This window comes from Bos indicus, chromosome 6 (genome assembly GCF_029378745.1).
Source record: "Bos indicus isolate NIAB-ARS_2022 breed Sahiwal x Tharparkar chromosome 6, NIAB-ARS_B.indTharparkar_mat_pri_1.0, whole genome shotgun sequence".
Classification (NCBI taxonomy): Eukaryota; Metazoa; Chordata; class Mammalia; order Artiodactyla; family Bovidae; genus Bos; species Bos indicus.
The window spans coordinates 110,485,186-110,557,274 of NC_091765.1; the positions used below are offsets into that span (position 1 = coordinate 110,485,186).

Below are 72,089 nucleotides of genomic sequence, written 5' to 3' on the forward strand. Positions count from 1 at the left end.
AGTCAGAGAGGTTTATGTGTGTAAATGAGGAACTCTGTCATTTACAGGGTTAAGATTTGCTTCCTCGGCCTCTTTTTTTCATATAGAAGATTAATATTTGAAACATGCTTTGGATGTTAATGAAATCACTTCCCCTTATCTTTGGGGATATGCAAACAAGGACCGCTGGGGTTGCTCAGGACTGTAACTACTGGTTTCTCAAGTGGAGTTGTTCCAAAGCAGCAGGGATAATGATAAAACTCAGGGATGCTACGCTGTGGGCAGAGCTCACAACTGAGGTTAAGAGTATGGCCTTGTCACGGCTTTTTCCACGTAGCCTTCTCCAGCAATAGTGGCTGGCAAGAAGCAAGGCAGACAGCAGTAAACTTGAGGGTGGATTATGCTGGGCAAGATGTTGGGAGGATAGGCTGAAGATGCCAACCTGAGTGTTTCTGGCCACATGCAGTTCCAAAGTGAAAACTTTTGATCAAGCATTTTTGTCTCCATTTTCCCCAGCCTATAGTCACACACACACACACACACACACACACACGCATTTAAAAAAAGAAAGAATTTTGATAAATGTAGAATAACAGAATGCTTTGGAGATGAAAACTCTCAGTTGACAGGCCCTGATTGCTTCTGAGACAATTCCTTGAGGCTGACAGTGAGAGCTACCATTCAGTCAGTACTGATGATAAACCAGGCTTTTCTTCCACTTACTGTTCAAAACAAGTGTTCTAGGTGAGTATTTATTACACTCATATAATAGATGAGGAAGCTACAGCTCAGGGAGATTAAATAACTTGCCTGAAGTCTTCAACTGGTGAATGATTAGACAGAGATTCAATTGTCACTCTCATTGAGAGCTTAGATCTTCCCAATGTATACAACTGCAGTCCCCATTCTAACTCTGCCTCACATTCCTGTACTGGAGAGATTTAAAATTATCTCTCTGTTTTCTTGTTCTGTTTCACCAGACATTGGTAAAACCCATTAACTTCAATCATGAGATCAAAACTGAAAACTGACAAATCTCTGTATATCTTTCACCTAATTTCTTATTTCCTCCCATTGCTATGTTTATCTTGGTTATTCTTTTTAAACTGATTTTTTTTTGGGGGGGGGTCATGATACCATTGCCCTCAATTATTTATTTATTTATCCCAGAAACATTTATTTTATTGAGCACTAGGCCAAATGCCTAGAAAGGATCCCTGGCTTCAAGGAGTTGACAGTACAAATGAGCAGGAATGCAAAGAAGACATAGGAAAAGGTGCAAACTAGAAAGAGTGTGATTTGAAAGTCTATACAGTGTATTGTGAGAGCTCAAAAATCTTTGCCAAAACCAAATAAGATACCCAATGGGGTGGAGTAAGAAAGATTTCTGGACTTAGCAAAAGGAAGGAATGATCACTCATCACCTGAGATGGGGAAGTGGCAGACTAGAGTGGGTTGTGACAGGTGAATGAGGTAGGGAGAAAATCGGCATGTTGAGTTTGAGTTGTCTATTAGACTTCCAAATAGAGATGTTAGACAAACAGTTGAATATTGTATCTGAGGGTTGGGACAGAGATCCTGACCTCTCCAGCACATAAATGCTGTTTAAAGCCTGATATTGAGTGAAATCAGTAAGGACAAAGATGCATAAGGAAAGAGAAGAAAGGATAAGAACTGGACCCTGGGCAGCCCCAGATGAAGAAGCATGAAGACAAGACACTGACAAAGGAAACTGAAAAGGAACCACCGGAAAAGCAGGAGGAAAACAGCAGACTTTAGAGCACGGAGAATCCTGAAGAAAGCCTAGCGCAGAGAAGAAAATCGCCTGTGTCATGTGCTGCTGATAAATCAAGTCAGAGGAAAATTGAGAACTGACCACTGGATTTAGCAGTTTGGAGGTCAGTGGTGACCTTGAAGTGAGAAATTTCCATAGAGCAGTGAGGAAAAAGCCTGCTTAGGGTGGTTTTAAAGAAAAAGAGGAGAGAAATTGAAAACATTGAGAACAAGCAAACTTTTCAAGATTTGCAGTAAAAGGGAGCATAGAAATGGAGTGAAGACTAATGGGAGAAGTAGAATCAATTAATTAATTTTAATATAGAAAAAATCACCATAATATCATGCTGATTAGAATGACCCAGTAAAGAGGAATGTTTATTGAAGCTGTGACTTACAGAGGGAAGAATTGGTAAAGCAAGGTCCTTAATAGGGGCTATGTATACAGCGACATGATGTGGGGAGGTTTTATTTGCTTTATTAAATAAACCTGGAGAAGGTATCCAGTTCATTTGGCACCTGACATATGATAGACACCATGCGAGTGCACCAGTCACTCTTAGGAACATTTTTTTTTTTTTTACAGCAGCTCTTTTAGACTGTCCCTGAGGCTCAAAAAGATTAAACATCTTGAGCTAGTGAACAGCAGAGTCAGAGCTTGACTCCTCACCTATCTTAGTCCAAAAACCATTCTCTTACCTTGACACAGGCTACATCCTCTGAAAAGGAAAACGAACAGGCAAATAAGTAAAAAGGAGCTTCTGGCAGGTGTAAGAGATGGAGCAAATTAGGAAGCAGGAAACCAATTAGGAGGCTATTTTAATCATCGGCATGAGCAGCAATGACCACAAGGACCTTACTATAAGTCCAAGCAAGAGACCTATCTGAGCTGGACCTTCCTGGATCTGGGATGAGGAGAAATAAGGAGTACCAGGTGAGTCAGCACAGGGGAGGGAAGGGATCTGAGACACCGGACAGCTTGCCCATGAAGGCATTTGGTTTTAGATGGTTTCGGCCTATCATGTGGACGATGAATTAGAATGAGAGGAAGCGTTCTTGAAGGAAAATATTAATGTGTGAATTCATGATCTTCTTTTTCTCCCACCTTCATTGCTGTAGTTATCTTCTCTTCCACCATTTGCTCTCACCTCTCACTCACTGAGGAATGGTCAGTTCTTGGCAAAAAGATAATCTTGGGAAGAGAAAAGTGGTTACAGAAAAACAACAATAGTATAGTGTTGAAAGGGCTTTCCTGGTGGCACTAGTAGTAAAGAACCCACCTGCCAATGCAGGAGACATAGGAGATGGGTTTGATCCCTGGGTCAGGAAGATCCCCTGGAGGAGGAAATGGCAACACACTCCAGTGTTCTTGCCTGGAGCATCCCATGGACAGAGGAGCCTGGAGGGCTACAGGCCATTGAGTTGCAAAGAACCAGACAGAAGTTAAGAGAATTACCATGCTCGTTGTGTTGATAAAAGGAGCAATCGGGAAAACAGGATAGCAGGAGCAGGAAGGACTAGAGTGGAAGAAGAAAGGGGACAAGAGAGACAGTTGTTTTACAAAATAGCTGTTATTGTTATAATATTTATTGACCAGTCCCATATGGCAGACGTGTGTGTGTGTGTGTGTGTGTGTGTGTGTGTGTGTGTATGTGAGAGACTGAGAGAGAGGGGGCATAGGGAGGGGGCTACACCTACCCAACCAGTGAGGTCCACTGGAGAAGGGAATGGCAAACCACTTCAGTATTCTTGCCTTGAGAACCCCATGAACAGTAGGAAAAGGCAAAATGATAGGATACTGAAAGAGAAACTCCCCAGGTCGGTAGGTGCCCAATATGCTACTAGAGATCAGTGGAGAAATAACTCCAAAAAGAAGGAAGAGATGGAGCCAAAGCAAAAACAATACCCAGTTGTGTATGTGACTGGTGATAGAAGCAAGGTCCAATGCTGTAAAGAGCAATATTGCATAGGAACCTGGAATGTCAGGTCCATGAATCAAGGCCAATTGGAAGTGGTCAAACAGGAGATGGTAAGAGTGAACATCGACATTCTGGGAATCAGTGAACTAAAATGGACTGGAATGGGTGAATTTAACTCAGATGACCGACCATTATATCTACTACTGTGGGCAGGTGGAGTAGCCATGATGGTCAACAAAAGAGTCCAAAATGCACTACTTGGATGCAATCTCAAAAACAACAGAATGATCTCTGTTCATTTCCAAGGCAAACCATTCAATATCACAGTAATCCAAGCCTATGCCCCAACCAGTAACGCTGAAGAAGCTGAAGTTGAACAGTTCTATGAAGACCTACAAGACCTTTTGAACACCCAAAAAAGATATCCTTTTCATTATAGGGGACTGGAATGCAAAAGTAGGAAGTCAAGAAACACCTGGAGTAACGGACAAATTTGGCCTTGGAATATGGAATGAAGCAGGGCAAAGGCTAATAGAGAATGCACTGATCATAGCAAACACCCTCTTCCAACAACACAAGAGAAGACTCTACACATGGACATCACCAGATGGTCAACACCAAAATCAGATTGATTATATGCTTTGCAGCCAAAGATGGAGAAGCTCTATACAGTCAGCAAAAACAAGACCGGGAGCTGACTGTGGCTCAGATCTTTAACTCCTTATTGCCAAATTCAGACTTAAATCGAAGAAAGTGGGGAAAACCACTAGACCACTCAGGTATGACCTAAATCAAACCCCTTATGATTATACAGTGGAAGTAAGAAATAGATTTAAGGGACTAGATCTGATAGACAGAGTGCCTGATGAACTACGGATGGAGCTTCATGTCATTGTACAGGAGACAGGGATCAAGATCACCCCCATTGAAAAGAAATGCAAAAAAGCAAAAAGGCTGTCTGAGGAGGCCTTAAAAATAGCTGTGAAAAGAAGAGAAGCAAAAAGCAAAGGAGAAAAGGAAAGATATAAGCATCTGAATGCAGAGTTCCAAAGAATAGCAAGGAGAGATAAGAAAGCCTTCCTCAGTGATCAATGCAAAGAAATAGAGGAAAACAACAGAATGGGAAAGACTAGAGATCTCTTCAAGAAAATTAGAGATACCAAGGGAACATTTCATGCAAAGATGGGCTCGATAAAGGACAGAAATAGTATGGACCTAAGAGAAGCAGAAGATGTTAAGAAGAGGTGGCAAGAATACACAGAACTATACAAAAAAAGATCTTCACGACCCAGATAATCACGATGGTGTGATCACTCACCTAGAGCCAGACATCCTGGAATGTGAAGTCAAGTGGGCCTTAGAAAGCATCACTGTGAACAAAGCTAGCGGTAGTGATGGAATTCCAGTTGAGCTATTTCAAACCCTGAAAGATGATGCTGTGAAAGTGTTGCACTCAATATGCCAGGAAATTTGGAAAACTCAGCAGTAGCCACAGGACTGGAAAAGGTCAGTTTTCATTCCAATCCCAAAGAAAGGCAATGCCAAAGAATGCTCAAACTACCACACAATTTCACTCATCTCACATGCTAGTAAAGTAATGCTCAAAATTCTCCAAGCAGGCTTCAGCAATACGTGAACCATGAACTTCCAGATGTTCAAGCTGGTTTTAGAAAAGGCAGAGGAACCAGAGATCAAATTGCCAACATCTGCTGGATCATCAAAAAAGCAAAACAGTTCCAGAAAAACATCTATTTCTGCTTTATTGACTATGCCAAAGCCTTTGACTGTGTGGATCACAAAAAACTGTGAAAAATTCTGAAAGAGATGGGAATACCAGACCACCTGACCTGCCTCTTGAGAAACCTATATGCAGGTCAGGAAGCAACAGTTAGAACTGGACATGGAACAACAGACTGGTTCCAAATAGGAAAAGGAGTATGTCAAGGCTGTATATTGTCCTCCTGCTTATTTAACTTATATGCAGAGTACATCATGAGAAATGCTGGGCTGGAAGAATCACAAGCTGGAATCAAGATTGCTGGGAGAAATATCAAGAACCTCAGATATGCAGATGACACCACCCTTATGGCAGAAAGTGAAGAGGAACTCAAAAGCCTCTTGTTGAAAGTGAAAGAGGAGAGTGAAAAAGTTGGCTTAAAGCTCAACATTCAGAAAACGAAGATCATGGCATCTGGTCCCCTCACTTCATGGGAAATAGATGGGGAAACAGTGGAAACAGTGTCAGACTTAATGTTTTGAGGCTCCAAAATCACTGCAGATGGTGACCGCAGCCATGAAATTAAAAGACGCTTACTCCTTGGAAGGAAGGTTATGACCAACCTAGACAGCATATTGAAAAGCAGAGACATTACTTTGCCAACAAAGGTCCATCTAGTCAAGTCTATGGTTTTTCCAGTGGTCATGTATGGATATGAGAGTTGGACTGTGAAGAAGGCTGAGCACAGAAGAATTGATGCTTTTGAACTGTGGTGTTGGAGAAGACTCTTGAGAGTCGCTTGGACTGCAAGGAGATCCAACCAGTCCATTCTAAAGGAGATCAGCCCTGGGTGTTCTTTGGAAGGAATGATGCTAAAGCTGAAATTCCAGTACTTTGGCCACCTCATGCGAAGAGTTGACTCATTGGAAAAGACTGTGATGCTGGGAGGGATTGGGGGCAGGAGGAAAAGGGCACGATAGAGGACGAGATGGCTGGATGGCATCACCGACTCGATGGACATGAGTTTGAGTAAACTCCGGGAGTTGGTGATGGACAGAGAGGCCTGGCGTGCTGCAATTCATGGGGTCGCAAAAAGTCAGACATGACTGAGAGACTGAATTGACTGACTGAACTAACTGATTCACAATGTTGTGTTAAGTTTCTGCTGTACAACAACCTGAACTGTCTACAAGTATAACACACATTGTAACCCAGGTGGCACTAGTGGTAAAGAGCCTGCCTGCCAAAGCAAGAGACGTAAGAGATGTGGGTTTGATCCCTGGGTAAGGAAGATCCCCTGGAGGAGGGCATGGCAAACCACTCCAGTATTCTTGCCTGGAGAACCCCATGGACAAAGGAGCCTGGTGGGCTAGAGTCCATGGGGTTGCAAAGAGTCCAACACGACTGAGCGACTGACACTTTTACACATTCATACATATATCACTTTCTCTTGAGTCTTCCTCCCAACCCCCCACCTCACGCTTCTAGGTCATCAAAGAGCACTGAGTGATTTCAGTTGTCTTAAATGACCAAGTTTTGGGAATTTTTTATAGAAATCAGAAGGAACTAATCAAGACAACAAGGGTCTGAGAGTTTAAGTAACTGGTCCAATAAAAGGTCAAGCCCTCGTACATGTAGGCAATCTGACTTGAGTGGGCTTGAACTACTGCAGTCCCAGTCAGTAACTGGGACCCTTTAAATGTTTATGTGAGACAAGAATAAACACTGGAATCATGCTTGGATCTTCAAAATAGTTACTGCAGTGTAATACCATTCTGCCACTGATCTTGGGGACACTGATTGATAAGCATATCAAGAGGAACTCAGTGAAGTTGGTAAATAATCAAAGAACATCTCTAGGAATCCCTTGGAACAGCTTTGGACAGAGTGTCTTAAGAGTCTGGGTAAATAATGTCTATGCTGTCTGGAACCTTCCATTTGGGACAGCCTCAGACCTCCTCCAAACAGCCCCCAGAGCAGGCAAGCCCACTTCCACTTTCTCCAAAGTGACTGTAGCTTTCTCTTCGCAGAAAGGCTTCGATCTTTCCACCAGCCTTTCACAGTACCCTGTGTATTTTCTTGGGCATTTCATAGTAACCAATGGAACCACACTTCTGGAATGAGTCGTGGGGCAGGGAAAGTATTTGGTGACAAAAATTTCCTTATCCTGTCCTCTCTCCTTCTCTGAACTGGGGGCCTTATTCAGTTAGGCTTTTGAATAAACTTTAAAAGTCACTCTAAAAAGATTTTATATTTCCATGAAGCATCAGTCTCTAAAGGTTTGCGAAGTCTGAGTCCTGTGCTCCTCAGTACCATGGACAGCGCCTCATCTGATGCGTGGCACTGGGGAGGGGAAGAGCTGAAGTCCACTTACTCAGTTTTACCGCTGCTGTACCTTCTTCCACATTTTATTCCAGTCACAATACTTCATCACTTCCTTCTCGACACAGGATACCTCTTCTTCCCCAAACAATCTTCTCTGCACCTCCTATGGCATACACAGCACTTTTGCCCCCCTTGACTTGACTTGGTCACATTCTCAGGGGTCACTCTGCCACTGTTTCCTCTAGGAAGCCCTCCTTGATCAACCTCCCATTAGGTCTTGGGACTCCCCAGACCCCTGTTCATATTCTTGCCACAACCTGTAACACTGACAGTATAATCACCTATTTCATTGTCTGACTTCCATGGGCAAGGATATTATTTCACTTTCTCATTTTATCCAGAATCCTAACACATCTTCAGTTCAGTTCAGTTCAGTTCAGTTGCTCAGTCGTGTCCGACTCCTTGCGACCCCATGAATCGCAGCACACCAGGCCTCCCTGTCCATCACCAACTCCCAGAGTTCACTCAGACCCACGTCCATCAAGTCAGTGATGCCATCCAGCCACCTCATCCTCTGTCGTCCCCTTCTCCTCTTCCCCCAATCCCTCCCAGCATCAGTCTTTTCCAATGAGTCAACTCTTCGCATGAGGTGGCCAAAGTACTGGAGTTTCAGCTTTAGCATCATTCTTTCCAAAGAAATCCCAGGGCTGATCTCCTTCAGAATGGACTGGTTGGATCTCCTTGCAGTCCAAGGGACTCTCAAGAGTCTTCTCCAACACCACAGTTCTTTACTGCAAACCAAAGAAACCAATGATGTTGAACTCCCTTTGGTTTTTGCACCAGCTGTCCCTTAGGAAAAAAAAAAAAAGCATCAATTCTTCGGTGCTCAACCTTCTTCACAGTCCAACTCTTACATCCATACATGACCACAGGAAAAACCATAGCCTTGACTAGACGGACCTTTGTTGGCAAAGTAATGTCTCTGCTTTTGAATATGCTATCTAGGTTGGACATAACTTTCCTTCCAAGGATTAAGCATCTTTTAATTTCATGGCTGCAGTCACCATCTGCAGTGATTTTATCTTAGGGGTTCATAAATGACTGGAGGAATATATGAACAAATAAATGGGAAGTTTGGGGTTTCCTGTGTCTACAGTCTCTTTGCTCTTCAGCAAAGAATCATACAGCAAGATAATGCATCTTGCTCTTCTTCCTGTTCTTCACAAGGCCTTGCCCAGAGCAAGTGCTCAATACTGCATTATTGATTGATTCCCAATAAAAGTAATCTTGATTGGAGAAATTTCAGATGTTTCTGATGGTATTAACCTGAGGGCTCTGAGTCCTAATAACCTAGATCTGTAATCCATTTTCAAGCTTTATCCCTCACAGTTCCAGCCCCCAAATCCTTTAACATACTGTACTGCCTAGTTTTCTGACAAGATCTACACTTGAGTATCTCTGAGGTTTTATTTGTGCTGCTATCTCTACCTAGAATGCCTTTTCCCTCTTTTGTCCAGTTAGAAAATACTGTTCAGGTCCTAAGTTTCAACTTAATACCCCTGCACCAGTCAGACACCTACTGGACTTGACACTCACTGCTATCAAGGCATTCTCTACATGTAAATCTCTGTACGTGTTCGAGTGTTGATCCCAGTGTGCTGTGAAGTCCTTAAAAACAGAACAATATCTCATTGAACTGTTCCTCTGTGTCTAGACCTTATTCTGGACCTGGAACATTGAAAGTATCAGTAGGAATGAACATGTGACACTCAGCAGGACAAAATCAGATCTGAGGGGGTCACCCACAATGACTACAGCTTAGATTCTTTACCTTCAAAGCCACTTTCCAGAAAAATTAGCCAACTCACACATAGAAAGCAAATGATCAAGTTCAAGAGTAAGTTTGTAGTGAAGAAAGAACAAGAACAAAAAAGAACAAGAGCCTTTGCACTTGTAAGTCCCAGGAGGGTCATTTATCTACCTTCCTTGATCACTGGGACTCAGGTCTCCAGGGGCTGAGTGAAGGGTCTGGCTACCTAAGATTCCTTGCACTCCTTTAACTCCAGGAAACAAGTGGCTCCTCATCTCATCCAGATGTGTCTTCTGGGGCTGCTGAAGACAAACTTGATTTGCTTCCTCTCAGTCATCTACAGGCTTCCCAAGTGACGCCAGTGGTGAAGAATCCTCCTGCCAATGCAGGAGACACAAGAGATGTGGGTTATATCCTGGGTCAGGAAGGTCCCCTGGAGAAAGGCATGACCATCTACTCTAGTATTCTTGCCTGGAGAATCCCCTGGACAGAAGAACCTGGTGGGCTACAGTCCATAGCGTCACAAAGAGTCGGATGCAACTGAAGTGACTTAGTACGCAGGCACAATGGTCTGTGAAATGCAAATGTGCTTCACTGGCACACCAACAACATCCATTGTCTGCCTCTGTGCAGAGGCCGATAATGTCAATTAGATGCCAGAACTTACTAACAGGTGTGCTGATTGCCTCTGCAAAATGATGTACTGGAGCAGCACGCCAAGTGGGAAATAGACAAGAAAGAACATTTGGTCCCTCCCCTCATCCCCAGCTCAGTTATTAGCTTTTCCATTCGGTCGTTGGCTGCCATAAATTAACTCCCCCCGCCCCCAATAAAAACAAAATCACAGTTGTGCTTCATCTGTGCATTCTACACCAGTCACATTTCTGATATCAAAAGCCTTTCTCACTATTGCACCACTGCAGTGCCGACCCTGAAGTTTTTCTCTAACTTCCCTTCCCCGAGTCCAACCACCCCACTCACAGCTCAATGGGTGAGCTTCCTAAGGGGGAAAAGCTCTCAGTCCGTCACTTTCCTACTCAAAAGCCTTCAATGACGTCCCACTGTCTGTTCAATCAAGTGCATATTCTTCAGATGGGCACTCAGAATCTTCTCTCTATAGGCCCCATACTATCTTGTGAAATCACCTCCCCCTGCACATCAGCCCACCATGAACTTTGTACTCTTCTTTTCATGTCTGCTTCCTCCAGCGAGCTTCTGTCCAGAATGTCTTTTCCTACAAACTCAGTCCAGTGAAAAGCCCTTCCTCCAGAGCCACTTCTGCCAAAAATGCCCATGGAGAGCACCTTAGTCAGAATTGCTTCTTCTTCCCCCAAATCACAAAGTTATCAGTGTAGAATTACCAGTTCTTGAACATTTACAGCACAGGCCAGACACAGGTCAATTGCCTTATTTGCATAATTCCGTTTCATTCTTACTCTCATTTCACAGATGGGGAAACTGAGTCTCTAAGAAGTGAAGCAACTGGTCCAAAGTCAGAGATTGTTAAGAGGCAGAATCAAGTATTAAACCCAGTGTGAAAAGGGAAAGTGTTAGTCTGCCAGTCATATCCAACTCTTTGAGACCTCATGGACTGTAACCCACCAGGCTCCTCTGGCCATGGAATTCTCCAGGCAAGAGTATTGGAATGGGTAATCATTCCCTTCTCCAGGGCATCTTCTGACCCAGGGATCAAACCCCAGCCTTCTGCACTGCAGGCAGTTTCTTTACCATCTGAGCCACCAGGGAAGCCCCATTAAAGCCAGAGAGGGAATGATCCCAGTGCCTAGGCTTTGATCATACATAGTACATAGAGCATGCTGACATCTTCAGGAGACTGCTACTGATCAACATGTGCATGAGGATTCATTTCTGTGACTCTCTAATTATCTCTAATATCTAATTCTGGGAGAACATGCTATTTTCACCTGCGTATGCATCCTGTTCAAAAACAGAAGTTCAAAAATGCACATTGTTAAAATTTTTGAAGCCGTCCAATCTATCCTGGGGGGAGCATGTCTATCCCTGGATCTATTTTTTACTTGAAGAGTGTCTTTAGACTTTTTACATGAAAATGTAGATTTAAATCCTCCTGGCATATAAGCTGGGATCAGTGATCATTTATGTCTAAGGTCTATGACTGGGAGCTGCAGGGGTGATTTAGTTAATGTTTCCAGCCTGTGAAATCAAACGGTGTCAGCCCATACTCATTAGGGAACCATCGCCTTTGGTTTCTGCCCTCCAGGATCCTACTTGGAAAAAAAAAAGAAAACTTTGTGCTTCTTTGCTGCCTTCTGAGGTCTGACTTCCTTCCCCAAGCCCATAGTCACTCTGACAGGCCCTGCTGCTCACAGATGGAGCTGCAGAGAAGCCTGCCCAAAGATAATTTTCATTTCAAAGCTCAAACATGAAAAGCGCTTCCTTGCTGGGTAAATGAACCCACTGTTTTCCTGTTAAGTCAAGCTCTTTTGAAGGGAAGCTGGAGAAAGAAACTGGCAGAGGAATTGGGGAGAGAGGAAGTAGAAAATAAAACTTTGGTAGCTTTTATGTTTTTATCAACTTCAATATTTCCGCTAAGCTCAACTTGATTGAGTGAATGGACCATGTTTTCCTAAGATGCATTGAGAAGGGTGAATAGTGGAAAGGGCTTGTTTAACCATAAGGTCTGGTGTCTGGGACCCTTGATCTAATTGAAATGTCTAATTAAACTGCTTAATCCAGCACCTAGACAACTGCAATTGTTATTACTGTTTAGTCACTCATTCGTGTCTGACTCTGTGACCCCATGGACTGCGACACAATAGGTCTCCCTGTCCTTCACTATCTCCTGAAGTTTACTAAAACTCATGTCCATCGAGTTGGTGATGCCATTCAACCATCTCATTCTCTGTTGTCCCCTTCTCTTCCTGCCTTCTATCTTTCCAAGCATGAGGGTCTTTTCCAATTAATAGTTTGGATTGTAATCACTGGGGAGGTTCATAAACATCCATCTTCTTTCTGCCAAAAATGGCACAAGTCACACTTCCTGGAGCCCCAGTTCCATGAAGTAGTAATTTTTGTAGTAGCTTTTCTACTTCTAGAAAACTGCAAATGAGAAAAAAAAAAAAAAAAAAAACTCTCGAAGTTTTTCATAGTGGGCAAGGGTCACATTCTCCCTCCCTTGAATTCCTTAGTCTCCCTTAGGTCTGGGCCATGTCTTCTATAACAAGCAGAAATGATTCTAATGTTTGAATGATTCATAGAACACAGCTACTCAGTTACCTGGCTCTGAACAGCATTTTTTGTTTTTTCTGAAAATATCTGCAAGTTTTAAGAAGACTCTTTGTAAAGTTCAGAGAAATGCAGGAGAGCAGGAGTGAAGTAAAGAACAATTTTCAGACCATGCAGCTGGTCATCCTCAGGCCCAGAAAACAGAAAGAGGAATCATCTTCACTATTACAGATGGTCTCTGAGACTCTACTCTGGTTTAAGTTCTGTGATTCTAGGATGTACACTTCAAATCCTCAGATCAACAACAAACTCCTTCCACTATCATTTGACTCTTTTCCTTGGTCTTATTTTTTTTTTTTTAATTTGTGCATGCTCAGTTGCTCTGCAGTGTCCACCTGTTTGTGATTCTGCCAGGCTCCTCTGTCTATGGAATCTTCCAGGTAAGAATATTAGATTGGACTGCCATTTTCTACTCCAGGGGATCTTCCCAATCCAGGGGATCAAACCCCCATCTCCTGTGTCTCCTGCGCTAGCAGGTGAGTTCTTTACCACTGGGTAAACTGGGAAACTGGGGCTTATTAACAGGAGACTCTAATCAGTTAAGAACTTTAGAGAATGCTCTTGCTTTGAATGTTCTGATGCAGTCACTGTTACCTATCTACCCCTTTATGGGTTCAGCTGATTGAACCCATTCTTCCAATGGCAGATACAAGGGTGCACATACAAACAACACAACACACACACACACACACACACACACACACAGGCTGGCTAGAGTTGGACCATTGCCAAGAGTTAAGGTGGAGCTAGGATTAAACTCCTAATACCCAGTGCATTTGGTATTATGCATGAGTGGTCAAATCACTCATGGTCATAACCACTCCACCCTGGACTGAACCACTGGGCAACTCAAGACTCCACTAGTTGTCCAGCTCTATTTTACTTCCTTTGATACCTAAATCTTAGTCTTGAGTGTTAAAAACAATGTGGATGATTGCAAACAAGAGCAAGAGAGTGATGGTAAGACTTTCTTCCCTCCAGGAATAAATCCAGATCTCTGCACTTCAATTCCACAGAAAAAAGTAAGAAAATGGAAGAAGACGGTCAGAGAAAGAGATGTTCCTACTCTAGATCAGTGGACTAGTTCCCACTATAGTCTCTCTCAGTAGTTAGTGTGTTAGCGTTAGTTGCTCAGTCTGGTCTGACTTTTTCTGACCCCATGGACTGTAGCCTGTCAAGCTCTTCTATCTGTGGGATTCCCCAGGCAAGAATACTGGAGTGGGTTGCCATTTCCTTCTCCAGGGGATCTTCCTTACCTAGTGATCAAACCTGTGTCTCCTGCATTGCAGGCAGATTCTTTACCAGGGAAGCATCAATTATCAATGAGGCCTGATGTACCCAAGAGGAAGAAGGAAGACAAGTAGAGGTAGGGAGTTCACCTTCCTCCTGGATTGTTCATTAGATCTTCAGGCTTGGAAAGTACGGAAAAGAATGCTTCCTTCATGTGCCTTCCTGATGCTACACTACGATTCCATTCACTAGGGAGCTAGTTAGATCAGGGACTTGAAGACATGTGGTGACAGCAGTGTCCCCCTCTTTAGGGGCGTGATATGAGTGGAGATGGAAGAGTCACAGAGAAGAGGCAAAATATATTGGCTGAAACTGTGACATAATGTTATATAGGAGAAAATAGGAAAACTGGAGGGACAAAAAGAATAATGGAAACAATGTGTCTGAAGGCTCAGGATACAGTTTTCAAATGGGCAGGACACATACTGCTGGTTCAAATATCACAGCCTCAGAGAAAATTTGAAATAGTGGAAAAATCATAGGTTTTAGAGCAAAGCAGGACTGGTGGTTCTGAATGTGTGGGAAACATATTCCATTTTCCTTTATCAGCTAATCAAAAAAAAAAAAACTGGACATTATGTATAAGTCATTCAGTAGGAAACTCTGGAAGGTGGAGAAAGAAGGATGACGGAGTAGGGACCTCAAGCACAAAGCTCTACTCTTGGGTGGAGCCTCTGACCATGGTTCTGATTTCCACTCCTGCAATAACTGGATTGTGTCTTCCTCCTCCTAGGCAGAGCCATGGACACCAAGGGGTGGAGCTCTGTCATCTAGGTAACACACAAGTTAAGCAGACCAGAATAGCCCTTTATAGACTGTAAGCACTAAATTTGATATTTAAACCACAAAAGGGAGCCTGGAAGTGAATTCTAAACCCACACAAGTTTCCTACTCATTATGGACTAAGTATTTGTGTATGCCAAAATTCATATGTTGAAACACGACCCCCCAGTGTGATGGTATTAGAAGGTGGAGCAACTGTAAAGTAACTAGGCTTAGATGAGGTCATAAGGATGGAGTCCTCCTGAATGTAATTAGTGCCCTTTGTTCAGTCGTGTCTGACTATTTGAGACCCCGTGGACTGCAGCACACCAGGCTTCCCCGTCCTTCACTATCTCCCAGAGCTTGTTCAAACTCATGTCCACTAAGAAGGTGATGTAATCTAGCCATCTCATCCTGGGATGAGATGGTTACATGACGCTCCCTTCTCCTCTAACTCTCAATCTTTCCCAGCATTAGGGTCTTAGAAAAGCTGAAAGAGAGCTTGCTTCCTTTCTTTGTGCTCTGCCATGTTGAAGTTGGCAGTTTGTAACTCGGAAGAGGACTCTTGCCAGAATCCAGCTATGCTGACATCCTGATCTCAGACTTCCAGTCTCCAGAACTCTGAGAAATAAATTCTTGTTAATTTTAAGCAACTCAATTTATGGTATTTTGGTATAGAAGCCCAAGCTGATTAAGAATCTAATATAATAGAAGATTGAGATAGGAATTAGAGTCTTAAGATACTCAAAATGTGTCTATGATAGATTTGAAAATATTCATTAAACCAAGAAACAGAAAAAATTCAACTTAAATGTGAAAAGATAATCAATAGATGCTAATACCAAGGTAACATAGATGCTGCAATTTCCATAGAAGGATTTAAGGACAGCTATAATCAAAACTGAGCTATTAGAAGCACTCCTTGAAACAACAAAAGCAAATTTCTGCAAAGAAATAGAGTGAAATGTTCCTGGGACATCAGGCTCGCAATTAATATCAGTGGAACTGAGAAAACATGTCAGTTTTGTCTCAACATACTCCTGAGTGCTCAGAAGAGTATAAGGTGCATATCATGTACAGTACAAGTGTCTTCCAAGTACATGACCACACGGCAAGGTTCTTAGAGTCTGTACCACAGTGAATTCTAAGGAATGTTCCAGTTGTCTCCGGCTATTTTCTGAGCTTAACTTGTGTCCCCCTTCTGTCATCAGCTGTTTGAGGACAGAGATTGTATATTTACCTCTCTGTTGTCATCATCACTGTCAGCATTTCTTTATGCACCCAGTTTTTCTCAACTATAAAATACAGGGTCAAGGGTGAGAATGAGTGAGGACAGGAGAGTCAGGACAAGGACGATGGGTTATAACATGAAACTTATGGAGTTCAAACGCCCTACTTGGAATTGTTTTGAGATTTACCCTGAGCAAAGATACAGCCAGCAAACACTTTTTAGTAGCCCCAAGGAGATGCAGAAGACAAACTTCTCATTGTTCATTTTGCTGTAATTCTTTATGAAAATAGTATCAAAATGTTTGCACAAGACCAACAATTCAGATTTCATCAATGTGGAAGATGGTGGGTTAGTTGGATGACACACACAAGCCTGGTTTTAAATCTTGGGTTTTGTTAATTTACTAGTCATGTGACTTTAAAAAAGTTGCTTCAACAGTCTAACCCCAGTTTTGGTATCTATTAAATGGAGCTGATATTAGTTCCCACTTCCTAGGACTAGTGTGAGGAGTAGATGAATGTAAGCCAAACAATGTTGATTCTTGATCACATTCATTTAGCAGCTGGGAAGTATCGTAAGAAATGTTCTGCAGATAGCAAGCAGTGCAAATAAACTGAATAAGGAGTGTGTATCTAGTGTTCCACCTGGTATAAATCATATACCCAGTAGGAATACATCTGGTATTTTTATATTCAGATGACAAGAATGCAAAACAGTTATTTGGCAAGAAAGAAGAAAGTAATTTGAAAGGGACCAGCTCTTTTAAATAGAGAAAAAATGATAAATCATCATCAGAAAAGGAAAAAGGTGAGTTTTTTTTTATCTGTCTTAAGTGAAAATTAGAAGAAAGACCCCCAGTTTTCAGAATGAATCTATTTCTCATCTCCTGTGTTAGAGAAAGAGAACTCAACTGGCAGGATTGTAATTCAGACTACATAATTAGATGTTGAATGATAATTAATCTTGGACCCAGAATCAGATCCCTGCCAGCATGTTTCCTTTCTCTGTTCCAGTTCTCCACAGCCCAGACTCCCTCTCAACCTCAAACCCAAAACCACTAATTTTAGTTTGGCTTAATTAATTTCCCCTCCAAAGTCTCACCTATTGCCTTTCTCTTTGTTAAGCTTCTATTGAATTTCCCCACTGATTATGTTTGTTTCCTGAGAGCCTCAAGGAAGGACAATAACTGTGTAATTTCTCACCCTTTGCAACAATCTTCAAGGACATGGAAGAGAGCCCCTCCCCCTTTTCATTATTGCTAAAAATCCACACAAAATTGACATCAGGCACATGTACAGTTTGTAAAGGACTGCCAAGAACAAAACCCAAAGGGATGAATATGGTTTATAAGTTCTATTTTGGGTGAACAAGGCTAAACATACTTCACTGGTTCCCACCATCACCAATGACACCTAAATTATTCTTGGTCAAGCACTTGCCGGTCAATCCTCAAGTGCATCATGTAAAGGAGATAGAAATAACCAGATTTGGAGACTGATTGGAAATGGGTTGAGAGTTACCACAGTCTTTTGCTTTTGTGCCAGGATGAATACTGTAGGCATTCTCTGAGAAGGGTAACACTGGAAGGGAGGCTAATTTGAGGGGGAAAAAATAGTAATGCATTTAGTTTTGGAAATGTTGAGTTTGAATTGCCTTTGGGATTTTAATCATCTTATCCTCAATTTCTTTTCTTTACAGCAAAACTCCTTGAAAGAGATATTTATATTCACTGTCTTTGGTTAGGGTTCACTGAAGGAGACTGTGGGGAGTTGGGAGGTATTTGTGTGGAAACGATTTATTAGGAAGTATTTATCAGCCAGATTGCCACAGAGGGTACTTTGGCTCAATCCCCCAAGGAGCTACAGAGATGATATAAGGCACCACGGTCACCCAGAGTGTCCAAAGTGGGAGATGGGCAATGAAACCCCAACTTTTACTTTATCACTTTCCCTATTTGAAACGCTCTCCTCTTAGAGTTTTTGTAAGGCTGTGTATTCGTGCATGCTAAGTCACTTCAGTCACATCCAACTTTTTTCAACCCTATGAACTGTAGCCCACCAGGCTCCTCTGTCCATGGGATTCTGCAGGCAGCAATGCTGGAGTGAGTTGCCATGCCCTCCTCCAGGGGATCTTCCCGACCCAGAGGTTGAACCGGCGTGGTGCCTTACAATCAGATCTCTACTTACATATCATTTTCTCATTGACTCCCAAACCTAAGACTTCTACCACTGCAACCACCCTCAGCACCACCTCCACGTCCACCCTCGTAGCCATCACCTCTTCGCCTGACCACTGTACCCTTGCCACTCCTGTTGCCCCCACTGCCACCAGCATCACCGCCAGTGCTATTACCACCCTCGTCGCCATGCTCACCATCATCGCCCCATGCTCCTGGCACCCCATCATTGCCACCGACACATGCATTATCACCGCTACCAGAAGACCCTGGTGCTGGTCCCCCCAGCTCTTTCAATCTTCCTCCTGGCACTTTGCACTACGTGTTGATAGATTCCATATCAGAGATTTGTTTCAAGCTGCCCATCCCTTCATGATTAAATACAGCCTCCTTGAGAACAGGTACTCCTTTGCAGCCATATCACCCATGTTTTCAACAAGCCTACTGCATGGTAGGCATAAAAATGGATAGACTGGCTTGTGATTTAAAGAATCCCCAGTTAGGAACTGGAAAAAGATGAAATCACTATGGAGGAGCAACCTGGGAGAAGTGAGGAGGAAGTTGAAGTAAGAGCCCAGGGGAAAATCCAAGTTACCCAGTGCAAGGGAAACCTCTCATCATGATGCTGAAGATGTGGGTAGGTCTGCAGACCTGACAGCCTTCATCTTCTCTGTGAAATAAGAGGTACCTTAATTTTTTGTCTATTCTTGCCCCACAAAAGCTCATTAAATACAATCTAGGGTAATTTTTACAGTCTCTATTGGCTTCATTTAAAAATCTCATTATATGAGCTTATCAATTAATCCAGTGTGCTTCTTTCATGTTTGACATAAAATATCTTTATGCCATTTTATGTGCTTGAAACTGGGAATTTAATGGGAGAATCAGATCCCAAATGGAGTCCTGGGGTTGCCAGTGTCCTGGTCTAATTAGCTATAGAAAGCCCTCCCAGAAGACAGTGGAAGAGAAGCAGGTAAGGAAACTTCTCTAAAGGCCTCACACCCTGACTCTGGCATCAGTACAGACATTTATTGTTATTATAAGAAATTAAAAGACACTTGCTTCTTGGAAGGGAAGCTATGACCAACCTAGAAAGCATATTAAAAAGCAAAGACATCATTTTGCCAATAAGTTCATTGAGTCAAAGCCATGTTTTTTTTTTCCCATAGTCGTGTATGGATGTAAGAGTTGGACCATAAAGAAGGCTGACTGCCAAAGAACTGATGCTTTTGAATTGTGGTCCTGGAGAAGACTCTTGGGAGCCCCTCGGACTGCAAGATCAAACCAGTCAATCCTAAGGAAATCAGTGCTGAATATTCATTAGAAGGACTGATGCTGAAGCTGAAGCTCCAATACTTTGGCCACCTGATGGGAAGAGCTGACTCATTAGAAAAGACTGTGATGCTTGGAAAGAGTGAGGGCAGGAGGAGAAGGGGCAATAGAGGATGAGATGGTTGGGTGGTATGACCAACTCAATAGACATGAGTTTAAGCAGACTCTGGGAGATAGTGAAGGACAAGGAAGCCTTCGGTGCTGCAGTCAAACACAACTTAGCAACTGAACAACAATAACAATATTTGATCCCAAGAAGTTATGTATTTTGGAGGGAAGAATTTTAGTCATTCACCTGAATGCCCCCTCCTAGTGGCCAAGTGGTCTCACACCAATGACTCCTTGCTTCTGAGCCTCAGTTTCTTTGGGTCTAAATGCCTGGTGGGGTAAGCTGGCCTCTATGGCCCCTTCTGGCTGTTGGATCCTTATAGCTCTACACACTCTACAAAAGAGAAAACGTGTTCAGGAACATGACATAACTTGCCCAGAGCCACACAGCTCCTGAGCAGTGTTAGAGTTTAAAGTCCAGATGTGCACAGTTCTGATACCAGCCTCCAACCCTCCTGGCCATGCTGCCTTCCATCCACCCAGCCACCACTAGGGAACGTCCACAGACTGACAGCTCCAGGTATTCATTTTCAGGCTGAGCCTGCAGTCCAGATGGAGGATGGTCCCCTGGACTGGGTCTCTGCACCGATGTGCTCAAGCCTCTCTCCCAAGCTCCGCAGATTCTGCATTCCACCAAGATTTACCTGGCTCTCCATTCCAGGCCCTGGGGCCAGTGCTTATACATAAGTGACAGTGAAAGTCGCTCAGTCATGACTGACTCTTTGCAACCCCATGGGCCATAGGTGGTGGTTTAGTAGCTAAGTTGTGTCCACCTCTTGTGACCCCATGGACTGTAGCCTGGCAGCTCCTCTATTCATGGGATTCTCCAGGCAAGAATACTGGAATGGGTTGCCATTTTCTTGTCCAGGGGATCTTCCCAACCCAGGAATTGGACCTGGGTCTCCTGAGCTGCAGGCAGATTCTTTACCAACTAAGTGAGAGGGAAGCCCACAAATACTGGAATGGGTAACCTATCCCTTTTCCAGCGGTGCTTGTATACAAACTGTCAAATGATTCAGTGACCCAGGAAGAGAAAGGCAGGGGAAGTGGCAAAGGGATAAAGGAAATTATTGAATGAGCATAGCACTGGATTAGACTTGGTTTCAGAGCACACCAGACTTCACTCCAACCTGCTGCTTTGTGGGTGGATGCATAAGGCCATTCCCCTCTCCTTGCCTCAGTGTTCTTCCTATAAATGGGAAGAGCATTATCAACCTCACAAAATTATAATATGAGTTAGAGGGGGAAAATGCTTACATTTAACATAGGTGTTTGATAAATAGTAATCATTTTTATTTTCCTCTGAACTGAGCAAGAGGTGCTCATTTTAAATGGTAGGAGTGCAATGAGCTATTTGCTGTTCTGACCAGATGGATATCTTTAGACAGATGGCAGCATCTTTCTGGGGTACAACATTCTCCTTGACACCCAGGATCTACAGGATACGACAGCACCACCCAGGCTGGTGATACTGTTGCCATGGTGATGGAGTTCCATGCTCAGTCTAGCTCTGGTCATCCTGAACACAGAGGATGCAGGTCAACAGCTCCTTGTTTGGAATGGAAATGAAGCTGCTCATGATGAAGGAAGCATGGGATAATCAACAACCTCAAGACTGTCACAAGTCAGAGGTATGTCTAAAAGCGTGCCTCAGTGTGTCTAAAAGCAACTCACTTGACTTTAGTAGAACTTGGTTTCTTCCTTTGTAAGACAAAAATGCTAAACATTTCCTCAAAGTGTTGTTGACAAATTTAATGAGGTTGTGCATTTGATATCAGCAAGGATGATACCTATTATACCAGTTCGGTTCAGTCCAGTCACTCAGTCGTGTCCTACTCTTTGCGACCCCATGGACTGCAGCTCACCAGGCCTGCCTGTCCATCACCAACTCACCCAAACTCATGTCCATTGAGTCGGTGATGTCATCCAGCCATCTCATCCTCTGTCGTTCCCTTCTCCTCCTGCCCTCAATCTTTCCCAGCATCAGTGTCTTTTCCAATGAGTCAGCTCTTCGCATCAGGTGGCCAAAGTATTGGAGTTTCAGCTTCAGTATCAGTCCTTGCAATGAACACTCAGGACTGATCTCCTTTAGGTAACCCTAATTGAATGCCAGTTCTCTTCTTCCTCTCCTATTACTTTCAGGGAGATGAGAAGGGAAAAGAATGATGAGACTGAAGTAACTTGGAAAGAAAGATGAAGGAGGAGAGAGGAAGAAGGTGAGGAACCTGAACAGAAAGGACAATAACCATACCCATAGCAAAAGCATAGCCCCTAATGTGTGCACCTGAAGTGCTGTTGTTCCAGCTCATTTGCATTCATAGTTACCAATCTCCATTCTATTTGTTTACCATCCCTGCAGTAACAAATCACAAAGGTGCTAGCTTAGAAGACCACAAATTTCTTCTGTTTCTTTTCTGAAGGTCAGATCAGATCAGATCAGATCAGTCACTCAGTCCTGTCCAACTCTTTGGGACCCCATGAATCGCAGCACGCCAGGCCTCCCTGTCCATCACCAACTCCCGGAGTTCACTCAGACTCACGTTCATTGAGTCAGTGATGCCATCCAGCCATCTCATCCTCTGTCGTCCCCTTCTCCTCCTGCCCCCAATCCCTCCCAGCATCAGAGTCTTTTCCAATGAGTCAACCCTTCGCATGAGGTGGCCAGAGTACTGGAGTTTCAGCTTTAGCATCATTCCTTCCAAAGAAATCCCAGGGCTGATCTCCTTCAGAATGGACTGGTTGGATCTCCTTGCAGTCCAAGGGACTCTCAAGAGTCTTCTCCAACACCACAGTTCAAAAGCATCAATTCTTCGGCGCTCAGCCTTCCTCACAGTCCAACTCTCACTAAAAATGTGTCAACATAGCACATTCCTTCTGAGGCTATAGGAAAGAATCCATTTCCTAGGCTTTCCAGCTCTTAGAGGCCATCTTTATTCTCTGGTTTGCAACCTGCTGTACCACCCCACCCCTAAAGCCTCACTCCAAAATCTCTTTCCTCTGCTGGCCGTATCTCCTTCTCTGACTCCAACTCTCTCACTCTCCTTTTCCTATTTTTTTTTTAATTTAATTTTTATTTTATATTGGAGTATGAAAGTGAAAGTGTTAGTTGCTCAGTCATGTCTGACTCTGTGCAACTCAATGGACTGTAGCCCACCAGGCTCCTCAGTTCATGGGATTCTCCAGGCAAGAATACTGGAGAGGGTAGCCATTCCTTCTCCAGGGGATATTCCCAACCCAGAGATCAAACCCAGGTCTCCTGCATCGCAGGCAGATTCTTTACCAGCCACTAGGGAAGCCTCTGATTTATAATGTTGTGTTGGCTTCAGGTGTACAGGAAAGTGATTCATTTGTACATATACACATACCCATTCTTTTGTCAGAGATTTTTCCCAAGTAGTTCATTACAGAATACTGAGCTGAGTTCCCTATGCTATACAGTAGGCTCTTGTTAATTATCTATCTTATATGTAGTAGTGTGTATTTGCCAGTCCCAGTCTCCCAATTTATCCCACCCCTCACACACATTTTCCCTTTGGTTACCAACAAAGAAATTGAAGTCACATGTCCTGTGCTATGCTTAGTCACTCAGTCGTGTCTGACTTTGAGACCCCATGGACTCTAGCCCACCAGGCTCTTCTGTCCATGGGGATTCTCCAGGCAAGAATACTGGAGTGGGTTGCCATTCCCTCCTCCAGGGAATCTTCTCAACCCAGAGATCGAGCCCAGGTGTCCCACATTGCAAGCACATTTTTTACCATCTGAGCCACAAGGGAAGCCCAAGAATACTGGATTGGGTAGCCTATGCTTTCTCCAGGGGAACTTTCTGAACCAGGAATCGAACTGGGGTCTTCTGCATTGAAGATGGATTCTTTACCAACAAAGCTAAAACCACCAAGTAAGAAGTTGCAGAGCCAACAGAGATGCCCACATTTTGAAATTCTGAGTCAGGGCTCCTCCCTAACTACAACCACAGTGTGATGCCTCCCTAGGGGTGCATTGCTCTTCTCTTATAAAAGTCCTCAGAAACACATTGGGTCTACCTGGATAAACCACAATTATCTCTCATCTCAAAATCTTTAACTCAGTTTCATCTGCAAACTCTTTTTGACGATGTAGGGTTATATGCTCACAGGTTTTCAGCAATTAGGACGTAGATTCTTTTTTTTTTTTTTGCAATGAGATCATTATTCTATCTACAACATCCACACAGACTGTAAGGTGAGTATTATCATTGTTCCCTTTTAAATGTTAAACAATTACAGTAATGAAAATATAGCTCAGAAAAATTAAGAAATTCTCCAAAGATCACACATTTGTAAGTGAAAGAGCAAGTGTTCAAACAACACTGTGTTTGACTCTGCAGCATTTGTACTTTCTGTAGAATATACTGAAGAGACTCAGTTTCCTCTAAATCCAAGACAACTGTATTCGATGATCTCTGATGGCTACCCTCTGTCTGATAGTCCATGATCCTCTGCTCAGGAATAAACAAAAAAACAAAAGCTTAGTTCCAGACTGATGACCTGTTGATGTCTCTTTTCTGGTTCTAAAGGAGGAAAGTGAGATCTTGGAGCTCCCATAACAGAAAGTGATGCAAGACTTTAGAAAAATTCAGAACAAGTTCGGCTCCTATCTATGCGACCTTGGAATAATAAACACAAAATCTGCTTAAGATGCTGAAATAATCTCCCATAGGGCTTCTCTCCTGGCAGCCCAACCGTCAAAATCAATGACAATCAGGTTGGCGTTTTGCTAATTGAACCAAACAGGAGGTAACTGGTCTTGGGAAATCCTATAATGAAGTAATTAGTTACTCCATCAGTAAATGGAAATAATAATCACAGATTATTAAAGCTGAAAATAAACTTTCTGATGATAGATGGGGGACCTACAGCCCAGAAAGGCCCGACACCTGACACAGCTCTTAGCAAAGGAGCTGGAACAGACACCCAGGTTTTTGGGCTGCTGGTCTAGGATTCTTTCCACAGGACCATCAACTCCTGCAAGTCTGAACAAGAGGTGGTTTCCATGTAGACTGGAGCATCAGGGAGGAAGTGATACATTGCAAATGCATAACAGCCCTTACCGCTGCTGAGGGCCAGATGGCTGAAAAACCTAGAGTCTGTGTGCAGCTGGGGAGAGTCTTTGAGTCACATGCACCCATTCATGTGCCAGCTGAAGAGCTCACCAGCCCACTCAGCTCTCAAGGACTATTTATTTCTTTTATTTTTTAATTATAAAAATAATGGATCACAGTTGTTGTTCAGTCGTTCAGTCATGTCCCACTCTTTGTGACCCCATGGACTGCAGCACATCAGGCTTCCTTGTCCTTCACCATCTCCTGGAGCTTGCTCAAACTCATCCCATTGAGTCAGTGATGTCATCCAACCATCTCATCCTCTGTCGTCCCCTTCTCCTCCTGCCATCAATCTTTCCCAGCATCAAGGTCTTTTCCAATGAGTCAGCACTTCACATCAGTTAGTCAAAGTATTGGAGTTTCATCTTCAATATCAGTCCTTCTAATGAATATTTAGGACTGATTTCCTTTAGGATGGACTGGTTGGATCTCCTTGCAATCCAAGGGACTCTCAAGAGTCTTCTCCAACACCACAGTTCAAAAATATCAGTTCGGTGCTCAGCTTTTTTAATGGTCCAACTCTCACATTCATACATGACTACTGGAAAAAACACAGCTTGGACTATATGGACTTCTGTCAGCAAAGGTCTCTGCTTTTTAATATGCTGTCTAGGTTGGTCATTGCTTTTCTTCCAAAGAGCAAGAGTCTTTTAATTTCATGGCTGCAGTCACCATCTGCAGTGATTTTGGAGCCCCCAAAAATAGTCTGTCACTGTTTCCATTATTTCCCCATCTATTTGCCATGAAGTGATGGGACCTGATACCATGATCTTTGTTTTTTGAATGTTGAGTTTTAAGCCAGCTTTCTCATTCTCCTTGTTCACCTTCATCAAAAGGCTCTTTAGTTCTTCTTCACTTTCTGCCATAAGGCTGGTGTCGTCTGCATATCTGAGGTTACTGATATTTTTCCCAACAATCTGGATTCCAGTTTCTACTTCATCCAGCTTGCCATTTCACATGTTATACTCTGAGTATAAGTTAAATAAGCAGGGTAACAACATACAGCCTTGTCATACTTCCCGATTTGGAACCAGTCTGTTTCATGTCCAGTTATAACTGTTGCTTCCTGTCCTGCATACAGATTTCTCAGGTGGCAGGTAAGGTGGTCTGGTATTCTCATCTCTTGAAGAATTTTCCACAGTTTGTTGCGATCCACATTCAAAGCCTTTGGCATGGTCAGTGAAGCAGAAGTATATGTTTTTGTCTAGAATTCTCTTGCTTTTTCTGTGATCCAGTGGATGTAAGCAATTTGATCTCTGGCTCCTCTGCCTTTTCTAAATCCAGCTTGAACATCTGGAAGTTCTCAGTTCTCATACTGTTGAAGCCTAGCTTGAAGAATGTTGAGCATTACTTTACTAGCGTGTAAGATGAATGTAATTGTGTGGTAGTTTGAACATTCTTTGGCACTGCCTTTCTTTGGGTTTGGAATAAAACTGACCTTTTCCAGTTCTGTGGCCACTGCTGAGTTTTCCAAATTTGCTGGAATATTGAGTGCAGCACTTCAACAGCATCATATTTTAGGATTTGAAATAGCTCAACTGGAATTCCATCATCTCCACTACCTTTGTTTGTAGTTATGCCTCCTAAGACACATTTGACTTCACACTCCAGGATGTCTGGCTCTAGGTAAGTGACCTCACCATCATGGTTACCTGTGTCATGAATATCTTTTTTGCTCTGTGTATTCTTGCCACCTCTTCTTAATATCTTCTGCTTCTGTTAGGTCCATACCATTTTTTCCCTTTATTGTGTCCTTCTTTGCCGGAAATGTTCCCTTGGTATCTCTAATTTTCTTGAAGAGATTTCTAGTCTTTTCCATTCTATTGTTTTCCTCTATTTCTTTGCATTGATCATTGAGGAAGGATTTCTTATCTCTCCTTGTTATTCTTTGGAACTCTGCATTCAGATGGATATGTCATTACTTTTCTCCTTTGCCTTTTGCTTCTCTCCTTTGCTCTGCTATTTGTAAGGCTCAGACAACCATTTTGGCTTTTTGTGTTGCTTCTTCTTGGGGATGGTTTTGATCACCGCCTCCCGTGCAATGTTATGAACCCTCATCTATAGTTCTTTAGGCACTTTATCTATCAGATCTAATCCCTTGAATCTACTTGTCACTTCCATTGTATATTCATAAGGGATTTGATTTATGTCATATCGCAATGGCCTAGTATTTTCCCTACTTTCTTCAATTTAAGTCTGAATTTGACAATAAGGAGTTCATGATCTGAGCCACAGTCAGCTCACAGTCTTGTTTTTGCTGACTGTATAGAACTTTTCCATCTTAGTCTGCCAAGAATATGATCAATCAGATTTTGGTATTGACCATCTGGTGATGTCCATGTGTAGAGTTTTTTCTTGTGTTGTTAGAAGAGGGTGTTTGCTATGAGCAGTGTGTTCTCTAGGCAAAACTCGCTTAGCATTTGCCCTGCTTCATCTTGTACTCCAAGGCCAAACTTGCTTGTTCCTCCAGGTATCTCTTTACTTTCTACTTTGCATTCCATTCCCCTATAATGAAAAGGACATCTTTTTTTGATGTTAGTTCTAGAAGGTCTTGTAGGTCTTCAAAAAAGCATTCAACTTCAGCTTCTTCCACATTAGTGATTGGGGCATAGACTTGGATTACTGTGATATTGAATGGTTTGCCTTGGAAATGAACAGAGATAATTCTGTCATTTTTGAGATTGCATCCAGGTACTGCACTTGGGCAGCTTCCCTTGTGGCTCAGCTGGTGAGGAATGCAATGCAGGAGTCCTGGGTTCAATCCCTGAGTTGGGACAATTCCTTGGAGAAGGGAAAGGCTACCCACCCCAGTATTCTTGCCTGGAGAATTCCATGGACTATAGTCCATGGGGTCGCAAAGAGTTGGACATGACTGAGTGACTTTACTCACTCATTCACTCATTGCATTTTGGACTCTTTTGTAGAACTATGAGGGCTACTTGGAACATTTTTAAGTAAAAGTGGAAATAAATCATCTGTCATGAATTATACATGTTAATCACATTTCATCCACAAATATTATGGAGAATTTCCTTTCAACTTTTTCCTTCTCTATGTCTACTCAACAATTCTTTGCAGAAACACACTCCCTCTCTTTGTGTAACAATAATAAACATCCTTGTGGCCCAATGGGCCTCTCCGTGCTCCCTGCCCCCCACCCCCACCTTAAGTGAACATAAAGAACCCAAGTGATCTTTGCCTGGGCCACTGTGATTAGTTCAAGCGTGGCCATGTGAACCAAGGGCACCCACAGAAGACCTCTCTAGGACTTCTGTTAGAGCTGTTGGGGAGGGGCTTCTATAAGTATGAGGTGATGCAGAGCATCAGGTTGGCCCTGGAGTCTCATTTTATTATGGGTAAAAATTACCTGCCTGACAGTAAGTCCAAGCTGAAACAGAGTTTGGGAGAGAGAGAGAAAGGAGAGATGGAGAGAGAAGGACAGAGGAGGGAAGGAAGAAAGGAGGGAGGGAAGGGTGAAGGAGAGAAAGAATCCTGAGACCTTCATTTCATTCAGATGTCTCAGTGTAAACGTGTGTAAAACTAGCTTTGCCCAGTAAATTTCCTAGTTTTTATGATCCAGTAAATTCTCTTTAAGTCGGTTTGGATGTCACTCACTTGCAGTTAAAAGAAAGCTGAAGGAGACCACAGTTGGCATCTGGTTGCTGTGTTCAAGGGGCAGGTGCACAAATGAAACTGGCCACTTGAGGGTGAGCGCCCCCAAGCCGCAGAGCAAAGATGGAACATCCTTGTGCGAACACGGGCTTTGTGCAGATGCATCATGACACATACAACTTTGTGCCCTGCTCTTCTCATTTAGCACAATTACAGTGATAACAACAATAGCTTTTAATTATTGCACATTGAGAATTGTAGATCCTGTATTTTCCAGACATTCTTTCTTTTATCACCTAGCTCTATTAGGTATGTGCCATTATAGTCAGCATTTGCAGGTCTAAAGAAGCTGAAAAACATGCTTAAATGAAAATAATTAAAGAAGCTTTAAACCCTGTTGCTCTGGTCCAGAATAAGAATTTTTCACGACTGTTTATGTTTTTTTCTGTTTCATCACCCTGTTCCTATGGATTACTTTTTCCTTGTGTTGTTGTTGTTATTTAATCACTAAGTCATGTCCAGCTCTTTTGGAACCCCATGGACTGTAGCCCACCAGACTCCTCTATCCATGAAATTTCCCAGGCAAGAATACTGAGTGGATTGTCACTTCCTTCTCTAGGAGAATTTTCTTGACCCAGGGATAGAAACTGCATCTTCTGCATTAGCAGCGAGTTCCTTACTGCTGGACCACTAAGGAATCCCAGTGTAAACTTTTTTAATAGCAGCATACTGTTCAACTGAAAACAGGTAACTATTTTCCTTTTGGGCAAAGGACATGAATGAAGACGTAACAAATGACCTGTCCACACGAAGACATAACAAGAGATCTGTCCAGGCTGCTGAGACACGGTTTGAGTTTTGGTAGCAAAAATGCTGATCTTACCAGGGAAAGCTGGTAACCTGTTCCTTCCATCTCACTGGAAATGTGTACCAGTTCCCTCCACCCTCACTCCCAGGGGCCCTGCATGGATAATAAAACTCATTGTAACAGAAGAGAGGAGCTTTACTGTTGGAGATACAGAAGGAAGCTTGTCACTCAACAAAGGTGTGTTTATACCTACTCTGTATGACTGTGGCTATAACAGTGAAATAAAAATTCTTGTCTTCTTAAAGCGTTCATTCTGCTTGGGGGAGAGTACTTCAATCAGTAAATTAAACAAAACAGGGTCTTCCCTGATGGTCCAGTGGTTAACACTTTGCACCCCTAAACCTGGGGGCACAGGTTCTATCCCTGGTCGGGGAACTAGAATCCTGCATACTGCTGGGCATGCCCAAACTCTATACCCATTAAACGATATGTCCTCTCTCCCAACCCTGGTAACACTTGCTAACTTAATTAAAAAAAAAAAAAAAAAAACTTTCAAAAAAAATCAAACATATAATATAAAAGAGGTTGATACATGTGAAAGGGAAACCTGATAATAAAGTAGGAAAGTTTGCCACTGATCGGAATCATCAGGGGAAGCCTTCAGTGTGGAGGTAACAGTGGAGCAAGGACTTGAAGGTTTCGAGGGACTAAGTCATGCAGAAAAGAGCATTCCTGGAATGTGCGAAAGCAAGTACAATGGCTCAGAAGCTAGAGAATATCTCATGTACTGAAGGAAGACTCAGGAGCCCAGGGTGGCAGGAATAGAGCAGATGAGGAAAAGGTTCGTGAATATATGAGGTCAGAGCAGGTGGGGTCAAGAGCAGACATTGTAGAGCACTGTACGCTGTGCTATGTTAGCACTTCGGTGTTCATTTTGAACCAGATGAAAGGCCATTTGAACAGAGGAGCAGAATAATCTGACCTCAAGTTCGATGGCATCCCCCTGGTCCGTGTGTGAGGAATAGATTGTAACAGGCAAACCAGAAGCAAAGGCACCAATTAAGAGAGATGACCGACAGTGGCTTGTACTGGAGTGGTAAGTGCAAATGTGTTGAGAAGTGATCTAGCCCTGGATGTGTTGAATACAGAAGAGAAAGGATCTGCTGATGGGTTTTATGTGGGCTGAGGTAGCCAAGGAGCCAAGGATGCTCCAAGTACACAAACATCCCCCCAGACCATCTCTGTTTGGATGGTTGGAAAGTTGAAGTTGACCTTGTCGCTGGAAGAAAGAGATGGGTGGCTACAGATGGTCCATGCCACTCCCCTGCTACCTTTAATGAAATGTGCGAGTTTTTGTTTTTTATTTAATCCAGGGACATGGGAGATTAGGATTGACGCATATACACTGTTGACACTATGCATCAAACAGATAACTAATGAGAACCTACTGTATAGCATCGGAAACTCCATGTAATACTTGTGCTGACTTAAATGGGAAGGAAGTCCAAAACGGAAGGGATATACGTATGTGTGTGGCTGCTTCATTTTGTTGTACAGTAGAAACTAAGACAACATTGTCAAGCAACTATGCTCCAATAAAGATTAATTTAAAATAAGGAAACAAACAAAGCAATGGTAATTGGCCTTTCCAATATAGAATTGGTCATTTCAAATCATTGTAGGATTATTGATCTTTAAAAATGTGTCTTTTCTCAGAATGTTCTAGGTGAGTTCTACTTTTTTGCCAGTTCATTTCTCAATCATCTTCTGCTAAGCATTCTTCTGTTCTATGTACTTTGTGGTAGTGAACAGTAGAATAACTAAAGTATCAAAGAATTATTTTAAGAGATGTCATAAACTGCAGAAGATGGAGAAAAAGTGTTTATATTAAATCTTAATGTGATAGTGAACTAATATATAATGGGATCTCTGGGAAGACCTTACATGCATACAATGATTTTAATAGTAGATGTCAAAGTGGGGGAGATTATGAATGCTATTTTTAATTTTTCTTTAATGAGCCTCTGTTACTTTTTTATTAAGAAAAAATAAAAGAAATATAATAAAAGATGCAATAATAAAGGCATTAAAATAATTCTATTGCAGTTTATTTGGGCTGTTCCTAGTAATCTCTTACTATTGGATGTTAAGACTGACTTTATTATTCTTAGTAAGTAGAGAATCAATCTGTGTCTGGTTGGTTTTAAAATTGAAAATGAAAGAGTTAAAAACTAAAAATTCTGAAAAAGAAAAAAAATTCTGAATAACATATAAGTGTTTTTAGCATATTTCATAGGACTTGAAAATTATCAGTACTGCATGTGAAAATGAGAGGTTAGGATTTTAATTTTAATCAAACCTTCATTTTAGCCAAGCAGTAGTAATGCCCCATTTTTTTTAAACCAAGTTGTCATTCATAATCCATATGAAAAGCAAACAGGCAGGCATCTGTGGCCTCAAGGAGACCACTGGTGCCATACACAGACCCTTAATTTTTAACTCTGACATAACTGATCATTATTCTTTGACCTTGGAAGTGTATGTTAAATACAAACAAGCATTGGTTTCCCAGTGCTGACAATGAATGTTTTTTCCTCATTAGAGGGTTGTGGTGAGGGAAGAAAGATGCATTGGAAGTTCCTAGTCTTGACGTGTCATAGAGTTACTCAGGAAATGACAACTGTTAGTACCTTCTCGGATTGCTCTGGGACATCTTGACTTTCCCACATGTCAATCTTCCAGCTTCCAGCTGGGTAGTCGCGGCTGCCTGCTGAAACACTGGGTCTCTGTAGGGGACTTCATATGTGGTTAGCACATTTCTCATGTTCTTTGTGTGTTCTAAGGAGGCAAAACAGAGTTGGAACCAGGAAACACCTATTTGCTCATCACCCCAGACTCACTGAAGCATTCAGCCACTCTTCCAATGAGGCATCGCAGTCTTGTTGCCCAAAGAACACTGTGTTTGGAGTTGTTACATATTTAGCATACAGCATATTGTGCTATTGTTGTGTGTGCAAAGGGCTTCTCATTTCAATTCGGTGGCTTCTCCTGTTGCAGCAGGCAGGCTTCAGTAGTGCTCATGGGCTTAGTATTTATGGCGCACAGACTTAGTTGCTCTTTGACATGTGGATTCTTCCTTGACCAAGGATCAAACTGATGTCCCTTGCATTGTAAGGCAGATTTCTTAACTACTGATCCACCAGGGAAGCCCAGGAATATAGTTTTAAGTCTCTTGAATTTGAGGAACGCTTGGAATGTTCAAGTGGAGATATTTAATAGGAAGTTGGTTACATGGCTAGAGCTCAGGCATATAGAGGGATAAGAGCATATATAGATGATAGCTGAATCCCAGATTGTGCCCATGAGCAAGTGAGAAGAGTCCTGAGGAACTGTGTTTAGAGGAACACTGATATTTAGAAGCAGGTGAAGTAAAGGAGAAGACTGGCAAGGAGGTTGGAGGAGAAATAGGTCTTGGAGTTTAAAGAGTCAAGGAAAGAGAGAAGTTCAAAGACAAGAGAAGAATTGGTCAGAGAGAAGGCAGTAGCTTTAGAAGCTGGATTTTTTTTTTAATGTATTTAAATGCTTCTATGAGAGGAAACAGGAGATGTAGGTTTGATCCCTGGGTTGGGAAGATCTCCTGGAGGAGGAAATGGCAACCCACTCCAGTATTCTTGCCTGGGAAATCCTATGGACAGAGGAGCCTAGCAGGCTACAGTCCATGGGGTCACAAAGAGTATGTCATGACTGAAGTGACTGAGCATATTGCGCTATGGGCTTCCCTGCTGGCTCAGCTGGTAAAGAATCTGCCTGCAATGCAGGAGACCTGGGTTCGTGCCAGGGTCCAGCCCCGGTGAATCCAGGGAATTCGAAGTGGGGATGGCGTCGGCGAGAATCAGGAAACAACTGCTTAATAAAACGTTAATTAAGGATATAAAGAGTGGTGAAATAAGGATAGCTCAGCAAAGAAATTCAGTGAAGAAAAGAGGCTGAATAATTCAGCCAGAAGGAGAAAGAAAGAACGACATGAGGAGACCAAGTTTAAAGTATTTTTTATACCTTAAGTTACACATAGAGGATAATGGGGGAAGGGGTAGAGTCATGCAGTAAGCCAGGCTTTCTTCCTGCAAACTTATCATATGCAAAAGTTTAGGTGATTTGCATCATCTTCTGGCCCGGAGGCCTGTTAACATTTTAAGACCCTTTCTTCAGAAAACTTATTTTTCTCTAAAGGTGATTAGTCAAGCACCACCCTCCAAAAGCATTAGATAAAGTTGCATTCCTACAGAGCAAAGGTGTGATGGGCTATAACAAGACAAAGAATTAACTCAAGGGTCCAAGGTTACAAACATTAAAGCTACTACTTACACCAATCATATTAATCAATACACTGCCAGGGACACAGCAGGTAAGGGATATGGAGACTTAGCAGCAAACATTGGCCCAACAAGTGAAAAACCCTTCACCAATACAATTTCTAATCAATCTTTTAACTGCTCAAAGGAATCTGTGTTTAGACAGTTTAGAACATCTCATGCCTCTCACAGTTGGGAGGCTCTGAGCAATCACATGTGGCCGGAAAAACCTATTCAGGCAGGCTAGAGGATTTCCAAAGGAGTTTGTAGGTTGAAACACTGTCACACCCAGGAATTATTAACTGGAGCTGTAAGCTAACTCTTTTTTCAGAGAGAGGTATTGGGGGACAGCCCCCCATAAAGTCAGAGGTGTAGGTGAGAGCAAAAAGCAGAAAGTAGGCAGACTCTTGTTTTGGGGGTAGATGCTCGAGAATTTCCAGGGGGACTCCTGAGGCTCGATCCCGCCTTTGCGTATGCCGAGCCTCCTTCCTCATGACCTTTGTCATGGGTGGAGCTCCTGCTCCCGGCATCTCCCCCTTTTTTATTTCTTAAAACAGCCAGATGCAACTCATCATTCAGATGCGAGCTTCTGAATGTTCTGCTGAAGAATCCTGACAATACAAGGAAGAATGATTATGAGAAGATTAGACAGAATGTTTTTTCCAGAAATAAAGTTAGAGAAGGTGTGAAAAAAGTCATTAGCTGCTCCAGCAGCAGTAAAATCCAGTTGAGAGTGTTCCAAATTCTGTATTTGATTATGAAGTTTCCCCAAGTCCAGGCCAATGTCGGAGCTGTTCCAAACACCTGAGATATGATTTTTTATTTTTTCCCATTCAAAGCCTGGCTTACTGCAGGTTTGATCCCTGGGTTGGGAAGATCCGCTAGAGAAGGGAACAGCTACCCACTCCAGTATTCTGGCCTGGAGAATTCCATGGGATCGCAAAGAGTCGGACATGACTGAGTGACTTTCACTCACTCATACTGTGTTATAATTGGTTGTGATATTTCCCCATTTACTCTGGGGCTTCCCAGGTGGCACCAGTGGTAGAGAACCAGCCTGCCAATGCAGGAGACATAAGAGTCTTGGGTGCAGTCTCTGGGTCAGGAAGATCCCCTAGAGAACAAAATGGCAACCTGTTCCAGTTTTCTCACCTGGAGAATCCCAAAGACAGAGGAGCCTGAAGTGCTACAGTCCATGGCGTCGCAGAGGCAGACATGAGTAAAGCGACTTAGCGTGTACACCCCATTTATTCTATTTCCCCAACTAGACTGAAAGTTCTTGAAATAGGAACTATGGCTGATGTATGTGGCCTTCTTAATGTTGGGACAGTCCCTCTGACACAGAGATGCTTATTAAACGATGAATGAATGGGCAAATGGATATATAAGATCAGGCTTTCTCAGGGACATATGTATGTTTCTGGCCTATTTGTATTTTTAATGTAAAAAAAAAAGCAAGTCATAGCAACAGTGTAAATATAGTCATTTTAATATCTTTCCAGTTCTATTAATGGAGAAGATTTAGCTTCCTCTGGGCAGTAACCAATAGTAATAAAAAGGCATAGAATTGATTTCCCAATTCTCTGACATAATGTTTAAGTTCAGTAGATGAAATATGCTCAGTAATGAAAATAGATGTCCTAAATGTCCAAAAATGTATTAAACTTTATATTGTTGTTGTTAAAATGCTAAGAGTGTTAATAATACTAACTGTCTAATGAGAAAGAAGAAAGGAAGAAAACCAAGAAGGAAAATTTAATAAACTCTTAAGGAAGAAAAGTTACTCGGCTTAGAAATACATACTGCATGTGTGCTCGGTCATGTATGACTCTACGTTACCCCAAGGTCGGTAGCCCTCCAGGCTCCTCTGTCCATGGTATTTTCCAGGCAAGAATACTAGAGTGGGTTGCCATTTTCTACTCCAGGGGATCTTCCTGGCCCAAGGATCAAACCCACATCTCCTGTATCTCCTGCACTGGCAGGTAGATTCTTTACCACTGTGCCACCCGGGAAGCCCATCTTTGCTACATATTCATGTAAACTTTATAAAGTTCAACTTAACGTTTAATTTCAACTATTGTCAAATGACTACTCATTCTCTTTTCTAAGCAGATGATCTCACCTTCTATCTCATGAAGGCAATATCATACCCAGTTGCTCAGTTGTGTCTGACTGCTTGCAAACCCATGGACTCTATGGACTGTAGCCGGCCAGGCTCCCTGTCCATGGAATTCTCCAGGGAGGGATACTGAAGTGAGTTGCATTTTCTTCTCCAGGGGATCTTCCTGATCCAGGGATGGAACCCAGGTCTTCTGCACTGTAGACAGATTCTTTACCCTCTGAGCCACCAGGGAAGTCAACAATCAAAACCCTGGAAACTCACCTTTCTCGACCACAAGTTTTCCTTTCTACAAAGTAGAATCATTATCTCTTCTCCCACCTAAAGTGCAATTCCATTATTTTTAACTTTTCTAAGGGATTATCTATCAGTTATCTGTTTCTTTAATATATTTTCTAATCTCCTTTGCTGTTTCTTTCTCTCATCAAAAGATAAACGTTCTCAAGTTTGCCCAATTGAGATAAAAGGCATACTTTGTTCCTTATCCCTTTCCAGCTAACACTTTCTACACACTACCTATCTCTTCTTATCCAAAGTCTGAAGAGAATTGTCTACTCTTACTGTCTCCTATACATTTACATGCCCATCATATCATACATGACCATGTATGAATGCATTTTGAAATTAACAGACGTTTTCTGTCTTATTTTACTGATCATTCAGCAATGTACTTACAGCAAAACTACATACATCTATAGCTACAGTTCCAGAGCTCCCCAGAGAAACCCAGCTCCAAAATGATTCCACTTCTTCCCTCTTCAGCCAAGAGGTCCAGACTAGGTCAGCACCACAATAGCTCCTTAATGTCTATGTGCTTTCATAATGGTTCGAATTCCCTCTGACTAATCGTCTATATACAGAAAGTGAAAACCGTGCAAGTGTTAGTCACTCAGCCGTGTACAATTCTTTGTGACTCCAGAGACTGTAGCCCTCCAGGCTCCTCTGCACATGGGAATTCTCCAGGCAAGAATACTGGAATGGGTTGTCACGCCCTCCTCAAGGGAATCTTCCCAAACCAGGGATTGAACCCAGGTCTCCTGCATTGCAGGCAGATTCTTTACCATCTGAGCCACCCAGTGCACAAATCTGATCATAGTTTATACAACTTATAACATCTAAGGACTCTCAGTTGCTCATTTGATAAAGTCAGTGTCTCATTTGGCATAAATAGATCTATAAATTTTGCTCCCTGCATTCCCTGCAGACTTCATTTAACATCCATTGTTGCTGTTCAGTCACTAAGTCACATCCAACTCTTTGAGATCTCATGGTCTACAGCATGTCAAGCTTCCCAGTCCTTCACCATTTCCCAGAGTTTGCTCAAACTCACGTCCATCGAGTCGGTGATGCCATCCAACCATCTGATTCTCTGTTGTCCTCTTCTCCTCCTGCCTTCAATCTTCCCCAGCATCAGGGTCTTCTCAAATGAGTCAGCTCTTCACATCTGGTGGCCAATGTATTGGAGCTTCAGCTTCAGCATCAGTCCTTCCAATGAATATTCGGGGTTGATTTCCTTTAGGATTGACTGGTTTAATCTCCTTGCTGTCCAAGGGGCTCTCAAGAGTATTCTCTAAAACCACAATTTGAAAGCATCATAGTCCAGTCAAAATAGACTTCTTTCAAGTTCCCCAAATGCTAAGCTCTCACCAAACTCCAAACCTCACACATCCTGCTACTTTTGCCGGAAACACTTTCTCAGTCACCTTTCTTTGATGAACTCTTATTAAATCTTTCAGTTCAGTTCAGTTCAGTTCAGTTCAGTTCATTTGCTCAGTCATGTCTGACTCTTTGTGACCCCGTGAATTGCAGCATGCCAGGCCTCCCTGTCCATCACCAACTCCCGGAGTTCACCCAAGCTCATGTCCATCGAGTCAGTGATGCCATCCAGCCATCTCGTCCTTTGTTGTCCTTTAGTCCTGTACAAAAAAAAAAAAAATCTGATCAGACTCTATGGTTGGTTCTGGTTTCATAGAATTTTTGAGCATTAGTTTACTAGTGTGTGAGATGAGTGTAATTATGCGGTAGCTTGAGCATTCTTTGGCATTGCCTTTATTAAGCTGCATTAATTCATCAAACAATCCATGAGTTAAACACAGATAAGAATAAAACAGAATCGACTTCTTTCTTTCATTAACCCAAGTTGATCTTCAGTTTAGAAAGGTGAGTATTTCCATGGTTTTCCCATTGAGAGGAATTATGAATCTTCATTTTCTCTGCTTGAATATGAATTATTCCATTTTCTATATATGAGTGTTGTTGCTGTTCAGTCACTAATTGCTAAGAGTGCTGAGAGTGGAGGAAATAATTTCAGCAAAATGATTTTTTCTTTTTGGTATTTGTCACAAAAAGTGGAAGAAAATGTTATCTGTGGATAAAGTAAACAATGACAGTATGTGATGAAAAATTCTATGAAACCAGAACCAACCATAGAGTCTGATCAGATTTTTTTTTTTTTTTTTGTACAGGACTAAAGCAAAACAAAGTATGCCTCCTTGGTGATTCAGACAGGAAAGAATGTGGGAGACCTGGGTTCTATTCCCAGTTGGGAAGATTCCCTGGAGGAGAGCATGGCAACTGACTCCAGTATTCTTGCCCGGAGAATCCCATGGACAGAGAAGCCTGGCAGGCTATAGTCCAAGGGGCCACAAGGAATCGGACATGACTGAGCAACTAAGCACAGCAAAGCAAAACTAAATAAAATACATGTTTGCCCCACCTGTCATTGGTACACCGAAAACAGTGTGGAATTTTCCCAAATTAAATTTGTTAACATGATAACCTGTTAAGTAAAATAGTTTAATTTTGTCTCCAAAATCAAGTAAAGTTGTCCCATACTGGAATGCTTTCATAAATTGCATTATTATTTTCCATGATTTTAACTACTCACAAGGGTCTTTCTTCTCAGGGTGAACATTCTATCATGGGCTGTTGCAATTGTTTAAATGGGAGACGCTTAAAACATTTTCTGTCTTCTTAGAATGCCAATGACTCTCCTAACACAGACTCAGATATGAATAACCTCAGCTGAAGCTATAAATGGGAAGTATAAATTATGTCTCCAGATGTAGAGGGTGTTTCCCACTACACAATGTTCTCCTAATCTAAGAAATGGTACTAATGAGATGGTTCCTGGTTTCAAGGCAAGCTTTTCCACCCTTGGAAATCATATAAATATGTTATGATCTTAATTTTTAAGTATGATCTATAATTTACTTTGAAAAAGAGAATAAAAGATGATGAAGTGATAATTGCTTTGGATAAAATATAAATGCCACGGATTTTTCCAAGGTCAAGATTTTCCCAATTGTTTGTTTTTCTGCAACTTATTTCAGTCCTGTATCTTAATTCCCATTTGTAGAGCATCTTTCACTTCCCATGTGGCTCAGTGGTAAAGAATCCCCAGCCAAAGCAGGAGACTCAAGAGACATGGGTTCGATCCCTGAGTTGGGAGGATGCCCTGGAATAGGAAATGGCAACCTGACCCAGTATTCTTGTCTGGAAAATTCCATGGCCAGAGGAGCTCAATAAGCTCACAAAAGAGTCAGATAAGATTGAGCATCTTTTAATTTTGGTGTACTCTCACTGTACCATATCATCATTTAGGCATCATAGCGACATATGAGGAAAATGTTACTATTATTCCTCTATTATGGGTGAGGAAACCAAAGCCCATCAATTAAGCCAAAAGCCCATAGATAAAGTGATTCCTTGACCAAGGTCATACAGCTAGTAAGAGGCAGAACTGAAATCGGAGCCCAGGCTGACCTGGTGCCAAAACTAATGCCTTTTCTAGAAATCTTTATTGTCACCAGTCTTTGATCTCCATCTCGTTACTGGATCTCCATCCAGTAACCCTGAGGTTACTGGAGAATTTTCTATGCATAAAAAGGTTTTCTAGTTTCACCATCAGTAGATTTAGAAGACAGAGGCCAGATCTTATTACTCACTACATCCACAGAGCCCAGTAAAGGACTGAAAACAGAGAATCAATCCTTTAGAAAACCTCTGACCTAGGGACTGAATTCCATACTTAACCTATGCTCATTAAGTCCTATTAGAGGGGGAAGAAGAAAATGGAGGTAAGGACCTTCAGTCCAATCCCTGGACCCCAGGATGGAAGCAAAGGAAGGAAAAGAAGTGGGAAGGCATGGAGGATGGGTGAGGAAAATCCCCAAGCTCCCCAGAGGAACTCTCGTATTATGTGGTGCCCATAAAACCCACTCAAGTTTTGGTCAGCTTCAGAGGGGACTTAGCGGGACCAGGATAAGAAGAGTAGGTCTGAAATAAAAAGCCCAGGAGCAGAATAGCTGTACAGAATTTTATGAAAATCAGCAGAAGCAACTAGAGGCAGAGGAGACACAGTTTCTTAAAGCTAACTTGTTCTGCTCTCAGGCTGTCAAAGTTTTACATCTTTAAAGATACTTACGAGAAATTCATCAGTCTTAAAATCAAAACTAATTAGCATCCATTGAGTGTCTGGCAGACACTCAGCTAAATATTTTGCATGTGTTGTCTCCTTTAATCCTTACAACAATCCTAGGTAATAGTTATCATCATTGTCCCTTTTTTAGGTGAGTAGGAAGATGGTCAGAGAGGCAAGTAACTTGTCCAAAGTCACAAAGCGATAACTTTCTAAGCATAAACTTTCTCTTTTGTATAACAGAGATTATTGCAGCTCCCTATTGGGGGTGATGTCAGGATGAAGAGAAAATGTATGTATTGAAACAGAGTCCTACATACAACAAATAACAGGAGTTTGCTCTATTATTTAAAGCAAAAAAAAAAAAAAAAATTATAAGGTATGAGTGTGGGTGGCTGAAGTCCCAGTTTTTCCATCCAAATATAAGATTCAAACACTTGCTCTGACATCTTCATTTGTGTGCATTATCTTGACTCTAAATTGCCCCTACTTCCTTGTCTCTGCTGCTGCTAAGTCGCATCAGTCGTGTCCAACTCTATGCGGCCCCACAGACTCTAGGTGCTGAGAAAAGTAATGAAATATGCCTCGTGGAGCAATTATGAGAATTAAAAGAGGTTATGCATTTTGGTAGAATTCCATCAATGCACCCGTGATCTCTGCCTCCTGGGTTATGCCCTGTGTAACCTCCTGAGTGTGACTGGGATGTGTGACTTGATTCTAACCAATAGAATATGTCAAAGGTGATAGGCTATCACCCCCAAGATTAGGTTCCCTTCTATAAGACTTTATTTTAGCAGAAGAGGGAAAGAGATCTCCCTGCTGGCCTTGAAGAGACAAATAGCCATATTGAGACCTGCCTCCAGAGGGGGCAATAAGTTGGGAAACTGCGGGCAGCCTCTGGGACCTGAGCGTGGCCAAGTCACAAAGCTGCAGGGAAATAACCTAAGTGAATTTGAAAGCAGATTCCTTCCTAGTTGAGCCTCCAGTTGAGAACACAGCCCAGGAATCACCTTGGTTGTGGCCTCATGAGTCCCTAAGCAGCACCCAGCCTGAATTCCTGACCCACAGAAACTAACAGATAGATGAATATGTGTTGTTTTAAGCTGACAACTTGTGCTAATTTCATAATCAAAGGACAACTCATGTTTGCAAATAAAACATCTGGCACAGAGCCCTGCACGTGCTAAGGCTTCAAAAATATTAGCACTGTTTTCTACATATACCAAAAAACAAATGTTTATAAAGATTTGTAACAAACCTAGATAGCATATTAAAATGCAGAGACATCATTTTGCTGACAAATGTCTGTATACTCAAAGCTAAGATTTTTTCCAGTAGTCATGTATGGATGTGAGAGTTGGACTATAAAGAAAGCTGAGCACAGAAGAATTGATGCTTTTGAACTGTGGTGTTGGAGAAGACTCTTGAGAGTCCCTTGGACAACAACAAGATAAAACCAGTCAATCCTAAAGAAGATCAATCCTGAATATTCTTTGAAAGGACTGATGCTGAAGCTGAATTTACAAAATTTTGGCCACCTGATGTGAAGAACTGACTAATTGGAAAAGACTCTGATGCTGAGAGAGATTGAAGGCAAGAGGAGAAGGGGGCAACAGAGGATGAGATGGTTGGATGGCATCATTAAATCAATGAACATGAGTTTGAGCAAACTCCAGGAGATGGTGAAGGACAGGGAAGCCTGGCATGCTGTGTTGGAGTCTCAAAGCATCAGACACAACTTAGCACCTAACAACAGCAATAAAGATTTTTACTCATGTATAGTTTATCTTTACAAATGACTACTTGGATACAGTTACTGGATACATGCCTTCTATATACTTAAGGAGAATATCTTCTTAGAATTTCCACAGTTAACTTCTCCTGAATAAGGCCTAGAATTACAGAATTCTACTAGTAACCCTGTTCCACTGAATTGTAACAAGGCCTCAGAGAGATTGTGGGTGTGTAAGATTCAACTATAAAGTATTAAGGGCTTTCAACAAAGAGGGATTCTATGGAGTAAGTGGGTGGAAAGAGACTATATAATAAGCCATGTTATTTTTTTTTTTTAGGTTTTCATCATATTATTAAATGTCAATTTTAGGCAGATTGAATAACAGTAGCAAACATTTTGTTTAACAATCATGAAACAATATGCATATGCTTTTTAGAGCCTCTCTAACAGCTGGTTGGAATTCAGCCTGAGACAAATTCATAAACATGTTATTTTATAATCTGCTTAGTGGGTCATTAAAGAATGAGGCTGGATTTATCTAGCAATTATTCAATGAGTGAAAATAGAATACCTTCAAAATGAAGGCTTCTCTAGGGCTGTTTGAGAGCTTCTTTTAAGACCACTGGACTCTTTAGAGATGCTGTTGACATGACAATGACTACATTGATAGAAGCACTAGATGACAGGCCAAAAGGAAGCTGTTTTTCTTTTTTTAATTAATTTTTATTGGAATATAGTTGCTTTACAATGTTGTGTGAGTTTCTACTGTACATCAAAATGAATCAGCTATATGTATATATCCCCTCCCTTTTGGACTTCTCTCCCATTCATGTCACCACAATGCCTTAAGTAGAATTCTTTGTGCTATCCAGTATGTTCCATTAGGTATCTATTTTACACACGGTATCAATAGTGTACGCGTGTGAGTCCCAATCTCCTACTTTCTCCTACTCCCCTTCCCCCTCGGTATCATATATTTGTTCTTTAATCTGTGTCTCTATTTATACTTTGAAAATAAGATCATCTGCTTTACCCTGTCTAGAAGTTAACTTTTTAAAAATTAACTCATCCATCCTTTCAATAAATAAGCTTTAGTACTTCCCATAAGTCAGGAAAAACAAACACAGAGAAGTCAAAGAAGTTTAGTGACTCAACTAATATTCTGCATTTGCAAAGAAGAAGAGTTAGGACTCAAATCCAAGGCTCAACTCTGCTAAGTTGGTTCAAAAGTGTCTTCTGACCACAAAAGAATCTACTCATTTCTGTCATAATGATGTAGTTGCAACTCCAAGGGGAACAGAATTTGGTAAGAAAGAATTCATTCCAAAAGACCAATGATGACTATCATTTGGGATGCTCCAATCCCCATACTTAAGCTGATGAGCCCAAAAAGAAGCATCTCATCATTTACTGTCCAATGATTTTCAATTGACCAGTCACTCACGTTGAGGTTTTTGTTTATAATTGTATCACTTTATACACCTTGCCCTGAAGTGTGCTCTCAAAATATACTTTCTTAGAAAGCTATCAGGGACCAAGAACAGCAACAAAAGTCCCACACCACTTATTTCAACATCTTTACTATAGTTGATTCTTCATACTAGCTACACCAAACATTCATTTAGTCAACAAATGTCAATAGATCACCTCCTATTAGGAGGCAGAGTCAGAAAGGAATTAATTTCCATTCACAAGAATAACTCTCAGTTGCTTCCCCTTGTGCTATGCACATCTCCCATCTCTTGCCTTCAAGTCTTTGCTGTAAACGGCTTCTAATTTTTGTTGCAGTACCCTAGCAAAAGCATTCTGTTATTTCCAGATGTTGTACACAGATTGATATACTTGGCTTCACTGATCAACTAAACAGGCATGGAGAAGAATAACAGAAAAAAGTAGAGACATTTGAACCTATGTCATGTAAAGGTGGTCATGTAGTTGAGTGACTAATAGGTCCGGCTCTGCAGCCAGATTACATGGATTCAGGCTCCACTCAATAGCATGCATGATCCCAGGCAAGCTACTTCACTTAACCTTGTATCTAAAAGGAAAATATTTACAGTAATAATAGTAATAGTCAGCTCATAGGGCTACTGGAAGAGTAACATAAATGAAAAGCTTAGAATAGTAATTGACATTTGGTAAGCACTCAGTAAGTGCTGAAGCTGAAGCTCCAATACTTTGCCCACCTGAGGCAAAGAGCCAACTCACTGGAAAAGACCCTGATGCTGGGAAAGATTGAAGGTATAAGAAGAAGGAAAAGAGAAGTTGTTCCATCTCTCTGTAAGAGATGGTTAGAGAGCATCACTGACTCAATGGACATGAGTTTGAGGCAACTCCAGGAGACAGTGAAATACAGGGGAGCCTGGTGTGCTGCAGTCCATGAGGTAACAGAGTTGGAACCTTGTGATTTAGTAACTGAACAACAACAATAAATGTTAGCTATTGTTATTACAAAGAATATTAAATATTTCTGTCCAAACTCTCCATCTCTTTGTACAGCATGTACATTAACTTTCCCTAGCACAGTTGAAAGAATTAGCTATAAAACCTTTTATATTTGGTGTTTTTTGTAGGAGTAATTCCAAAGTCATTATCATAAACATGGATTACTATTTTACTATCAGGGTAATAAGAAACAAATGTTATTTTTAACCGAAGATTTAAAACATGCATTGTGTTTTTTTTTTTTTCTTTTCCTTCTGACTCCTTCCCATCCTCACCATCACTGTTAAAATTGATTGATTCTTCTCTAAGTCCCAGCCATTTCTGCTAAGTTCCCTTTCTACTCTAAGTCCTGGCTCTCCAGCCCCACTGTGTAGTTTTGTATTCTGGCTCTTCTACATCCAGTCTATGAGAACTTGGAGATGAACTTAACTCTGTGCCTCAGTATTCTCATCTGTCAAATGGGGGTAAATATCTGAACCTAGTGTTTTCAGGCCAACAGAATACTTTGCACATATAAGTTCCCATTAAATCCTAGCTGCTATTTTCATCCTGGGAGCAGGACAGTTTCTGACATCTTAGCTGTTCGGTTAAGACACGTTGAATTTACTTTCCACAAACAACAGGAATGCATGAAAGCTAAGTTGCTTCAGCAGTGCCTGACTCTTTATGACCCCATAGAAGGTAGCCCCCAGGCTCCCCTGTCCATAGCATTCTTCAGGCAAGACTACTGGAGTGGGTTTCCATTTCCTTCTCCAGGGGATCTTCCCAACCCAGAGACTGAACCCACAGGAGGATGCGTTGCAAAAAATGCAGAGTTCCGTGAAGCCTAAGCATATGTGGCTTCAGCCGCGGTGGCCAAAACTCTCTCCCAGATGTCAAAGCTCTTCTGCTCCCAGGCGGAACCTGAAAGCCAGGCTCCACAGTTCACTTGACAACTGAGGCCAGTAAGCCGCCTTAATTTGGAAAATTCCACTCACGTTCCTCGTCTCTGGCTCTCCACATGTCCCCAGGGCTTTTATGCCAACCTTGAATCCCAAATATTGAAGAAGAAGAAAGGAGGGAATGGAAAAAAAAAAAAAAAAGGTAGAGGAAAGGTCGGAAATTTAAACTGAATTGTTTGGTAATGGAAAGTCCCTTTCAAGTCTCTTTAATTCTTTATTTGGATTCCATTGAGTGTGTGCCAAGAGGGAAAAAGGAAAGGTTAAATCCTTCTATCAGATCTGGCAAAGTTTCTCAGCCAAGCAGCTTAAGAGACGGATTAGCTCGCCTGCAATGCCGAAGTGTTAATACACAAGGTGCCTGTGAGCCACGCAGACCCCCTCCTTGTGGGCCTTGGCATCCTTTGCAGGAAGAAATTGGCCCACAAAGTGACAGACCCCCAAGGAAGTGCAAAATGGTCCCTCTGTACAGGGCCGAATGGGGCCCTGGGTACATTCACCCTTTCAGAATGTGATAAATATCATATCCTCCCAGAAAAATATTCATACAGGATTTTGCCCCAAAACTCAAGGGAGTTAAGGACCTCATGTGTCCCACTCACAAACTCCTGGCTTAAAACTTTGAGAACATTTTTTTTTTGTTTTTGTTAAAAGTCTGACTGTTTTTCACACGTTTCCTCCTGGCAGGCTTTTCTGGAGTCAAAACACCCTTTTTAACTAAGATCAGATCTTGAATTCAAAACCTGCTTGTCAGTGGCCCAACGTGTCTGTGTTTAATTCAGCAAAAGAGTTGAGTTTAGTGAAAGAAAAAGCAACGTTAAAAATCCTAGTCTTTGGGAGACATACAGGACTTTCACATTCACGCGCTTCACTCACAGGGTGACCTCACACCTTCAGTTGCCCAGGACAGCCCCAGTTCCTGCCCTTTGCCCTGACATCCTTTATACATAACCCACTTCCACACTCCAAACATCCTGGCTTGAATAATAAATGATATTGTCATCTTATACAGGGCAGAGTTTTAAAATACACATTCTCTCCTCCTTTTGTTACAGTCCAGATAAAATAAGCAAGCCACATACGTGACTTAAAATTTTCTAGTAACTGCACTCAAAAAGGTAAAAGGAAAGAAATAAAATCAATTTAATCTATTTTAATCTAAAATATGATCTTTTCAAAAATCAGTGTGAAAATATTAATGAGATACTTGACCTTCCTCTACTCATATTGTCTTCAAAACTTACCCATGGCATATACTGAATTGGATCAGCCATATTTTGAGTGGTCAACAGCCACACAGCAAATGTCTGGTGTACTAGATCACGCAGTTCCTGATCAGAGCAGACTGTCATAGAGTCCTTTACAAGGGGTAGCTAACAAGTCTGTGTCTGGATAAACTTGATATAAGGTGAAACACACTGAAGTCTCCACTTTTGCAGTCCCCAGTCAAAACCTGAAATTCATCATCACCTTCACCCATAATCCATCACTCATTCTAATTTCCTGGGAAATTAGTTTGGCTTCATTAATAGATCCTCAGCCTTTGAATTAACTCACAATTTTAAAAAATTTAAAAAAAAACTATAATTCAAAAAAAAAAGTGAATGAGAAACCACAATTTTCTATTGTAAGAAGGAATGAAGAAAGGGGAAAAAAGGAAGGAAGGGAGGGCGGGAGGGTGGAAGGAAGTGGAGGGGATAGAAAAGACATGAATTATCCATCCACCTGGCCCCTTGCATCAACATACTCTGGTACATTAACCATTGAATTTATTGTACGCTCTACTGTTAGTCAAGGTATTCTGACTGCCACCCTGACTTGGCTGTCCCTATGGTAACTATGTTCCGTTTGCTTCAACTGTTCAATGCTGCCACCTGGACTTTGCTATTTCAGAAACCCATCAGTCTGTTTGATACTGGAGAACTCCCGTCCATGGCAGAGTCTGTCATGTTCAGTGATGGCTCACAAGGGGTTGTCCTTAACTACACATTTGAAACTGTAGTTAATTCTCTTAAACATCACACATTGTTAAAAGACCAAATGTATATAGAATTCTTAAGACAAAAAAAAAATACTAGTTTAGAATAACTGATTTAGTAATTTGATTCTCCCAAACATTTCTCTAATTTTGAGCTGAGACATTCTCAGTCTTACCTGTGGAGTGCAATGGTGCTTCACAACTTAAAGAAGGGTTAGTCTCAAGGCCCTTGTTCTCAACAGAACACCACTCCGGGGTCTGACCTACTCTCCTACACCTTCCAGCTAATCTCATGATTGTATTTTGTCTTTAGGCATCTCAGTTCAGTTCAGTTCAGTCGCTCAGTCCTGTCCGACTCTTTGTCCCAATCTATTTCTAAAGATAAGAAAATGCCTTTTCCTGCTAATCTGTAGACCTTTGAACTTGATGAGCTTCTGCATTCTTTTCATGCACAGCCTACATCTTATTGAAATTATAGTAAACTGAAAGTCAGTTTGCCTTCATGGCTTTAATCTAGGAGAAATGAATATTTCCTGCCATGACAGTAAACAAGGATGTCACAGTCATCAGCAGAGATTTCAGCCCTAAGGGCACTTAGGAAGATGAAGAATACCAGCCCTCAGACTGCAGCCACTCCCCACAGTGAGCCCTGAGGAAAGGAAGCTCAGGATGTGAAAACGCAGGATACTGGCCCAGGATAGCAGAGATGCATATGAAAGGATTGGTTTCAGTGAACCCAGCCTCCTGCATCATCCCATACAAGGAAAAGCACTGAATTCCTTCACGTGGAATATCTAATTCAGTAGTCAAGACTCTTGAGAGTCCCTTGGACAGCAAGGAGATCAAGCCAGTCAATCCTAAAGGAAATCAGTCCTGAATACTCATTGGAAGGACTGTTGCTGAACCTGAAGCTTCAATAATTTGGACACCTGATGTAATGAGCCAACTCATTGGAAAAGACCCTGATGTTGGGAAAGACTGAGGGCAGTAGAAGGGGGTGACAAAAGATGAGATGGTTACATAGCATCACTGACGATGGATGTGAATTTGAGCAAACTCCAGGAGACAGTGAAGGGCAAGGGAGCCTGGCGTGCTCTAGTCCACGAGGTTGCAAGGAGTCAGATACGACTTAGTGACTGAACAACAACAAATACAAAGAAAGGTGCTAAAATACTTAACCTGGGATATCTGGTTTTCTTTAATTAAAAAAAAAATCTTTTGATGTTCAGCCTACCTGCCCTTTATTACGAAACTTCTATAGAACCAGGTTCCTTCCTTTGCTTCCTCAGAGCAGTTCTCTCAGGGTTATTTAAGATGCTGTCTCCTGGGTTTGAAGTCCTACAAATTCCCACCAAATAAAACATAAGTCTCAGCTTCAAGCTGTGAATATTTTTTTAAGTCGGCACCTATTTACAACATCAAAGGCTCTCCACGGCCACTATAAATGATACACTTTCTCCACAATTGCTCTATTTGATTAGCAGTAAGTTGAATTCTCATTTATTAACACTTTCTCATCAAAGCAGTTTCCTACATGGTCATGTTCACCTATGCACGCGTGTATGTAACACACACATGTACATATTAATACACGCACATATTCTATTATAGATTCACCCACTCTCTTGTGAATTCTGATGTTCTTAAAGTATGGATTTTGTATGAATTTTTTTTCTCCTTCCTCTCTTTCTATACTCTTTTCTTTCTTCTTCGCCCTTTACCACTGAGTTTAGTCTTCCTGATAGCTCAGTTGGTAAAGAATCCTCCTGCAATGCAGGAGACCCTGGTTCCATTCCTGGGTTGGGAAGATCCACTGGAGAAACGTTAGGTTACCCACTCCAGTATTCTGGCCTGAAGAATTCAATGGATTGTGTAGTCCATAGGTTGCAAAGAGTAGGACATGACTGAGTGACTTTCACTTTCACTGAAATTTGCACATAATAGATACCCAATAAATCATTCTTGGCTAACTGATGCAATGAACAAATTATAACAGGGAAAAGATTTTTTTAATCCCTTAAAAAAAAAAAACACCTCACAGCCAAATATTTAAACATCTAAGAGTATTTTTTTAATTCTGCTAAGCTGCTGCTGCTAAGTTGCTTCAGTTGTGTCCGACTCTGTGCGACCCCATAGACGGCAGCCCACCAGGCTTCCCCGTCCCTGGGATTCTCCAGGCAAGAACACTGGACTGGGTTGCCATTTCCTTCTCCAATACATGAAAGTGAAAAGTGAAAGTGAAGTCGCTCAGTCGTGTCCGACTCTTCGAGATCCCGTGGACTGCAGCCTACCAGGCTCCTCCGTCCGTGGGATTTTCCAGGCAAGAGTACTGGAGTGGGGTGCCATTGCCTTCGCGTTTTTTAATTCTAGTTGTCACTAAAATTCCTACTCAACAACCTGACACCATTTTTTAAAATTTTATTTTTATTTTTTTAAAACTTTTTGTTTTATATTGGAGTATAGCCAATTAACAGTCTTGTGATAGTTTCAGGTGGACAGGAAAGGGACTCAGTATAGACGCAGATGTATCCAGACTCCCCCAAACCCCCCTCCCATTCAGGCTGCCACATAACATTGAGCAGAGTTCCCTGTGCTATACAGTAGGACCTTGTTAGTTATCTATTTTAAACATATCGATGTGTACATGTCCAGCCTTTACTCACTATCTCTTCTTCCAATTCTTCCCCCCTGGGAATCATAAGTTTGTTCTCTAAATCTGTGAGCCTCATACCAATTATAATCTGGGAAACTCTATAACATAAAGCTAATTCTGTTAAATGGTTAACGGGACAAAAATTACAGTCTCTGAGAACTTTAACTTTGAATCCCCAGTTCTGAGGATAATTAAAGTCACAGCTTGAATGCTGCAGGAATAACTATTTGAATTTAATTTACTATTGTGTGCAATATAAGGGCCAATTACTTCCCCCCAGCATTTTGGACTTTGATATAATTCCTTATTCTGATTTAAATTTACTTAACTGTCAATATTTTGCAATCCAAATAGAAATTAGCTTTATGTGATTTTACCCTAATAAAACCAACATTCAACAAAACTGTAATTGCTCTCATTTTGCTTCTATCAAACACTTTGAGTTTGTTTTATTTTAGAAATATGTGTCTGTCAGTATCAGTAAACCCAAAGTGTTCCTACTTGTTGTTGTGTGACAAAGTCATGTCTGAATCTTTGCAATCCCATGGACTGCAGCACGCCAGGCGCCCCTGTCCTTCACTGTCTCCCGGAGTTTGCTCAGATTCATGTCCATTGAGTCAATGATGCTATCTAACCATCTTATCCTCTGCCACCCCCTTCTCCTTTTGCTTTCAATATTTCCCAGCACCAGGATCTTTTCCAATGAGTCAGCTCTTCACATCAAGTGGCCAAAGTATTGGAGCTTCAGCTTTAGCATTAGTCCTCCCAATGAAAATTCAGGGTTGATTTCCTTTAGGATTGATTGGTTTGATTTCCTACATGTCCAAGAAACTCTCAAGGGTCTTCCGTACCACCACAATTCAAAAGCATTAATTCTTCAATTCTCAGCCTTCTTTATGGTTCAACTCTCACACCTGTAAATGACAACTGGAAAAATCATAGCTTTGATTATACAGACCTTTGTCAGCAAAGTGATGCTTCTGCTTTTTAATATGCTGTCTAGTTTTGTCATGGCTTTCCTTCCAAGGAGCAAACATCTTTTAATTTCATGGCTGCAATCACTGTCTGCAGTGATTTTGGAGCCCAAGAAAAGAAAATCTGTCACTGTTTCCATTTTTCACCTCCCATTTGCCATGACATGATGAGACTAGATGTCATGATCTTAATTTTTTGAATGTTTGGTTTTAAGCCAGCTTTTCACTCTCCCTTTCTACCCTCATCAAGAGGCTATTTAGTTCCTCTTCACTTTCTACCATTAAAGTGATATCATCTGCATATCTGAGGTTGTTGATATTTCTCACAACAGTCTTGATTCCAGCTTGTGATTCATCCAGCCTGGCATTTTGCAGACCAAAAGCCTTAATTATCAAGTGGATCCATCACAACTTGCTTTTACCCTTGGTTTCTTCCTTCCTTCTAACCTGAAAAGGCAACATAATATAATCGAAAGAATGCTGGGTCTTGAGAGCATTTGATTTGGAACCAAGCTCCATATGGGACGTTGGATGCTTACCATGTATCGAGGGCTGTTCTGAGTACTTCTCAAACATGATCTCAATTAATACCTGTAAAAACTCATCTCCCCATTTTGCAAATAAGGAAGCTGAGGCCTAAAGAGATCAAATAATATGCTCAGGATCACACAGTTAGAGAGTAAAATGTTCATCCCAATTCATGCAACAGAGTTGCAGGTTCTACTGCTCTTAACCCCTACTCACTGGATGCTGTAAACTAGAAGTGGCACTTCTGATTCAGGGACCATACAACTGATTCAAGCCCATTGTTGTTAGTGGCTCATTATATCCCTGACCCCTAAACTTGTCTTCTTTCTGACCTGAGCAGAAATCACCTAAAACTAGTATGTCAGCACTTTCCAGAGATCCAACTCGCATAATCCTGCAAAATAAATATTGAACCAGCCATGAGGAGCAGTCTGCTTGCCAAGCTCACTCTCAAAAGTTTGGCAGGCTAAGTGTCCCAGGACAGCTCTGTAGGCCCAAGTTCTGGAGCTCTTCATGGCCTCTGGTTGACCACACATGAGGTTCAAAGAGCCAGGGAATGTCCCAAGGGGCATCCCCATCAGGCCTGCAGGCAAAGGCTCCAAATGCTTAGCAATCCCTGATTCACAGGACAAAGCAGGAGCCCCTATTGCCTGGGTCTTAGGACAATATTGTTACTAGTCCAATGTCCAGCCATGAGGAGGAGGTTGACCTGAGAGCAGAGAAGAGTGATGGAAAGACCATACTGGCAACATGCACATTCCCACAGGTCAGATCATCCCCCTGTGCTTTTACATGACTTGAAAGACTTTGCTGTCCATCCACTAAAGCTTACCTATTCTTGCTTAGGCAATTTTGAGACAAGTACCTGTCTCTTGAAACAGAATTCTGAAGATTGCACCAATGAAAAGTTTCATACTGCTGATTTTTCTAGGGTTTGGCTTTGTTTAAAAAAAAATTCAGAGGGCTGAAGCCAATTGAGAAGCTGAGAGTTTAAGATCATGAATCAGGACACATCATGAATGAGAACACATTCCCATCTGCAGCTTCCTAACTGCATGACTGTTAGCAAGTTATTTCACTTTTCTTGTTCAGTTTACTCACCCTGTTTAAAATCGCACACACACACACATACACTGACACTCGCTATCTTCCTTTCTTGTTCTATTTTTCCCATAGTACTTTTCATTTCCAATATACTAAATAATTTACTTATTCATTTTGTTAATTGCCCTTCCTACTAAAACATAAGCTCCATCCAGATGCAGCTGGATTTCCCTGGTTTAGAATGGAATTCAATACATAAGGATTCAATACATATTTGTGGCAGTTGCTGCTGGATGTATTATGTGAGTTGATTAGACCATATCAGTAGTTACCCTTTTGAGATTCTACCAGCACTGTGAATCCAGGATGACAGTATTAGAAAGGCCTTAGGCTAATTTAAATGGTACTAAAAGCATAATGGAGATGATACATTTCAACTATCATGGTGCTCCTCTAACACATCTACTATTTCATTAAGCCAGAGACTTTAATGCTGATTAAAATTGCTACTTATAATCACTTTTCACTATCTTCATAACTTATATGTGTCTCTTATTTAGTGAAAATGACAATGTCATTAGTACGATCCAAAGTGCAGTTTTTTGAGTAAGCAAAACAAGGGAGATGACGGAAGAAAAAAGCTGCTAAAGAATTTTTTGGTTTGTCATTTTTCTCAACTTAACTAATCTTCTCAAACCATATTCCACTACCTTAAAAATGGTCATGGCATAAGATAGCACACATATATAGCCTAATGCGTGTTCGACAAATGTCAAATCCTTATCCCCTTTACATGGTGGAGAGCATCCTTTCCCAGCCTTAGAATCAAGGATTCTACGTTGCTGGAATTTTACAAGTATTCAGTTCAGTCAGTTCAGTTCAGTCACTCAGTCATGTCTGACTCTCTGCGACCCCATGAATCGCAGCACGCCAGGCCTCCCTGTCCATCACCAACTCCCGGAGTTCACTCAAACTCATGTCCATCGAGTCAGTGATGCCATCCAGCCATCTCATCCTCTGTCGTCCCCTTCTCCTCCTGCCCCCAATCCTTCCCAGCATCAGGGTCTTTTCCAATGAGTCAACTCTTCGCATGAGGTGGCCAAACTATTGGAGTTTCAGCTTTAGCATCAGTCCTTCCAATGAACACTCAGCACTACTCCCCTTTAGGATGGACTGGTTGGATCTCCTTGCAGTCCAAGGGACTCTCAAGAGTCTTCTCCAACACCACAGTTCAAAAGCATCAATTCTTCAGTGCTCAGCTTTCTTCACAGTCCAACTCTCACCTCCATACATGACCACTGGAAAACCATAGCCTTGACTAGATGGACCTTTGTTGGCAAAGCAATGTCTCTGCTTTTGAATATGTTATCTAGGTTGGTCATAACTTTCCTTCCAAGGAGTAAGTGTCTTTTAATTTCATGGCTGCAATCACCATCTGCAGTGATTTTGGGGCCCCTCAAAATAAAGCCTGACACTGTTTCCACTGTTTCCCCATCTATTTCCCATGAAGTGATGGGGCCAGATGCCATGATCTTAGTTTTCTGAATGTTGAGCTTTAAGCCAACTTTTTCACTCTCCTCTTTCACTTTCATCAAGAGTTAGACTTGTTTAAATACAGAATTTCTAAAATATTCTATTCTCAGCTTAAGAATTCATGTTTAAAAAACTTTCAACAGACATGTAAGATTCAATGAATTTCCACCAAACTAGCATGGACTCAGTCCTCATAACAACACTGCAAAATAGGTTGAGGAGAGAGCTCAGAAAGGGGAGTAAAGTTCCATGGCAACAACACAGAATCAGCTGAACTCTCTGATTCTAAGGATAAACAACCATTAAGGGGGCATTCATTTGATAGTTTATTACTGATTACAAAAGAGATAGTAGGCAGAGGTGGAGGAATGGGAAATGGTCTCAGAAGAAACAGAATAAGGGACAGTGGGAAAAAGTGACAGAGCAGGTAGATATTACTGTTTTTGTTCAGTCACTAAATTGTATCTGACACTTTGCAACCTCATGGACTGCAGCACACCAGGCTCCCCTGTTTTTCACTATCTCCCAGAGTTTCCTCAGATTCGTGTCCACTGAGTTGGTGATGCTATCTAATCATCTCATCCTCTGCCACTCCCTTCTCCTTTTGCCTTCAGTCTTTCCCAGCATTAGGATCTGGGATACTAATACTTTGGCCACCTGATGCAAAGAGCACTTTTGCATCAGGTGGCCAAAATATTAGAGCTTCAGCTTCAACATCAGTCCTTCCAGTGAATATTCAGGGTTGATTTCCTTTAGAATTAATTGGTTTGACCTCCTTGCAGTCCAGAGGATACTCAAGGTTTTTCTCCAGCATCACAATTCGAGAGCATCAACTCTTCGGGGTTCAGCCTTCCTTTTGGTCCAACTCTCACAACCATACATGACTACTGGAAAAACCATAGCTTTGACGAGATGGACCTTTGTTGGTATAGTGATGTCTCTAGTTTTTAATATGGTGTCTATGTTTGTTATAGCTTTTCTTCCAAGGAACAAGGGTCTTTTAATTTCATGGCTGCAGTCACCATGTGCATCGATTTTGGAGCCCCAGAAAAGAAAATTTGTCACTGTTTCTACTTTTTTCTCTTCTATTTGCCATGAAGTGTTGGGACTGGATATCATGATCTTAGGTTTTGAATGTTGAGTTTTAAGCCAACTTTTTCACTTTCCTCTTTCACCCTCAAGAAGCTCTTTAGTTCTTCTTCCTTTCTATTAAAATGGTATCATCTGCATGTCTGAGGTTGCTAATATTTCTCCTGGCAGTCTTGACTCTAGCTTGTGATTTATCCAGCCAGGCATTTCACATGATGTGCTCCGCATAGAAGTTAAATAAACAGGGTGACAGTATACCGCTTTGACATACCCCTTTCCTAATTTTGGATCAGTCAGTTGTTCCAGGTCTGATTCTAACTGTTGCTTCTTGACCTGCATACAGGTTTCTCAGGAGTCAGGTAAGGTGTTCTGGTATTACTGTCTCTTTAAAATTTTTCCACAGTTTGTTGTGATCCACACAGTCAAAACTTTAGTGCAGTCAATGAAGCAGAAGTAGATGTTTTTCTGGAATTCCCTTGCTTTCTCTATGATCCAAAGAATGCTGGCAATTTAAATATTTTAGCTAATGATATTCATTTTTAGTACTGACTGAACACTTGCTACATGCAAGGCACTGAGTACTTTATATATATCATGTCAATCTTCTCAAAGCTTTTCATCTTTAACCCACCATGCCAATGAGAAAACTAAAACACAAAGAAGTTAAATACATTTCCAAGGTCTCATAGGTATTGAAACGGCCACTGCTAACTCCCTGGAGCTCACCAAGCCTTAACTTTCAATATTCCATGCAATACTTAGAGGTTTAATACCTATTCAGCACTGCCAAGAATCTTGAAGAATCTAACTCAATGATCTTCTAAGATGAGGCTTATGAGTATGATCCATGCAAGTAGAGGCTGGTAACTAGTAAAAATCAACAGGAACCGTGTTAACAATCTTGGACACTGCAAAAAACAAAAAACAAATAGAAAACAGTAACGAATATAAAATAATACAGGAGACAAATACAAAAAGTGTATACAAAATAATACAGATTTGTTTTCTAATAGGATCATTAAAAAACAGAACACCAGACCTGCTGTTGCAGGGGGAAAGCAGAATGAATCCACAAGTACTGAATGATACTTCCAGGTAATAGCCACTCCTTTCTGCTAGGTCATTTTATTTTCAGCTGTCATGCCATGGGCGTATACTATATTGCTTTTATAGATGAGAAAACTGAGGCACAGGTATGCTTTCTGCCTCACCCAAGGGCACTGGTCTAGCAAAGAAGACAGCCTCATTTGAATTCAGGTCTGTCTCCAAAGCCTTGTCTGTCTCTTTCCCGTTCAAGACTATATCAAGAAGGAAACACAATTTCACCTCTGCTACGAGTCAGGCTGTCCAGTGGGTACAAAATGGAGGCTAATATGATATGATGTCTTATGTATGGTGTGGCACCAAATTACATTTCAGGTTTGCATACAGAATTTACGTAAACCTTGATCTTTATAGTTATCATCTGTAAAATTTTAATAATAGTGATAATGATTATAATAACAAAACCAGCCTTACAAGATCATCACAGGGATTACAAAAGCTAGCACATATAAAATTCTCCACACCTAATCAGCATTTATACAGGTTTGTGCTCTCACTAAAATTAGTGAACTGGTCTTGGATTTTCCACTGAGCAGCTGAGAGGTCTTGGTGAGTGGATTCCTCTCCTCTAGGGCTCTGTTTCCCCATCCACACAGGGCAGTGGACAGATGCCTTTAGGAAGGGCCCACCCCCAAAAGGCACAATGGAGATCTCAAACAGGAGCTAGCAAATACCCACTCTCATGAGAGGGTACTGAAGGGGGAGAATAAACCTTGATCTACTCAGGAAGGGCCCACCCCCAAAAGGCACAATGGAGATCTCAAACAGGAGCCAGCAAATACCCACTCTCATGAGAGGGTACTGAAGGGGGAGAAATAAACCTTGATCTACTCAGGAAGGGCCCACCCCCAAAAGGCACAATGGAGATCTCAAACAGGAGCTAGCAAATACCCACTCTCATGAGAGGGTACTGAAGGGGGAGAAATAAACCTTGGTCTACTCTCTGATACAACAGGAGACCGAACCCTCACCACCCACCTCGCTGGGATCTGGGAAGGATTAATGAGACATAATGCTCAGCGTTCTGCCGAGAGCTATTACTGCCTTACAGAGGGAAAAATCCCATTGTTGCCAGCAAACAAGACTGACAATTTGATGAGGTGTGAATATTTTTAGTGTAACAGCATGTAAACACTGCTTTTTTTCATCCAAGTCGTCATTCTGTGCACACACCCTGATGCATTTTTATGAGGCCATTCTCTCCATGGCTGTAAATACTCTGTGCTTGCCCTTTTCCAGGAGCTCAAAGAATGTGCCGATCAGGGGCCCCTGCCGAACCTCTGAGCTGATTCCTGAGGCTCACCACATTCTCCGGGAGAAATGTTAATAGGCATATTCACATTTCATGCTGATGTGCTTGCCTTCCTTCTAGCCAATACAAATTGTACCAGGCAAGGCCAGGGGCAAAAGGAGTTCTCTGTGGGAGAAGGTTCAAGCTGTCTGGCAGTGATAAATAGGAAGCAGCATCGTGAGTACCAAGATGTAAAAGTGGGAAAAAGGCAGGAAGCCCGGTTCCAAGTTCTGTCCCTGGTGCACTTGCTTAAAAAAGCAGAAGACTAAATCCTCAAATGGATACCTTTTTTTTTTTCTTTTATATTTTTATGTAGACCATTTTTAAAGTCTTTATTGAGCTTGTGACAGTATTGTTTCTGTTTTATATTTTAGTATTTTGGGAAAGAGGAATATGGGATCTTAGGTCCCCAACCAGGGATCAAATCCAAACCCCCTGCATTGGAAGGTGGAGTCTTAACCACTAGACCACCAGGGAAGTCCCAAACCAATACCTTTTCGAGAAACAATTCCACCATTCATTCCTTTGACAGGCATTTACTGGGCACCAAGTGCCAGATCCTGCACCACTGACTAGGATACAAGAGTGAAAACAACTTAGCTCCAGCCTTTACAGGGATTGTATTTCAGTGAGGGACTTGACAAATAAACATGACGACATGTCAGGGCTAAGTGTTCAGTACATGAGCTCTCTTCCCTCCCATCCCTCTGTCCATAAAACCCCTGAAGTGTCATCTTCCTCTACAACATCTGTGAAGGAGGTGGTTTGTCTCATATCTTCCTTGGATGTGCATGCATGGCAACTGTCTCCGCACTTGATATCTGTGCCACAATCTCACATCTAAGACTCTAGGTCCTTGACAGTCTGGTACTCTGTTACCACTCTGATGAGGGCCTTGAGCCATGAGTGAATGAGGGGCAGGTCAGGCTCCCCCTCATCACTGCTGCATTTCCTACAAGACCACTACACAGAGATACATGCACAAATCTAAAGTCACTGAAGAGTGACAATCACAGAAAGTAAACATATAAAAACATACACTGGAGATCAAACCAGTCCATCCTCAAGGAAATCAACCCTGAATATTCATTGGAAGGACTGCTGCTGAAGCCGAAGCTTCAATACTTTGGCCACTTGATGCGAAGAGTCAACTCATTGGAAATGATCCTGATGCTGGGAAAGATTGAGGGCAGGAAGAGAAGAGGGTGACAGAGGATAAGATGGTTGGATGGCATCACTGACACATGGACATGAGTTCAAGTCAACTCCAGGAGATGCTGAAGGACAGGGAAGCCTGGCCTGCCAAGGTGCGTGAGGTCAAAAAGAGTCAAACATGACTGAGTGACTGAACAACAACAACACCAAAAGCAGCAAATCCTGCCATGTCTACCCCCAGAACACCCCCAAACAGCCACTTCTCCTACAGCCAGTGAGATCACCTTAATCTCAGCAACTCACTATGATCTGCAATTTGATGAAATAGACTCATAACAGATTTTTCAGATTCTACATTTTACCCTCCTATCTCCTAAAACCTATTCTCCCTCAACAAACAGAACAAGTTTAATAAACATTATTCAGATCACATCTGTATTGCACAAACTCTCTTATATTTCCATAACAACTAAAACACAAAATCTTCACCATGGTTTTCAAGATCTGGCTCTTGCTGACCTCTGCCAATCTCTCTCTGGCCTCTCTCTCTTACCATCTGGATCCAAATCACCAGCCCTTTCAGTGCCCAGAAGTTGCTCAGTTTGTTTCCACCTTTGGGTCCATGCATTAGCTGTTATTTTGTCTGGAATCCACTGTTTCAAGATCTTCACATGACTGACGCCTTTATATCATGTCTCAGTTCTAATGTCCCCCCGCACCACTGACCATCCAATGAATCCTGCATCCCTTGAGATGCTCTCTAATAAACCCGCTTTTGTTTCTTGCACAGCTATTATCATGATCTTAACACACCTTGCACATTTCTTCGCTTTTGTATGTATGTATGTCTTGCCCTGCCAGGTTTCTAAGCCCCATTAGGAAAAGCATCTTGCTGTCTATAGACTCTCTATCTCTAAGCACCTGGCAGGCTCCAAAAGACAGTGGCTTAATACATGAATAGGTATCTTCATAATACAAAGGAAAACTGCAAAAAAAAAAAAAAAGTTGAACTGTTCACATTTCTCGTACTGTTCACCAATCTATAGTTCAGAATGAAAGTGAAAGTGTTGGTCGCTCAGTCATGTCTGACTCTTTGCGACCCCATGGACTGTAGCCCGCCAGGCTCTTCCATCCGTGGAATTCTCCAGGCAAGAATACTAGAATGGATAGCCATTCCCTTCTCCAGGGGATCTTCCCAACCCAGGGATTTAACCCAGGTCTCCTATATTGCAGGCAGATTCTTTACCAACTGAGCCTGTACAGAAGTCCATAGACTAGAATACCACCTCTTAAAGCATTCGCTGCTGTTTCCTGGCCTTTACACACAAAGGGTGGTCTAGACATTGAATCTATGTCCTGCCAGTTCTTGACCCTTTTGGTCTCCCATCAGGCACTCAAGGACAGGCAGCCAACACGCAACAGCATATCTTCTAGAATCTGAATCTTTCACTCATAAGTTTCAGCAAGAAATTTCAAGATGACTGCTAAACCTAAACATTTATCATAACTCTGCAGCCCCTTCAAATTATATTCTCCTGAATAAGATGCAGAAATGCCTCCTCATTCTTCATCATCAAATGAAAGATATTAGATAGAGAAAACATGCAAACACATAATTTCTGTGGATAAACATCAATTCTCAAACACAATGCTGTCTAAATCCACCTTAAGTAAGGGGGATATTTTTCAACAGCAATGATATGTACAAGTTGTTATCATCCGTTTGTTACAATACATTTCAATATTGTGGACAACAGTGGCCACTTGCTTAAGACTGTGCCCTGGGTACTCAGTGACTTATGGGAAACCAGGCTCCAGGTGCTTCCTCGGGCTTCCCAGGTGGCACAGGGGTTAAGAATCTGCCTGTCAATGCAGGAGATACAAGAGACGTGGGTTCAATCCCTGGGTCAGGAAGATCCTCTGGAAAAGGAGACGGCAACCCACTTCAGTACTCTTGCCGGGAAAATCCCATGGCCAGAGGAGCCTGGCCGGCTAGAGTCCATGAGGTCACAAAGAGTCAGACACGGCTGAGTGGTTGAGCACACAGCAGGCTCTGTACAGAATCTTCTGCTCTATTGACCACCCATAACTATGGACTAGGCCAGGAAAAGATTTGAAATAATTTTATTTTATTTTTTTTTACTCTTTGATCCAGAGCACTTCTTTTTTATTTTTTTAATTAACTTTAATTTCTTTTTGGTCTTTATTGAATTTGTTACAATATTGCTTCTGTACTGTATTTTGGGTCGGGGAGTGGGGGGGTTGGCCGTGCATGCATGTAGGATCTTAGCTCTCCAACTAAGAATCAAACCCACACTCCTTTCATTAGAAGGCAAATTCTTAACCACTAGACTGCCAGAGAGGACCTCAGGGCACTTCCTTGGTAGATTGTCTTTCTGTTCTCTTGAGACACAGAGCATTGTATGAGAATCCATCTGTCCAAACTAGGAAGGAGGAGTCTTTTCCTCAGGAGGAGTTACTTGTTCTCCAAGGTACAGTTGGCAGTGGTAAACATTGAATGCTTTGGTTCCGGGAAGGAGAGGCCATGGACACAGCCCAGGAGTGATAGCTGGGGGTGGCAGAAATGAGTAAGAGGTTTGCGAAAGTTTCCCAGGCAGGTGATACTGGATCCAGCCCTGAATAGCAGGTAGAATTACTAGCAAGAAAAGAAGAGAATTTCAGACAGAATCAGCATGGGCAAAACCCTGAAGGCAGGTGAGAGCATGCAAGGCCCTGAGAATCCAGGAAATTTCGCAGCCTAAGCATAAGGAGGCAGAAGGCAGGAGTGGCAATAGATGTGTCAAAGAAGTAGGAAAAGTTCCTATCATAAATAACCTACAGTCTCATGATAAGAAGTCCAAACACTTCTCTGAAAGCAAAAGCAAAAGCATGAAATGTTTCAGACAGAGGAGGCTGGAGTTTAGATCTCAGGATTTCATTTTTTACTGAAGCTTTCAGAGCCAACACCCCTCTCTGTTGGTGGGCATTGTGTCCGGCTCTATTCTCCTCCCTGGCTGTCTATACCTGAGCACCACGTCATCATCAGGGACTAGGATTTCCAAGAATCAACCACAAGACCATAACCTGAGAAACAGGTTTGTGTTCTTCACTATGAGAGAGCCTAATTGAAGTTCCCAGTAATTAAAATAAGCAAATGTTACTTACATAATGGATTGTTAATTAGGCTGCTTGTGTTTCCGAATGTCTTATTTAAATAGACTGTGATATTTAGACGGGATTTTTGGTGTCAATGGTGTCTTTCTTCTGTCTTATGCGTGACTGTTGATCCTTATCCAAAACAAATTGAGGTCTGCTGGCTAATATTTATGTGATAGGTCTGACATTTTCATTCTTAAGGTTATTAATCAGCTGCTGTATACCAACTCAGGTTCACTTGGGAAAAAATAACTCTTACATATTATCCACGCCTACTCTTCAAGGCTTTTAAATATCACCCGTGTGTTGAACCATTGTCCTTCTGGATAATATTCCCAGAAAGTCAAGTGAAGAAAACATCGATGTTTAGTTGTGTTAACCTGTCTACCCTCACTGCACGTGTAAAATATACCTGCTGTATACATGGAAAAAATAAAGATAAAGGGTAATTAGACTATCAGTCACCCTGCCTTTAGAAGCCCTGCCAGGTATGAACATTGAAGGACAGATCAGAGGCTTCCATTTTCACCTAGTTCTTCTCCTGTGTGGTTCTGTTACCTTGAACATGCTTTTCAGCATTCCTGAATTCCTCCTTGTCCATAAAGTGGGCTGCATGATGCTCCTGCTGCTGCTAAGTCACTTCAGTAATGTCCTACTCTGTGCGACCCCATAGACGGCAGCCCACCAGGCTCCCCCATCCCTGGGATTCTCCAGGCAAGAACACCGGAGTGGGTTGCCATTTCCTTCTCCAATGCATGCATGCATGCTAAGTTGTTTCAGTCGTGTCCGACTCTGTGCCACCCTATGGACAGCAGCCCACCAGGCTCCTCTGTCCACGGGATTCTTTAAGCAAGAATGCTGGAGTGGGTTGCCATTTCCTTCTCCAAGTGGGCTGCATGAATGGGGCTAAAGGGAAGGTCCCCATCAAGATGGAAAGTAAGTGTTCAAATTAGGAGGTAGTGCTATTATTCTTGGGCTTTCCAGGTGGCGCTTGTGGTAAAGAATCTGCCTGCCAATGCAGGAGACATGGGTTCAATCCCTTGTTTGGGAAGATACCCTGGAAGGGCAAGGCAACCCATTCTAGCTTTCTTGCCTGATGAATCCCATGGACAGAGGAGCTTGGTGGGCTACAGTGCATAGGGTCGCAAAGAGTTGGACACAACTGAAGTGCTTTAGCACTCACATACCCAGCATACATGCTATTATTCTTAACATCACCACCACTACAATATTAGCTTAAAAAAAATCCTTCACCTCTCTAGGAAACCTTCTCTGACCCTTCTCCTGTCCTCTGAAGTGCTGTCTCAAGAGACCAAGTTTCTTTAGGGTAGGACTATTCACACCATTTTTTTAAATTAATATGTAACTGACTTACAATGTTATTTTAATTTTCAGGTTTACAACCTAGTGATTCAATATTTTTATTTATTACAAAATGATCACCTGAAGAAGTCTGTGCTGTGCTCAGCCACTCATTTATGTCTGACTCTTGCAACCCCATAGCCTGCCAGGCTCCTCCATCCATGGGGATTCTTCAGGCCAGAATACTAGAGTGGGTTGCCATGCCCTCCTCCAGGGGATCTTCCCAACCCAGGGATCAAACCCAGGTCTCCCACATTTCAGGTGGAATCTTTACCATCTGAGCCATCAGGAAATCCCAGGAATACTGGAGTGGTTAGCCTATCCCTTCTCCGGGGGATCTTCCTGACCCAGGAATCAAACCAGGGTCTACTGCATTGCAGGCAGATTCTTTATCAGCTGAACTACCAGAGAAGCCCTAGTGGAAGTCTAGATAGGATAAAAGTTATTAGAATATGATTGACTATATCCCTTATGCTGTACACTAAATTCCTATGACAATTATTTTATAACTGAAAACTTGTACCTCTAAATCCCCTTCACCTGTTTGTCCATCCCCTCTAGCAACTACTAGTTTTTTCTTTGTATTTATAGGTCTGTTTTTATATTATGTTGTTCATTTGGATATATGTTAAATTATAATGTATATACTGTATATGTGTGTAGACATATATTGTATATATTCCTTCTCCATCCACCTATTAGTTGACACTCAAGTTTCTTCCATATCTTGGCTATTATCAGTAATGTTGCAACGAACATTGGGATGCATATATCTTTTCAAAGTAGTGTTTCTGTTTTCTTCAGATAAAAACCCCAAAATGGAATTGGTAGATAATATGGTAGTTCTATTTTTTTTTAAGGAAACATATTGTTTTCCATAGAGGCTGTACCAGTTTGCATTCCCACAAATAGTGCACAAAGATTCCCTTTTCTCCTCATTCTTGTTAACATTTGCTATTTCTTGTCTCTTTGATGGCAGCCATTCTGACAGTTTTGAGGTGACATCTCATGCCTCGTTTTAATCCACTGTTTATTGGGTCTCAGCTGCACTGATAGTTCTTTAAAACAGTCACTGTATTTTTCATCATTGTCCTTTTAATATAATTCACATTGTCTAGCACATACTCATAAATATTGTGACTAAAGTTGAAATTAATAAAATGTACTAAAAGTTGTATGGTTTCATGTGGGTCATACGAGATAACCAAGATAAGTACATTTATCAAGGAGTACATTTATTTCAGCCAACTTTATTCATTTCTTGCTATCTATCTGACATCTTAATAGATAGGCTCCATAAACAATGAAAAGAAGCTTTACAGTTACAATATATGAAAATCAGAATTCATGTTTCAAAAAAGAGATGAAACTCAAGAATCAGGCATATGAAAAAGAGACCCAACTTTGAGCCTATCCAGCAAAGGACGAACAAGGTTCTCTTTGGAAAGATGGAAAGAAAACATTGTGAATGAAAGCAGGAAAAGTACATTTGGGGTCTATCAGAAAAGGCTCTAAATACCAGTCTAAGGAATTTTGATTGTCACCTGGGCATAAAGAGGAGGAACTGCAAAGTTTTGAACAAAAGAATGAGAGGAGAAACACACTTCACAGGCCCTTGCCAGGCACCCATTCCCAAGTTCAACAATTGTCTAAGATGGCTTGCTTACACAACTTGGAAGCAAATGATACTGTGGGGAAGGTCTCTATGGTTTCTCTTTCCTTTATTGGGTAAGCTGAACTATATTCTCCTTCCACCTGCTGGTTACTGTTGAACCGCCTGGAATTCAGCTCAGACCTGGTACTTAAATATGAAATAAGTCAGAGGAAAACAAATAAATAAAGTGAAATAAACCACCCTTCTCCAAAAACAGAAATTCTTCCCTGTCTGGCAATCTCAGCCTACTCACTGCCTGCCTTCCTCTCTGTTTCCTTTTTCCTCTTCAGAAGGGTTAATGGACTATCAGAGAAACAATGGACCCAGTGGTGGATCCAACCTTCATGGGGCTTACGCAACCCAAATACTTGTACAAATATACCATTGCAAATTTTGATGAGGGCGGTGAAGGAAAAGGGTTGGGTACTAAGAAAGGATATAACAAGGTAATCTAATCTCTTCTCAGAAGTCAGGGATATCTTTACTAGGAAAGTGTTGCTTAAACTTCAGCGCTAAATACAAACATCATTTACATGTGTGAGCTCATGCATGCACGTGTGTGTGAGGAGGGCAGTAACATTCCTGGAACAGGACAATAGTGTGTAAACACATCCTTAGGCATGAGGAAAGATGGCTCTCGAACACTTACATAATCAGATCACATTCAACAAACATTTGTGCTATTTGCTAGGACTTTCAAGCAAAAAGAAGGCAATTCAAATCTCTGATCTTAAGAAAAGTACAATGAAAATCATAAATGATCAGAGAAATTGAGATATAACAAAGTCATATAAAATAATAACAAATTTGACTTTTTGTGCATTTTCCACATCCCAGATAGCTCTATAAGCATATTATTCCAATGTAGTGTTTCATTTTCATAGTAACTCTATGAAAGAAATTCTCTGTTTAATTTCAACACTATAGATGAGAACATCAAGGCTCAGAGATAATTAAGTATATGTTGTCTAAGTTGGCATGGGCAGTAAATGGTAAAGATCAGATTCAATCACAGAAATATTTGAGTTCAAATTTGCTATCAGAAGCATGAAACATATTCTTCCAATAAATAGTTAAAACGTGATATGCAAGGCATACTGGTTCTAAACATTACCCTCAAGAAGCTGACATTATAGGTTCTAGTGTGGGAGACACACAATGAGGCAAAACATGTGTGCTAAGTCATTTCAGTCAAGTCTGAATCTTTGTGACGTCATGGACTGTAGACTGCCAGGCTCCTTTGTCCATGGGATTCTCCAGGCAAGAATACTAGAGTGGACTGCCATGCCCTCTTCCAGGGGATCTTCCTGCCTAAGAGGTCGAACCTGTGTCTCATGCCCCCTGCATTGGCAGGCAGATTCTTTACCACATTATTTTAATCAGTTGTAAGTATGATTTAAATATAATAAAATGGACCAATATTAAGTTTAAGATTAGGTGAGTTCTGAGAAAGAAATATAGTCATGTAACTACTGTTGTCTTCAGGATTTAGAACATTTCCGTTGCTCCAGAAAGTAACTGCACGTCTCTTTCAAATCAATCTCATACTCTACCCATGACTCCTAGCAACAAGTGACCTGTTATTTGTCACTAAGGCTTTGCTTTTTTTTTGTAATTTAATAAAAACAGAATCACATGATGTGTAGTCTGTTTTTATCTAGCTTCTTTTGTTTAGCATAATATTTTGAGGTTTAGTCCATGTTGTTGAATGTGCTAATAGCATCTTCCTTGTCACTGCTGAGTGTTGTCTTATTGAACCAACGCACCACAATTTGTTTTTCCACTCATCACTTAATGGACATTTGGTTTATATCCAGTTTTCACTTATTAAGAATAGAGCTGCTACAAACAGACAAATATTTGTATGGACATATGTTCTTATTTCTCTTTAGTAAATACCCAGGATTGAGATTTTTGGGCTGTATAATTAGAGTATATTTTACTATACAAAAAACTTGCCAAGTAGACCTGTCATCCACCAACCAAATCCTTCCCATATCTTCAACCTCTTTTCTCTGTTCCTGTCATTTCCTTCCTTTAGTGCAGACTATATAACCAAAGGGGGATGTATCAATAGAAAATTCCATTTGCTTCCATTGCTCTCTTCTTGTTGCTCAGAAACTCAGGCTCCTTCTGAAGTTCACTCCGTCAAACCACTCCACTTTCTACAACACACCTATGCTGCTCTCATTAACACCCTCCTGGACAAGCTCCTATTTCATTGAAGGTAGAAATGTCTGTACCCCTCTCTTCTCTATCACTATTCTTTTCACCATATACTTCTTGCTCAATAAATACTTACAGAGGGCTTATTTTGTGTCAGGCGCAGCTCTGGCTATTTGTTCAGAAGCTCAGTCATGTCTGACTGTTTGAGACCCCATGAACTGCAGCATGCCAGGCTTCCTCATCCTCTACCATATCCTGGAGCTTGCTCAAATTCATGTCCTTTGAGTCGGTGATGCCATCCAGCCATCTCATCCTCTGTTGTCCCCTTCTCCCTCTGTCTTCAATTTTTCCCAGCTTCAGGGTTTTTACTAGTGAGTTAGCTCTTCCCATCAGGTGGCCAAAGTATTGGGATTTCAGCTTCAGCATCAGTCCTTCCAATGTATATTCAGGGTTGATTTCCTTAGGATTGACTGGTTTGATCTCTTTGCAGTCTAAGGGACTCTCAAGAGTCTTTTCCAATACTACAGTTCAAAAGCAACAGTTCTTCAGTGCTCAGCCTTCTTTATGGTCCAACTCTCACATCCATACAGGACTACTGGAAAGACCAAAGCTTTGGCTATATAGACCTGGCAATGGCACCCCACTCCAGTACTCTTGCTTGGAAAATCCCATGGATGGAGGAGCCTGCTGGGCTACAGTCCATGGGGTTGCGAAGAGTCGGACAGGACTGAGCGACTTCACTTTACCTTTTCACTTTCATGCATTGGAGAAGGAAATGACAACCCACTCCAGTGTTCTTGCCTGGAGAATCCAAGGGACACAGGAGCCTGGTGGGCTGCTGTCTATGGGGTCGCACAGAGTCTGACACGACTTACGCGACTTAGCAGCAGCAGAAAAATAATGTCTCTGGTTTTTAATGTGCTATCTAGGTTTGTCATAGTTTTTTTCCCAAGCAGCAAGGATTTTTCTTTTAATTTCATGGCTGCAGTCTCCATCTGTAGTAATTTTGGAGCCCAGGAAAATAAAGTCTCTTACTGTTTCCATTGTTTCCCCATTGTGTGCCATGAAGTGATGGGATCAGATGCCATGAACTTAGTTTTTTGAATGTTCAGTTTTAAGCCAGCTTTCTCACTCTCCTCTTTTACCTTCATCAAGAAGCTCTGTAGTTCCCCTTTGTTTTCTGCCATAAGGGTGGTATCATCTGCATATCTAAGGTTATTGATATTCTCCGAGGAATCTTGATTCCAGTTTGTGCTATGGCCATTGGGAATATAGAAAATAGACAAATAAATAGCATTAGACATAAATAAAATCAAAATCCTAGCATGCATTCTATTGAGGAGATAGATAGATACATACACTCTCAAACATATGTACATATATGCTATACTTTTCTGAGAAAAGCAAATATGAACTGGGGGTTGGCAGCTCATTGAGAGGTGAGAAGGAAAATTGGTTTGACTTTTAATAGTATATTAAAGAAATGTGCCAAGAAGGTGACAGTTGAGTAAGATGACAGGTCACAGAGATCAGATTAGATCAGATCAGTCACTCAGTCATGTCCAACTCTTTGCAACCCCATGAATCACAGCACGCCAGGCCTCCCTGTCCATCACCAACTCCCGGAGTTCACTCAGACTCAGGTCCATCGAGTCAGTGATGCCATCCAGCCATCTCATCCTCTGTCGTCCACTTCTCCTCTTGCCCTCAATCCCTCCCAGCATCAGAGACTTTTCCAATGAGTCAACTCTTCACATGAGGTGGCCAAAGTACTAGAGTTTAAGCTTTAGTTTAGTTTCAGCTTCCTTCCAAAGAAATCCCAGGGCTGATCTCCTTCAGAATGGACTGGTTGGATCTCCTTGCAGTCCAAGGGACTCTCAAGAGTCTTCTCCAACACCACAGTTCAAAAGCATCAATTCTTCGGCGCTCAGCCTTCTTCACAGTCCAACTCTCACATCCATACATGACCACAGGAAAAACCATAGACTTGACTAGACGAACCTTTATTGGCAAAGTAATGTCTCTGCTTTTTAATATGCTATCTAGGTTGGTCATAACTTTCCTTCCAAGGAGTAAGTGTCTTTTAATTTCATGGCTGCAGTCACCATTTGTAGTGATTTTGGAGCCCAGAAAAATAAAGTCTGACACTGTTTCCACTGTTTCCCCATCTATTTCCCATGAAGTGATGGGACCAGATGCCATGATCTTTATTTTCTGAATGTTGAGCTTTAAACCAACTTTTTCACTCTCCACTTTCACTTTTATCAAGAGGCTTTTTAGTTCCTCTTCACTTTCTGCCATAAGGGTGGTGTCATCTGCATATCTGAGGTTATTGATATTTCTCCCAGCAATCTTGATTCCAGCTTGTGCTTCCTCCAGTCCAGCGTTTCTCATGATGTACTCTGCATATAAGTTAAATAAGCAGGGTGACAATATACAGCCTTGACATACTCCTTCTCCTATTTGGAACCAGTCTGTTGTTCCATGTCCAGTTCTAACTGTTGCTTCCTGACATGCATACAGGTTTCTCAGGGGGCAGGTCAGGTGGTCTGGTATTCCCATCTCTTGAAGAATTTTCCTCAGTTTATTGTGATCCACACAGTCAAACAGGTGACCCACCCAGATAAAAGGATATATGCCCCAGACTTCCTTGTAGTTAGGTAGACACAGTGACCAAGTTCTGTCCAATGAGCTGGAAACTTAAGATGCAGATGGGACCTCTGGGAAAACTCTTAAAGGAGCGCTAACTCACCAGGGAGGTACACCCAACACCTCTTCTTCTTTCTGCTGCCTGAGATGTGGCCAAGACGGTGAGAGTTCCATGGAGCATGAGGTGACCTTGGGGATAGAAACTAGCACTTGAATGATCAAGTAGAAGGAGACCAGGACCCTGATAACCACAGAGTAGCCACACGTGCCCTGGCTTTCCTATCGAGTTACTTTGTATAAGAGAGAAGTGAACTTCTACCTTAACTAAGCTACTGTTATTTTAGGTTTTTACTCTTACATCTTGCCAAACTGACACAAGCACCTAGTTAACATCATGGCCAATGAACTGAGAATTTTCAAAGTGCTTGGTACACAGTAAGTGCTTAACATTGGGCTGGCCAAAACATTCATTTGGCTTTTTCTGTAAGATGTTATAGAAAAACCCAAACTTTTGATCAACCCAATAGCTATGAGGCGTCATTGCTACACTAAAGCAGTAGATGGATGGGCCTTTTTGGTCATCCCAGTGACCCTAGGGCATCTTCATTTTACATATGTAAATCCCAAAGCCCATTAACTTATCCAACTTCACTCATTCAATTCATAACAGAATAGAAATTCCACTTAGGCATTAGGGACCAGAATGCCTGTCAATAAAGCTGACTTCCCATCATCCTCACAACCTACATGCCTGTAGATCACCGTACAAATTCCATGAGCCCTAGTGACGTTCCTTTGTAGCTGGGGGCTCGTTCTACCTGCTGCATGGATGGTAAAGGGTTAATGAAATATGACCTGCAGGACCGTGGTTCCTGCTGTAGTGGACAGTCGCCCTCCCACAGTTTGCACAGTTTCTGTTCTCCACTCCCACCAAACCAGGGTCGTGGCTCCTTCTGACCAAATCTGGAGCTGGCTGCAGGCAGTTGCCCTCTTTTCCCCACCCTGCCCCTGACCTTTGGCGATTCCCAAAGCAGAGTGAGAAAAAAGACCAAGGGAGGGGCAGTTAAACTGCTCCTAACCTAATTAGGTGTCAGGGTGGAGGCCAAGGATAGGTGGTTGTAAGAGGAGAAGGGGAAAAGCACAGTCTAAATGCTGGAGCCTCCAACACAAACTCCTCCTTGGAAACCGCTGCCTGGTTCGCACCTCCGTGTCCACTGTTTTCCTTGGTTAATTCCTCTCACGCCCAGCAGAAAGGGCTGAGCTTTCTGCAAGGAGCAGAAGTGAAGCAGAAACCACTGGAAATCAGAGAAGGGGAGGGAGACCTGGACAGTTACTGTGCAGCTGGAAGGCCAGGGGCCAGCCATTCCCAAAGTGGGTTGAAAAGTTTGCGTGGACTCAGGGTCCATTTTGCAGTGTTTTTGTTTCTCAGTCAGGAAGGAGATGCGTCAGGCAACGTTTCAGGACTGAGTGGGAAGCTGGAAAGCTACGTTCTCCCAAGGTTGATGTGGTCTTTGTGTTGCAGAGAGGAAAGCTTAGAAATAGGAAAAATAAAATGAAACAGAAAGTATATGAAGAGAGAGTACCCAAAAGAGGCTGACAATCCACAAAGCAGGGCCATGGTGATTACTGCTGAGATGCTGATAACACATTGTTCTAGGCGCTTTCTAATCACGTAACCTTCTTAACAAGGGATACCATTTATCTTCATTTGACACATGAGAAAATTGGAGCACAGATAGGTTAAATAACTTGTCCAAGGACATACAGCCAGGATGCCAAACCAGGCATTTAAGACAAGGTAGTACTCTTGCCTGGAAAATCCCATGAACTGAGGAGCCTTGTAGGCTGCAGTCCATGGGGTCACTAGGAGTCAGACACGACTGAGAGACTTCACTTTCACCTTTGATCATTGGAGAAGGAAATGGCAACCCACTCCAGTATTCTTGCCTGGAGAATCCCAGGGATGGGAGAGCCTGGTGGGCTGCCATCAATGGGATCGCAGAGTCAGACTCGACTGAAGAGACTTAGCAGCTGAAGCAGCAGGCATTCTAAGAGACCGTTAGTTTAATTACCAGATCCTCTGAAAGAAAGTGTTTTTTGAGTTAGCAAGGGAATGATTCAACCATTGTTGTTGTTGAGTTGCTAAGTTGTGTCCTCCTCTTCACAATCCCATGGACTGTAGCACGCCAGGCTCTTCTATACTCCACTATCTTCCAGAGTTTGCTCAAATTCATGTCCATTGAGTCTGTGAGGCTGTCTAACCATCTCATCCTCTGCCATCCCCTTCTCCTCCTGCCCTCAACCCTTCCCAGCATCAGGGTCGTTTCCAATGAGTCGACTCTTCGCATCGGGTGGCCAATATATTGAAGCTTCAGCTTCAGCATCAGTCCTTCCAATGAATATTCAGGAGTGATTTCCTTTAGGATTGATTGGTTTGATCTCTTTGCTGTTTGAGGGACTCTCAAGAGTTCTCCAGCACCACAATTTGAAAGCATCAA

General features: G+C 41.9%; 1 long non-coding RNA gene across 1 annotated transcript; it reads right to left on the bottom strand.

Annotated features, from left to right (window-relative positions):
- Positions 1-33,320: 33,320 nt before the first annotated feature.
- LOC139183681 (uncharacterized) lies at positions 33,321-59,253 on the bottom strand. The gene is made up of 3 exons (XR_011567276.1): positions 59,158-59,253; positions 55,828-55,962; positions 33,321-37,633 (listed from the first exon to the last, which is right to left on the bottom strand). It is a non-coding gene; the product is annotated as an uncharacterized lncRNA (long non-coding RNA).
- Between the last annotated feature and the right edge of the window lie 12,836 nt (positions 59,254-72,089).